The sequence below is a fragment of the Macrobrachium rosenbergii genome, chromosome 52 (assembly GCF_040412425.1).
Source record: "Macrobrachium rosenbergii isolate ZJJX-2024 chromosome 52, ASM4041242v1, whole genome shotgun sequence".
NCBI lineage: Eukaryota > Metazoa > Arthropoda > Malacostraca > Decapoda > Palaemonidae > Macrobrachium > Macrobrachium rosenbergii.
In genome coordinates this window covers 33,323,462-33,395,550 of record NC_089792.1, presented here as the reverse complement: position 1 = coordinate 33,395,550, position 72,089 = coordinate 33,323,462, and the positions used below count along the sequence as shown (strand labels likewise).

Here is a 72,089-nt window from a genome sequence, read left to right as displayed (position 1 = left end):
GGCCAATACTAAACAATGAAGGACATTCCGATCAACCGACAACAAACCAGATGCATCGCCAACATCCAGAAGCCTAAAAGTGTAGAAAAACCAGTGAAAATTCAAAACAGATTGCGGAGCTAATATATAGAATGATCAAAAATGGATCTAACCTGTAATCAAATAAATGCGTCATCTTTTACTACATTGGCTCTCTATCACTATCAGGCACTACCTGGGATTGGCAGACCTATGTAATTCCTTCCAAATATCGATGTTGGCCCAGATATAACATATTGCAGAAAAGCACTGCAACCAAGAGATCCATGTTCTGAGTGCAAGGGTGTCTGTCAAAACACTGGAAGTAGTTTGTGTGTTCAAGAAGACCTCGCTTGTGTCACCGGAGAGGAGTACTCCACCAGCGGGATTGTCTCGCTAGTTGTTCATTGAAGAATCGGGCGAGAGGGGAAGGATGTTCATTCTGTTGGCAACTCATTTGAGGCTTAGTTTTGGAGGAGGTAGGTAATTCTAATGGCCTGGCAGGTAAAGGCTAGACTATGGCAATTGACGTTTTTCTGTGTTATTTTACTTGCTTTACAAGAATTTAAAGTAATATTTTATCGACCGGCTGTGACTAAACTGTAACTGACCTTTGAAGACTACACGACTTGAATTACCTAAAGCGGGTAAGGTCTAAAGTCGGCATTCCGCTGACCCACCACCCCTCATAGCTATTAATACGGCAAAATTGTAGCTGATAAACACCCTTACCGATAAATTAGGCTGGTATTTTTGAAATTGTTTACTGGTTACAGACCTGCTCGTGTGCTATAAGAATGATAATGCTCCAGCGGAATCTGGCAAATCTACCCTGTTAGTGATGTAGTCTTCAAAGATCCAATTACACAGTTTAGTTACAGCAACTGGCTCAAATATTGCTTTAAATTCTTAGCTAAATGAAACGTCCTTCTCCTGATCTATTCACCATGGTTCAACTAACTAGAGTACCAAAACTATTCTGGCTTTTATGATACAAACACCACAACATCATGTGATGGGGAGTATCACTTGGAAACTTTTGTCGCATGAGCGGCTATGGTAGACTCGCTTTTGAGGAGTAGCACCAGCCATAAAGGGACATGGGACCAGCATCCCCCAATTTGTTCTTAGCACGTCGTTCTTGTTAAAGGCGTTAGCCTACTTATGCCCTACGTATATTAATCTTGCTTTATCAGGAATGTCTTGTGTTTTTGAGACATATGGAACAGTGTGTAGGATCTCATAGTGTCTTTTGTGTTTTTCCTGATTATGAAATCTTCAAATGACCAGTCTCGAAAAGTGTTGGGTATTACTTGGAAAAGGGAAGCGTGGAAAGTTTTTGTTTCTTTATCAGTTAACCTGCATTATATCGATCTGAAGTACAAAGAGTGTGTGAATCATGGTCGTCTTCTCAGTGGGAGAAATATGTAAATAGGGAGTGCTTTAAAGGAAGTCAGAAAGGAAACTGACTCCCAGCAGAACTTATCCCGTCTAACCTAAATTGTCATACCATACATCTTCCTCTCTTTGCCATCACCCCAGGAAGGTATCCTTCTTCCTGGGCAAATTCAGTATCAACAGAGATGATATGATGGTTATAACGACTTTTTGGGTAAATCTACGGTTCAGATACATTATTCCGACTCACTATAAGAATAAGCATAGCATTTCAAATTGTCAGTGTTGTCATATAACCTAAATGACATTCCAATTTGCTTTCGGCCGTCGTAGTGCTCGGACGTTGATCTTCGCCGCTCTCTGCCTGACAGCATTTTTTCTTCTATTTGGTGGGAAATTCCTTGTTTTTCTTTCAATTATGGAAAAATCATCTAAGCCCTCCTATCCCATTCAAGTGTCACAAGTGGGGAAAAATCTAGTCTTTTAAATTTCTTAGTCGACGTGGACCCATACCCTCTGTACATCTTTGGGGACGTGTGTGTTCATGGCAAATACTGTAGTGAGTGTTGTTTGTGGTCCTCGAGCAATGCAGACGAAGTTCGAAGGGAGGTGGTGCAGTAGTAAGCCTACCAAGGTGTCGTCCGAGAAATCGCCCCGACGCTCCGTTGGTGGCGGAGTAATATGAGCCTGCGTTTCTCCCTCGTGAGCCCTTCTCGCTCCCCTCCCTGGGTGAGGACCCCTCCCTTACATTTCTTCGTTTGTGGAGGCGTGGGGATTGGACCGTGTTTATCCTCTCGGAAGTCTCTTCCCGTTCAGAGAGTTTTTCCTCCGGGGCGGTAGAGCTTCTCTTTCTAACAACTCTTGCTTCAGGTCGGGCGCGGATAGCGAACCGCAAGCTCCCAGCACACCTGGCCTACCTGGCTCGGCACTGGAGGATTGGCTCCCCCTCAGTCACATTGCAGCGGCGCGACAGCCACTGCGATGGCGTGCGCCACCGGTTGCGATCCAGATGCGATTCCAGGTGGCCGCGCCTGGACACCCCCAGTGTCGGCGTCATCTCGCGGGCCAACCGCGCGGTTCACTGCGCCTGGCTTCCTGGCTCCATTCAACGCGTGCTGGCCCCTCCTACATGGTGGCAGCGTCATATCCATATGTGACTGTCGCTGCTGTTGCTGACCATGGCCTGCCCTGGATAGGTTCGTCTCTGACTCTCCAGCCCACGACCCTTCGTCTGCTTCCATCCCCATTCATGGAAACCTGGTGGCGGCCCGACTTGAATCTTCAAGCGAGGAGGCAGCGCCTGCATTCCAGCCGCCCACTTTGTTCCTAGTAGGTAGCGGCTCTCTCTGCCCAGGCAATTGCTGGCGAGCTCCGCTGTCGCTGCCTGGGATGGCACGGCTACCAACACAGCCCTCCTGCTGTTCCTGCGGTTCTGAGTCGTACTCGCTTGCCTGTAGGAAGTTTGGCTGCTGTCCTAAGCAGATGATGAAGAAGAGAAAGAAGAGAAGAAAAGAAAGAGGTCTGAGAAGGTGTCGTGCGTGCGTCGTCATCTTCATCTTCATCATCAAATAAATCTTCGTCTGCTGCTTCTTCCTTCCTCCTTCGAGCTTATGGCAGAAGAAGAAAGAAGTCTACTCTCACAAGAAACCTCGTACTGAGACTACAAGGTCTGCCTCCTTCCACGAAGTCAGTGGGATCTCGTTGGCTCTTCCCGATCCTGCGGATCGAGGCGCTGTCCGGCCTCGGGCCAGAGAGTGCTGAGGCCAGGCGTACGGGCAAGGTCGGCACTCCCCTATGCGCTAAGAAACCACTTCAGGCCAGCGAGTCCGCATCAGGACACTTTCGTTCGCGAGTTGCTCGGTACCGGGTCTCAAGAGACTGGGTACTGATCTAATGCGGTTTGACACTTCCATAAGCCGCATCACCAGACCAGGCGTGGGGCGGGAAAAGCTGAGGGCATGCAGGTCCTCCGTCTCTCCTGCTGGCACTCTTCGGTATAGTCAGGTTCCGGACGATGCTTCCAGCCCGGTGGTGAGCGCAAGAGAGAGGTAGGAAAAGTCCCGCCTCAAATGCGAGAGCTCCACGACCTCGAAAAGTCGGCGAAATCAGAGACAAGCGCAAGCTTCGCGCTCCAACCAGCTTTGCGGTCCGACTCTCCAGTCCCCGGCCACGTCCGCGGCCAGCCTACAGCTCGGGGAGGCGGTCTGTGGGCTTTCGGCTCGCGAGCGCTCCGCTCTCTCGGAGTCGTTTCCCTGGGCTGGGCGGTCTCCTCGGCCGAGGGCTACAAATCATCACGCGAGGTTGGTGACGCTCTCGGCCGCTTCCTCTGCTGGTTCTGCCAGTAAAGAGGCGGTGGACGCCCGATCTTCCTCGCTCCTCACTTCCCTTTGGTTTCTTCAGGGGTGTGAGTGGGAGGAGGAACTCAGGGATTGTTACTCCTCAGGTTCTGCGTGGGGTATGCCTGGCTCGGTCCTTGGCTCGACCAGTCCTGCATGCCCACCCGTAGTTCAGGAAGATCCTCGGTCTTAAGGTTCTCCTCCTGCAGGGAGAGTAGTTGAGGAGGACCGCACTCTGGAAGGACTGGGGTCCTCTGCCCCCGGGATACGGATATCCTGGGAGGACCACGACACAGATCTGTGGATCGTCTGATACATTGCGCCTCGAATCCTTCTGAGGACTAGAAGGAACCCAAGCTTCCAGTGGAGGGCTTGCCATTGGTCCCACCGCTTGCGAGGGGGTACTCGATCAGGTGAAACGGTCTTGTGTCTGGGCAAGGACGGTTAACCCACGTCCGGAGTCGCTCCGGTTCAAACTTCTTCCCCCCTCTGCCCCTGCGTCGAAGAGCGTTTCTACCAAACAAGGTTGACCGGACCTGACTCGTTTTGGATCGGGCTGTAGATTGCACAGCAATTGACTGCAGAGAACATATCCTCTCAGCAAGAAGCTGCAGCCACAAACTCCATCATGGCGGCCTTCCAAGCAGTCTCTGGCTCGATCTGGTGGATTCACAGTATGAAGTACAGCTGCTACTCAGGCACTATGCATTATCTGGGAGACTCTGCCTTTGGAAGACTGTGCCAGTCTGGGTAGAGCCATTTCCTACCTCCTTCCACCAGACTGCAAACCTGTGGGCAGAGCCCAGCATCTGCGGAGGCGTTGTTCTCTCTCGCTTTTTGCCAGTCGTGAGTCCCGAGTCAGCTATCGCCCTTGGAATGGACCGTTGCTGGGTTCCTCCTCTCTTCCTAGAGGGGTTGGTGGGCCGCCCACGGTGGACAAGCACCGTGCCGATGACAGCGTTACGGCTTGTTCACCAGGCAATGTGGCCAAAGACCTCCGGGTCTTCTCATCCCACTGCAACCAGTCTTCGGGCCAGGCTGTAGCTTCTCGGCCCCTAAGAGAGTCCAGTCTTGTGAAGAGTCCCGAGAGAGCTGTATTCTTCTTCCTCGAGAGGGGTCACTCCCCTCCCTTTCAGCCCTCGCAAACGCAGTAGGGGCTGAGGTAAGAAGAAGGAAACACTGAAGGCGGCGTTCCCCATTTGCTGCAGGAGGGTGGGGAGGTGCCTGTCGAACCATTGGGCAACGTGGCAGCGACTGCGGTGAATCTGGATAGTGGATGTCCTTCCGGAAGGATATCTACTGCGAGTCTCGGCCTCCCTCACCTACACTCAGTCCATCTCCCAAACATATCTACCAGGTTCGTCGAAGAGGACGCTTCCTTTTCACAGCAAGAGTGCAGCCATATGAACAAGAGTGCTGTAGAAGTGGTGTCGAACCAGTCTCCAGGCTTTTACAGCCGCGTCTTTCTCTACGCCAGAAGGCGCAGGGGATGGGGCCGGTCATAGACCTCTCCTTGAACCGTTCGTTCACCAGACTGGGTTCACGATGGAAACTGGCGCAATCTGTGCTGGCCTCCATCAGGGGCGACTTCATGCTACGGTGGACTTGGGGATCACGTGTTTCAGATTTTCCATCCATCGTCTCTCGCCAAGTCTCTCCAGCATCCCTCGAAGTCGGTCTTCAATTCAGGGCACTCTGCTTGGGCTCTCGACCGCTCCCCAAGTGTTCACGAGGTTTCTCGTGTCCAGCTTGGGCCCCTTTCGCCACGGGATCGTCTGCTGAGGTATCTCGACGATTGCTTAGTCTTGCGAGCTCTCGCTCAGCTGTTGCTAAGGTGGGAGTTGTCTCCTTGAGTTTTGCTGGGATCTAGGGATCATGGTAAATCTGGAGGGTTAGATCTCACCCCCAAGCAGGACAAAGTACTGGGCATGCAGTGGTGTTCAGCGAGTCTTTCCCTCGGACTCTCGTGTCAACCTTAAGTTCAGGCAGGCAGCACAGTGTTCCTGTCCGCGACAGAACAACCAGCTCTGGCGCATTTTGTAATGTAGATGCGTCATCGGTCACCTGTCATCATTGGAAAAAACTAAGTACCCTCAGGCGTCTTCACTGCGGTCTCTCAAGTGGAGACCCAAAAGTGTGGTCCCAGTCCGGGAACCCCAGTCCTTCGCATTCCTCTTTCCGGTGAAAGGACCTTCACTGGTGGTTAGGCAGCCCAGGAACCTCTGCAATAGGAGTATCCCTGCCTCCCCTCGGTTCATACTTCTGTTCACCGGGCGCATCGACCGAGGATAGGCGCACCTGGAGAGGTGCCTTTGACTTCGGGAGTGTGCGCCTTCACATCAGCATCCTGGAACTCAGGGCAGCCCTTACCAGCCCTCCAGGAGTTCCAAGGATCGGTGATGGGACACTCCGTGGTATGATGGCGTGTAATGCCCGCGGTAGTGACATCGTCAACGAAGCAGGGGCTGGTGTCCACCAGCTTCCATCAGACCTTAATGCGGAAGGTGCAGGTGGGCACGTGAAACCGCCGGTGGGAGCTGTCAGCCAGGTACATTCGAGCAGAGGAATCGTGGCAGACAAGCTCAACGCCAGGAAACCGGGTGGTAGACCGATGTCCCTCCATCGAAGTAGCAGAAGGCTGTTCGACCTGTGGGGCGTCCAGCCATCGATCTGTTCGCCACCGGCACAACAGAAAACTCAGGTCTTCTGTTCTGGGTACGGACCCATGGGCTGCTGCAGAGGGCGTTCAATACCGATGGGACAATCTTGGCTTCGCGCTTTCCCCCATTCCTGCCCTGATTCGCGAGTGATCAGCCCGAGTGGTAATCACGAATCTCAGAGCCAGCTCTGGTGCTGCCAATGGCCTCGAGGCGTTTGGTACCACGGACCTGCTAGCTCTCCTCTCCGAGGCCGCGAGAGATCCCCTGGCCCAACCTTCGTCAGCTTCACGCCAGAGCAGTTCCATCTGGCGAGTGCATTCCTGTCTTCCGGCTGGAGGTTATCCACCATCTCTTGCGGCGAGGAGCACTGCGCCGCACAGCAGCAGATGGCAGGATACTCAGGCGATCTCCACTGTGACATACCAGGGAAAGTGGTCGTCTTCTGTGGATTTGGGTGTCATGAGGGGTATCTCTCGATCCAGAACTACTGTTCAGCAGTCGCGGACTTTCGTCTTCCTTTGCGCTGAGAGAAGCTTCTCTCATTCAGCATAAAGGCTACCGCGCGCACTTGGCCTAGTCTTGCAGCTGAAAGGTAAACCTCTCCTCCTCTTTAAAGATTTCTCTACTCATGAAGAGGCGCTTGACGGTCTTGCCCACCCAGGATCTCTCAGGCCCCTGGGTGGGATGTGACTGTCGTTCTGAGAGCCTGACTCGTGCACCGTCACGAGCGCTTCAGAAGTCGTCAGACAGGGGATCTGACCCTCAAGACCGTCTTCTTGCTTGCCCTGGCATCGTACGAAGGTTGGCGAGGAAAGCTTCATGGACTTTCCTTTGATATTGCCTTCGAAGGATGGGGATCAGTTCGCTCGTTTCATCCCGGTTCGTGGCGAAGACTCCATTATACCGGTCCCTGGCCTTGCGGTTGAGTCCTTCCCACGATCCTCTAGAGGACTTTGTGGTAATGATCCCAGGCGAGATGCTACTGTATTGGGGTGCTGGCTATCTGAAGAGGACTCAGCACCTCGGCCTGGTATCGCGACTCAACCGTTAGCACTGGCTGCGACCGAAGAAGTGTCCAGAATACCATCTCTTTCTGGCTTAGCGAGACAATAAGGCGTGCTCTGCTGCAGAGAAACCCGACACGTCGCCGTCTGAGCTCACGAGTCCGCAGCAGTGCGTCCCGTCCATCGCATTTCGGAAAGTAATAGCCATTTCCACAGGTGCAGAAAAGCGAGATGTGGTCCTAATAGACTACCTTCACCCCCTTCTACCTCGAGAGATGTTGCTACAAGTCCTTGGACACTTTTTCTTAGGTCTGTGGTGGCATGCTCAACAAGTTGTGGAAACATCCAGCTTCCTAACAGGACATGTTGCATCTACTTCTATATTTATGCAGTTGTAATTGGGAGAATGAATGTTCAGTGACTAGCCTCTCTTCCTTCTCCCATCCTGGCTCTCTTCCCACGGGCAGAGGCGGGCAGTGCCGTTACAAGCAGACCCGGCCCAGTCGAGGCGAGTAAGCACATAACGAGGAGCTCCGTTCTATTTCGTTCAGGTGTAAAGCAACCTTCCTTCCTCTTGCAAGGAAGGAGACCATATTATCGGACAAACCCAATGCTTGTTTACGACCGACGCACAATACAAACCTCGGTCCTTTACGGCCAGGGATTGCTTTTTCAGGCGTGAGGCTGGAAAGCGGCGTTAAACTCTTCAGCAAAGTGGTTAGGCGGTAACTACCTCTCCAGGTAAAGCGAGGATACCCGCCTGCCGGATGGCACCATTCAATTTAACACCGACGTCAGCCCGTTGCTGGCCGTGTTTTAGATTCTCTCTGCCTGACTGTCGTTAAGCTCTTATTTTCCCGGTGGGATCTTTCTGTATTTTTGTTTATATGCCGATGTGTTTGATATTTGTTAATACAGCACGGTGTAATGTTTCTTGTGTAAGCCGTCGTTTTCCTGCCTGTGTCTTCAGTTTATGGCAGCCCAGAACCTGCTGGAGTAAGCGTAGCAAGTGTGTCGCTTCTCTCCAGTAGCCGCTGGAAGTAAATACTGACCCTGTACTTTGGAGAGATATAGTTTGGGGCGCAATATCTTCACTCCCCTACATCCATTGGGATGTAGAGTTGAATTCCTTCTTGGGCTTCTGCCCTCCGTGTGTAAAGGCATCACTAATTTCTTCCTACTTATGCTGGAGATGTTACTCGCCGCCTCGCGCTTAGAAGATTTGCGGGCAGAGTCAGGAGATTCTGACGTTGTCGGTAAGTTCCTTCCAGCGCCCTTGGTAGCCTCCTCGTCCTTTTTCTCTTCCTGTGGAGTTCTTTATCTCTCTCCTTCGCACTCTTGGCTCTCGCTCGTTGGGTGAGGAGCCTGGGGAGGCGATCGAGGCGACCTGGAGTCACAAATGCCTCCTAACATTTCTGTCGGGCTGTTTCCTTGTAGCGGGAGGCCTCCCTCTACTAATCTGCATGCTGTTTTCTTTCGGGTTGACGGTGAGCATCGCGAACACGGCGGTTGTTGGCTGGATATATCAAGAATATCTTCCATGAAGCAGTCCCGACATTTTCATTCGGTATTTGCCGGGATGCGACCACAATACCTGATTGATGACATATTTCCGCGTCGGGATGCAAACTCTATGATTCTGTTCCGCGCCGATGTAGATCGTCGCTGTCATTGCTGGTTTCATAACCCATGCTGTTGATGGCAGTGCGTATCTGGCAGGCCATCTGCTCCTGCTGTTCCCTGTGTTATGCTCTTGTCAGCACCGGCGACAGTCTCTGGGCTGCTTTCACGGTCTCCTGCGCGGCGCCCTGATCGCTCCTGTGGCTGCTGGTGACTTTCGTGTGTCTGTCCGTTGCAGTATATAGCTCCTGCCTTCGAACTGCTAATGGCTCACCGCCGGATGTCCTGATAATTGCCGCTTCTTCTCCTAGTGATCGTGCCGGGGGCGCGATTACATGTTCCTGCCAGCTGCCTGGAGTTCACGATGTCTGCCATCCTGTAGAAGATGTTGGCGTGAAGGGAAGGAAATGGCAATGAGTAGCGTTCCTGGCGTTTGCATAGCTCACACTCTCCCGAACCTGTGCCTTGGCTCCTGCATGGCTGTCCTGATGCATTCCTGCAGCTTCTGGCGGTGCATTGGGTGGCACGTGCGTTCCACTGCCAGTTGCCCCAGAGTTCAGTGTCACCCATCCTGTAGAAGATAGTGGGGCGTGAAGATGTAGAAGTCGTCCTGTTGAGTGATGTTCCTGGCGTTGCAGTAGCTCCTGCCTCCCGAATTGCTGCATGGCTCCTGCGCCAGCTGTCCTGATCATGCATCTCCTGGTGGTGGTGTCCTGGCTGCGTCTGTTGTGTTCTGCGGACTGCCACACCAGAGTTCGATGTTTTGTGTCCACCATCCTGTAGATGTCCGGGTAGAGTGAAGGAAGCAGTCCTGTGGAAGTAACGCCGTCTTCTTCATCTCTTATCTTGATTTCGTCTTCTGCTGCGTCTTCCCTTCCTCCTGGTCCAAGGGGTCCGAGTCCGGACAGACCTCCATCGGCGAAGGAAAGGAATCACTACTTCTTGCCCTTGTGCCCTTGGGCGTCGGACTGCCCTCCTTCCGAGAGCAGTGGGTCTCTCGTTGGCTCTTCCACGACCTTGGGTTAGGAAGCGATTCGCAAGCCTGGGTTTTGTGTTCCCGACCGTGGCGCGCAGGCCTCGGTTGCGATCCGTTGAGTCTTAGGGTTCCGCCTCTAAGATGAGGCTGCCGAGGCGCTCGTTCGCGAGCTGCTTGGTCTTTCGAGATTCTATGGAATATCAGTATCCCGATCTGGTCTGGAGAGATTTTCCTAGGCAGTTCGGGAGCAGTGCGAGAGAAGAACGAGGCACCAAGTGTCTTGGTTCTCTTCCTGCCAGCACATGAGCTGCTCCCCGAGTGCTTTGCCAGTGCCGGTCCGGGTTCCCAGCCTGGTCATCTCGATCCTGTGGTTGAACTGGAAGAAACAGGAAGAATTCACTTTGAAGTCCTGCGGGACTTCACGAGACGACTCTCTCCGGAGACAAGTTTCTCGTTGACCGATTCGCATTCCTGTAGGATCTTCGTTTTCAGAGCGCTCGCGACCTCTGAAACCGCGCCCTACGTTGCCAGTCTTGAAGTCGTCTGGAACTGGTTCTGTGCTGTAACTCTTTAGATCTGTGAGAAACAAGCAGCGCTCCTGATTACCGAAGTCTCGTGAGTAGCCTCAATTCCATAGATCCCAGCGCTCTCACTTCTGAAGCACAGAGCGGAAGTGCGAACACCAGGTGTCTGGTGCCGGGGACACCCAGGTGTCGGTGTGCGCGGCCGCCAGGTAATCTCCGATACTGCCCGCCAGCTGCTTCGGTTGCTTTCGAGGCGGAGCGTTCTTGTTTCTTGAACTTTGAGGTTCGGAGGCATGCAAGATAGCGAACACAGAATTCCCCTTTGGAACCTACTTCTCGAGGGCCTGAAGCGCCGAAGAGTTTAAGTTGACTGGCAATTGTTCTGAGAGCGAGTCGGCCTGCCCAGTTGTGATTGTGTTTGCGCAAAGTGGCTCGGCTCGCCCCGGTCGCCGCCAGGACTGGTTGGCTCCTTTCGGCTTGCCAGACTGGCTCTGGCTCGCCTTGTAACCATTTCATTCGGCTTCGGCTTGCCGGGCTAAACCGGCTGCGCCCAGCCTGCCTCCAGACCGCCGCGCCACCGACCAGCTGGATCGCGTTAGTGATCGGCGTTCGGCCTACTCGGTTTTCGGTTGGGTTCGACTATGTTCAGTGAACTTGCTCTTCCAGGAAAGCGCTTTGCCCGCGGCACAAAGTATACCTCTTCCCGTGTGGCAATGTCTCCTTCGGTTGATTATAAACCGCGGTCCGCCTCTCTCTTATCATACTGGCAGGACAGGTAAGATACTCTTTCTCCTCACCCATTCTCTTCTCCTCTCGATTTATTCTGAGAAGCGCGAAACAGACAGAAAGCTCCAGCAGCTCTTTAGGTGTGGCGTCTTTGAGTATGAGTCCCCGTTCTCTGTCTCTTGAGTGTGAGAGGTTCATGGCAGCCCTGTCAAGGTCTCCTCAAGGGGAGAAAGTGCAGGAGTTTCATCGAGCAGAGGGTCCTCACCTCTTCAAGTGATCGCCCCGTGTTCTCGGGGAACCCGCGCCGATTAGAGTGGCGTGAGGATCTGAGACAAGGACTTGACCTCCCCAATGAATAACCTTCATCTGCCACCCAACGCAGTTTCCGAAGGGCCGAGAGTGTCAGGGGACACTTGTGGTCCTGGCTTCCTGAAGCGTTCTGACCTGATAGATTCTTTTCTTGAAGAGTTAATCCAGGGTCGAGACACCAGCTTCCACCCTGCCTCAACAGAATATAGATTCTTCTTGCCGGAGGTCTTGCAGGCTGCACTTAGTTTTAGGCAGTCTGGGTACTGAAGAAGGACTTTGTCCCAGTCGGATCGGTTTAGCCGTCCAGGTTGCAGCTCGACCATGAGAACAGACACTGCCAGTTCTGCCTTTTTCTGCTGAGATTTGCCAGATACCCGGTAGTGAAAGGTTCCCAACAGAATACTGACTTGTCCTTTGGACAATGGCCAAGAACTTTGGGTCTTAGTCGCTAACTCGACCTTGAGTTCAGCCAGCCCCTCAACTCCTTGGCTAAGAAGTCCTGAAGCCAGAAGAAGGTGCAGCTGCTGGTGCCTGGGCGAATGATATCAGTCTCTGGAACTGGCAGCGACATTTGCACAGAGACCTGGGAATGGATTCCTTCAGGAGTATCCTGTTCCCGCCAGGTCTCGAGCAATTCTTTCCTTTGAACCATCCCACCACCTCTCCTGCTCCCGATTCCAGGAAGTGCCAACCGGCTAAGAGCTAATTGCCTCGTGCCTGTGCATCTTGCAGAAGCTTCCCCATGGTGGAAGAAAATGAAGTCTACTTCCTTTTCCCCCGTTCTTTCCTCTTCGATGTATGAGAAGAGTTAGGCTAATCTTGATTAAAGGGACAGCCGAATGTGGCATATTCCCTCCCCACATCTTGTGTCTTACAGTTCACAGATTGAGGAATGGCGCGCACTGGTAAGACCTTGTCTTGGTTATTATTGTGACAGAGGCGTTAAAGTACCTTCTGCATACCGTCCTGAAACAGGGCAGCCTTTGGCGTCCGAGAGAACTCAGGACAGGTTTTCGCGGCACTCACTGGTTTGGTTGAGCCGCGAAACCACAGTAGTGGCATTTGTCGACAAACAGGAGGCAATGGATTTGCTTCTCCTGTTTCATCTCGACGTTTGAAAATTTTCAGTGTGTTCTGTGCACACTCGACAGCTCCATTAACCAGATGCATTCCTGAGTAGGGATGTATTGTGACAAAGCAGCCTCGGGGTTTGGCAGTGATCGGGGCGGGAACATGCTCTCTTTCTTCACGAAGGTCCCATGCAGAGACTGCTGGACTGAGAAATCCCTACCGTCCTTCCTGTTGCCTCCTGCACACAGTCATGCGTGTTTTCTTGCTCCCTCATACCAGACCAAGCGGCCGCTCAAACTGAGAGCATGCTGTCTTTTGGTGAAAACTTCGAAATGAAACATTTTCTCCCTCTGTATTTGTCCGTTCCGCTAGGGGATTTCACAAACATTACTCACCCGGGTTACAGGCAAATACTTGAACTTCTTCTTCATCCGACTGATTGCGAGCATGAAAAATTAACTTGGCCCAACCTCCTGCTTAGCTACAAGAAAGCGGTTCTTGAGGCAATACATCCTGTGTGTTCAGGACTGGAGACTTTCAGCTTTCACTTACACAACGCCTGAGCTTTTTTAGCCAGCCAAACAGCGGATATAGCTGGATATCGCCAATCCTCTGCAATGCTTGTCCATGGGCTGAATCCGTGCTGTAGTGGTATGTCGTTGCCGAACTTCTTCCTGGTCAGTCGCTCATCAGTCTGGACTTCGATCTTCTCCGCCCGAGGCTGCTTCTCTCCCTTTCATTTGTGAAAACGTGAAGCCCTTGCGGCTTAGTCTTCTATCACAAGTAGCCTTACGTCTCCTCAGTCGAGAGTTAGCCTACGGACGAGAAGCTTCTTCAGTCATACTCTCCCAGGGAACTTCAGCTCCTGGTTGTATGCGACTCTCGTTGAGGTTCCTGTCGTGCTCTGCACTCGCCCTACGAGTTGTCGGATAGAGAATGTGCCCTCTTGGGGACCATCCTGTCATCTTACCTGGCCTTGGCGTGAAGATGGAAGAACAGGGATGGGGATCATCACCTCGACTCCTTCTCAGGATGTCGTAGGTGGACTCGAATCCATTGGCATCGACTGTGGGTTGATCCTTCTTGTTCCCCCTCCTCCTTGGACTTTGTGTGATGACCCCAGATCATTCGTTGCTTTGTCTATTGGGAGCTGTGGTACTTTCGAAGGTTTGACATTCTAATCTGGATGTCGTCAGCGTTTTTGGCTGCGATACTCTCTCCCAGGAAAGTCTGGGACACATCTTCCTCCTGACTTCGTGAAGGAGGTGCCAGCGGCTGACAGCGTGATACTGGTACCTTTCACCGAGAAGCTCAAAAGTCGATGGCAGTCTCCCTGCATTCTGAAGTTTCTGTAGGTCTGAGAAAAGCAAAGCAGTGTGGTCTCTTAGTCCACACTCTGTCTTCTTCCTTGATCCTTGCCCACAGGCCTTGGAACCCTTTTCCTTGGCTCTGCTGTGGTGGCTGCTCAACAAGTTGTGTTGTCTTACCCAGCTCCTTCAAGAGGACCCAGGTAACTCCTACGCCTAAGTTATTGGTTCTAGAAGTATAGGAAGGATTCAGTGACTGGCTTCTCTTCTCCTCCTTCCCAGTCCTCCAACTTCTCCTCCTTAGGGATTAGAGAGAATGGGACTCGAGCAATGGCACTGGAACTTGCACTGATGCGAGGTAAGACCATCAAGCACCGTTCTACTTTTCTTATAAGTCATAGGAGCAATTCTGCCTTCCTCACAACAAAGGAGGAAGGAGAGACTGGCAATAAAGGGAACCCTATCTAGGCTTTTCCTTACTGCCTCGACTCTGAATCCTTCAGCCTATTTAAGCGTGGGAGTTGCGTTTCTCACTCATGCAAAAAGGTCCAGTATCTGACATTTGATCTCACAGTTCCTACCTCCGATCAATGTATGTCAGAGCACGGTACTCTCCTTGCTCTTTCGACCAGGAGGTAGCAGGTGTGTGAACTCCGTCAGTTCAGGAGACTCCCATAGATTCCTCCTCCAATCATTGAGTCTTCCCTAATGTAAGAGACCGAGGTTTGTATATTATTAGTCGGAACAAATAACAATTTTAAAGTAGAATTGTATTTTCCTAACTATACAAACCAGGTCCTTCTGCTCACCCACCTCATGCCACCTTAATCTGAACCTGGACTGAAAGGCAGAACTGGGGCTGTTTACATGCGGGCAGGAGGAGGTATCCCCCTTCCTACCTGGCGGTAGTTACTGCCCTAACCACCTTGCTCAGAGTTTATGGCCGTTTCAAGCCTACGCCTGAAAGTAATTCTAATGTAAAAGGACCTTGGTTTGTATAGTTAGGAAAAATGCAATTTACTTCAAAATTGTTTATTTCATCATGTAAATATAAAGACAAACGTGCCCTCAGAACATCATCGGGGTTTCAACGTCAACCATTATTAACCAAAGAATATTCATCTGGTTATTTGTTGCAAAGAGCAAAGAAGATGAGCAGCCTGGTGATGCGTAACAATCAGTCCCCTCTCCTTCAGGACCCCTGTGAAAACCAGCGTGGTATACCGGTACTCACTTCCTTCCATCCGAGGATGCCTCTGTTCTTATGGTGCAGCCACCATGTGTTTCACAAGAGTTTCCTGCCCACATGAAAGAGCCATCTTTAATATGCCCAGGACCACCCCACCAGCCAGGGGTACAGAAAGATGTACAAGTAGCCCTGCGTATTCATTGGTCTCTGGTTGTGGACTCATGCATTTACGGATTTCTCTGTGGGCGTATCTACTGTACCAGTATTCACGGAAATTTAGCCAGATTAGTGAGTATTTTCACAGAAATATTCACTAGTTACCTTATTTTCATCTCATTTTCATGTGATTTCAATGCACTTTTTGTGATAAACTGTTAAAAATACTCGATTTAAAGCTTGATTATGATAATTCACCTTACAATAATTCAATTTTGCAATGGGATAAGCATTAATACCGATGGGCCAATGTGGCCCCATAAAATATTTTTAAATTTCGCGCGGGTGCAGGCAGCAGCATAATCAAGCAGTGAGAGAGGCCAAATTACAATAGACAACTTTTCCTCCATCTGTTTATCCCATCTTCTGGTTAAAAAGGTAAAAGAGAATGATAAAAGAATTGTTAGTAACATTCTTACTCTTGCGTAATCTGCGTACAGCCTCAGCTCAATGGTCTGGTTAAAACTAAGGTATACTTAACGCAAACAACCGACAGAGAAACAGTTGTTTTATAACCAGTCGGTAACAACACCTGTTTACCTGGTATTTCAGCCATCGTATGGTAATCAACAATAACCGTAGCTTATAGCACAAATGACATTTTCTGAGCTCGGCCCCATGTCACCCGGTGAAATTCCATACTAACATGAATTTCTAGGTATAAATATTGCTAAATATACCAGAGAAAAAGCTCAGGAATGCTGGAGTTACTACCCCAGATTGAAGCGTCTTCTATATTGAAGACGTCGGTGCCTCTTTCAGGGTAAAGTGAAAGAATCACAACCACAGAGCCACTCGATGAGCATCCCCATGTCAAAACCCCGGAAGAGCGGGGAGCCGTACCAGCTCACACTCACCGCCTGCTAGCCAGCAACTCAGCGCCATCTGAACTCTCATTTCCATTTTTGTACGTGGTCTTTACGATTTGTTTTTCTGTGTGCTGTTTTAGCTAGAATTTGCCTTTTCTCAGCAATATGATCGAAACAACTTTACTGTCACGAGATTAAGTACCATCTTATTGTGAGTTTTTATGATAGTTTGTCATTTAATATAACATATTCATATTATACGTGGTTGTTATGATGCTGCGGCGTCTGATCCAGCCATGTTGACCGTGAATTACGCCCATCCAGCTTGTTCTGTTTGGGCTTCTCCTTAGCGATTTACGTATCATTATCCATACGATTCATCCGCAATTGTGCATTTCCTGAAGTGAGTTGTTTAGGTGTTTCTCTATGTTAATTTTGTTAAAGACACGCATGTTGGGGTTCCTTCATTAAAGTTCCGTCATTTTCATACGTTTCACCCAGGATGTTTTTCCTTGGCAGTTTAGCTATAGTATATTGTGATGTGCTGAATTGCCAGCTAATCAGGTGTTTTATTGCTTTGATTATGTTCTACAGAGCGTCAGATGGTTTTGTGTTTACTCCCTGTCAGCTCCTCTCGGTTCAGACTATCGCCTTGCACAATCACAAGATTAAATTATTGTTTATGTATATTATTATCTTGTAGTGATGGTGATTTATTTTTATCTGGGATTTACATTTGGTTGTATGGGGTTCCCTAGCCTGCCTATGTCACGTTAGGCTTGTATTTGCATCCTTTTGGCCTCCGGCTCCTTTCACCTGAGTTGGGTTAGGTGTGAGAGGATCAACTTAGTGAAAGTTTCTGTTGTTCCTTCCTCTGGCGTTGTTTGGGTTGTAAGTGAGACCCCATTGTCAGGAGCTACGCCTGAGTCTTGAGGCCAGCGTGCTGCACTGGGCCTTAGATATCCCTTCCTTCCCCCTTGTGGAGTAAACTCTGACCTTTCACACTGAGTATTAATTTACTTGGCGTGGTGTGTGTGTCTGCAGTCGAGCGGGTGAAGAGATGTTCCCAGTCTCCTGTTTTCACTTGCTCCTGAGTACCTCCCCATCCCTACCCCTCAACCTTCCCCCCACTACCCTAGGTCAAGCTCTTTGTCATCTTCGTGCGGGTGGCGTCCAGCTGTTCCTCCAGGTGTCTGGGGCTTTCCTGGTGGAGAAGTTAGCTCCTCCCAGAACTTGAAGTCCCGGTATGGCTTTTTGCTTGGCTCAGTGTCTAGGTAACCAGCTCTCCTAGGATCCCGGTAGGTTTGAACATTGCGGGTTATTGATACCGACCTTTTCGCGTTCGCTTGGCGTTGGGATACTTTAGTTGGAGTTGACTGGCGCTTACCTCCCGACCCTCGTGGTCTGTGGTGTTGATAGCCTCACCCTACTATTGTTCTCTACTTGGTTGAGAGCTTGCAGGATCTCGGAGAGGGTGGTTCGGACTCAGTATATACGATTTTTGTATTGTTAACCGTTCACGTTACCATCTCTGTATTTTATATGTATATACATTTATTTTGTTCCTGTGATTCCACTCTGCCGTTAGACATAATGTTGTTTCTATTATCAAGTCGGTGATCCTACCGCCCAGAATTCTGCCGTTTATTCCCGGCATCCCTTGTGGTGAGGCCTGTTGACTCAGCTCTATCGTTCCGCGGGTATTCCGGTGGTGGAGAAGCTTCTTGCTACCACTATCTTTAAGTTACTTGTTTGGCTGCAGGCCGTCTCTGACAGGATTTCTTCTTTCCGCTGGAGTACTCCGGTAGCATGGTTTGAAAATACCTGCGCCTGCTTGCAGTTCCCAAGTTTCGCCAGTGGTAGGTTCATGTCACGTTCACATTTACAGACTGTGCGTTGAGCCAGGATGCGCCACCCTGTAACCTTACGGGCATGTAGTGCGGACCGCTGGCACAATGCGATCCTGACGATAGCCTTTCTATCGTCCACAGCATCTGGCCAGGTGTGAGTTTACTTCGCTCTGTGTGGAAGCATCCAGGGCCAGTCGATAAGCTGGCTTGACCTACTCGTTCTTCCATGTTAGTTTCAGTCTGATATGTGGTCATGACATGTCATGGCTCTTTTTGTATTTACATTACTCCCATTAGCCCTGATTCCCCTACTCTCCTTCAGGCAGCCGAGTCCACTCCAAGAAGAGGCTAGAGTCTCTGCGCCTAGGTGGCTGAGTTGGGGAGGAAGCGTGCCGTCGAGAAGCCTTATGTCCTCGGCGGGGTTGAGATCTGCTTTACCCGGCGCGCCCGGCTGCGCTGTGGCATTACCGCGGATCTGTACGCATCATCGAGCAGATCCGGGCCCACGACAGCCACCTCAGAGGACCCCTGCGCTGAGTTTGGGCGTCGCTGCCTTAAATTTGGACCTGGAGCCGATGAACGGGCGGACCAGGGGCGATAGTGAGGTAAATGATGAGGCAGCGGGCGAGAGGCGCCTTTTGATTCCCCATCTTCCTCTGTATCTTCATTTTCAGGGTTGCTTAGTCTTCTATCACCGAGAAGGACAGGAGCTCCATCTGCTGTCCCAAGCTGGTGAGAGCGTCGTGAGGCGAAAGGGCTACAAGTCTCGTCTTCCCATAAAATCTCCCTTCCCGTCGAGGCCAAGGTTGCTGAACCTGTGGCCTCCGGGGAGCAAACCGAAGTACCTCGGGCAAGGCGAGTAAGAGATTGTGAGCGGCCTCCTTGCCAGCCTGCGCTGACCCTGAAGTTTTGCAGGAGGTTGCTGGAAGAATCTACGGAGGTTGAAGGCGTAGCTTTCCAAGATGCGGAAAGCAGAAAGTCAGGAGACTCTGCTGCGTGAGATGGCAAGCTCGCTCGGTAAAGGCCGGTCGCGTACAGATCCGGACACTGCTGACCTCCCGCTCCTTTACGATGTAGGAACCGTGGCGTTTTGCTCTTGGTGCTATCCGGCGAGGACACCTTGACCATTGAAGTCTTGTTACTAGGCGTCTGGAGGAGCTGATTTGCCCTGATCTCACTGCCCCTATCAGGCCGTTAGGCTGTGGAGGCTGGATCACGCCTCAGACAAAGTCCCGAAGAGCGGTGATCTTCTAGGGACTAGCATAATCTGCTCTCTTGCGCACTCTCTCTGAGTAGCGGGCAGACAATACCAAGTTGACCCCAACAGAACAGCTATACCATGTTTCTTTGGGTGATAAGTTGCCTCCCTGCCTGAACAAAGTTGCTTTGGCAACTGCTCAGGCATACTTCAAAAAGCAAACCTTTGCCTCAGCTAAAGAGATGAACTCTACATCTCTACAGGTGTCTTCCCAGGAGGTATGAGGAGTTCTGGAAGAATGGCCGTCACATTTACAATGACAGTGGTGGGCGTGATTAGCGATATTCAGTTCCAGTGAGCAGCTTCCCTATCGGAGACTCTCCTGAGGCGGGTTGGTGGTGTCGACTGGGCAGTCCTAAACTTGCTGTGTACTTGACAGGCGACCGCCGTCTCTGTAATTAGACCTCTGTTTCAGGTTCTGGCTAAATCCCTGTTGGCAGGGTTTCAGTCGAACACATCTGCGACACTATGGTGTAAGTTGGACTGCATGAAACTCATCTTTGCAGATGCCACCATTGCGTCATGGGTCTAACAAGCTCTTGAAGAGAGTTCTATCTGGGGAACAACCTCTTCCCAGAGGCAATGCATAAGTGTCTGAGTGAAGCAATAGGGCCAACCAGAGCCTGCGCTATTGGGTATCCTCCTTCAAGCAGACCCGAATCTGGCAACCCCAGACTAAGTCTGGGAAACGTTCAGAGGCACAGAGAGACCTCAGCACCCAGGCGGTGATCAGGCAGTCCCAGTCTCGGTGGGCCAGCCTCACCTCCAAGGCTCAGCCCAACAGTGCGTGCTGCTTCCAACCAGCCCAATCCTTGCTGCACCTCGTCGTCTCTGCAGCAGCGTGCAGCCCTACCTGGGGGCCGTGGGGTCGCTCACACGGCCTTAGCGACGCAAAGGGGTGAAGAGGTCGAGCCCTATACAGAGAGTGAGCTGGATCTGCCTCTCGGAAAAACTAGCCACGGTAGAGAAACAAAGCCTGCTTCTCTCGCTGGAGACCAGTCAGGTAGGTGAATTAGCCTTTACTGGTTCAGAGACCAATGGTTCTTCGATCCCTTATGGCACACAGCATTTGTGTCCATAGGTCTGGAGTTGAGCTGAGTCAGGATCCCCCTCACCTGACAGATTTTGCAACCCCTCTCCAAAGCCCTACAGGACTTTGTGTGGAGCTTCTCAACAGAGAGCAATAAAGAAAGTAGACCTCAATTTCAAGGCAGCTCATTGCTGTCCCAAAGAAAATTCCAGTCAGCAAAGAGTGATTCTAGATCTCTAAGCGTCTAAATCTTTACATAAAATCGTGAGTTGCATGCATGGGGTAGCTCAATCACGGACTCTGCTGCCACGTGGAACGCAGTCACCACCTCTATCAATCTTCGAAGCTTTACTATCCGCGTCGGTTGCGCGGAACGCTTCCTCTCCCTTCCTGGGTTTCAGACTGAGGAAACAAGCCTACTCCTTCAGGTCATGCCAGCGCCGGTGTGTAGCCTTGGTTTTCGAAAGCTGGTAGGGAAACAGTTGTTCAGCAGCTCCGGTCGGGGATCTCATGGCAGCATACCTGGGCGATTGGGTAAGCAGACTCCAGCAGTACAAAGGGTGCGGAAAATTTGCAGCCACAGTGATCAAGTTCCTGGAATGCGTTGGTTTTCAGTTGAACGGGGAGGAAGTCCGCCTGACTCCAGTCAGGTTTCAGTGGCTGGGTCTCAGTGGGACTGTCATAAGTACAGACTATCCCTCGCCGTCCAAGCGGAAGGTAACCGCCTTACCATTTTGAAGGACAAAGTAACATCCCGCCGGTCTCAAGAGAAAATTCTCGCTCCTTCAGTTCCTTCAGTGACAGACCTGCTCTTAAAGCGAAATTAAAGGCATAAACAGAGTGTGGCGAGCGAGGCCAATGTCAGAAGCTCGAGACAGGGTCTCTTCAATTCCAGCAGGATCTTGAAGACAAGGCTTGTAGCCATGGTCAGTCAGGGCCTGCTCAGTCGGTCCCACTTCAAGTTTCCCCCTCCAGCTCTGGTTATCCACACAGGCCCCTTCATTAAAAGCGGCTGGGGGAGGCTCACCAAACAAAAGTACAGGGGATGGTCTACAATGTTTCCAACAGTTCCATATAAACACCTTGGAAGCTATAGCTGATGTTCTAACCCTAAAAGAAACTCCAGCCCATGCGACGGTTCACATCAGGCTGGTGTTGGAACGCAGCGCGTGGTGGTTCATTGCATCAACAGAGGCGGCTCAAGTCAGGTGCGCCGTCGGGTGATGATAGCTGTATCTTTACCACTGGCGAACAAATGCGGCTTTGGCATCTGTCAGCCCACCCACCTAGCGAGTGCGGAATGTAGTGATTCCCTGTCCAGGACTACTCCGTTGGAAGCCGGGTGGTCTCTGGTGAGTCATTCGGTGGTTGCGCCAGTTCGGGACTCCAAGTGGATCTGTTACTCGGAGAGCAATCACAAACTCCCTGTTATAAATACAACACAGCCCCCATGCGCCGCCCGGGTGTGATGACCATAGATTGGAACAATTGAAGGAGAGAGGATCTACTTGTTTCCCAATAAATATGTTGTTGAAAGTGCCTGCACAAACTCCATAGGTCATTCAAGGGCCAGTAGCTGAAATCTGGTAGCTCCCTACTGGCCGAGGCAACTGGACCCCTCTGTTCGGAGCTCAAGTTGCTGAATTATAATCAGATACTAGCTTCAGACTGACCCAAATGAGTACAAACCAACACTGTGTCAGCTTCCTTAAGGTTGGAATGCACCCACCAACTTTATGGACTTTGCAAGTTTTACCTTGCAAAAGGAGCAAACATTGATCCGTTAACCTCTGTTTCTAGAATCTGATAAGAGGATTCTCACGCTCAGGCAATATGATTCAGCAGTCAAAAAATTAGCATCCTTTTTGAAGGCATCTGGAAGCTCAAACTATGACTACTAACCTAAGCGATTTACTTTCTTTGAATCATTATTGTTTGAAAAAGGCCTAGCCCGGCCACTAATACTACATTCGATCGCGCGAAAGGTATTTTTCATATGGTTTTAAAAATTGACCTTACAGATTCATACTTTTCATCCGTATCTGAGCAATACGCTTTCGTTTGGAGTGATGCTACATACATTCTGTTACCTGGTTCCATGATGTTCTGAAATTAGCCTCTGATATTAATAACTCCTGATATGTGTTCCAGTTTGTTAAGAAGACCTTGTTTCTGATTAAGCAGCTGAGTGCCCAGAATTTCAAACTATCGGCTCTATAAGCTAGAAATGATCATATTGATTTCCTCCCGAGTCCGGAGAGATCCTCCTTCCCCTGATCATGGGTTCCTAGCTAAAAGTAAGACCACTCAGGACAGGTGGTCCCCTGGAGGTGGTGCCTCTTCACAGGACCAGTCCTTGTATTCAGTCTATGCACCTTAAAGTCTTACCTACAAAGAGAGCTACAGTGTAAGTCGGTCCTCTTTTTGTCAGAGAAAAAGGTGGAACTCTTCGTTGAAGCCTTCTTGAACCTTAAATTCCATATTTTGGCCAACAAATGACAGGTTCAGTCCCTGGGTTCATGATATCAGATGCGGTAGCTACTATCTACCAAGTTATTTTTCACAATAAGGATTTTTGCTGAACTTACCAAGTATGCCGGGATGGAAATCATACTCTAGTGTTTAAGCATACTATCTAAAATGTAAAGCCTAAATTTTCTACAAAACAGCTGTGGGGAGTATCATTTCCCACAACAATTATCCTTAACCCTTATCCTTTTCCCCAGCCCCTACCTCATTTATTTCTCTCACCCCTGCTCTCCTGGATCCAATCATGCCTCACTGCCTTGCTCCTCTGAGCAATGATATTACCTTATTGTATTTGTCTTGTGATTGTGTTTTGATGTGTAATATTAGATTTAGCCTAGAGGTACTTGAGCTGTTTTATTTTGCTTCATGTACCTCCACATTTTGATGTATATATCTCTTATTGTGCATTGCTCTTAGATTTAGTTTTACATTTGCCTATTGTACCATTATTCATTATTGAGTGTGTTTAATAATTTCCACCATTACTTATCTATAATTTGATCTGTTTTGCATTGTTGAATATCATAATTAAATCTATTTTTCATAAGCGTGTGTTTTTATTCACCCAGTGCATGTTTCCTTTGTGGCTTTGCAGTCTTGGCATGTGATTCTCTGTCCCTTTCTTTGCAGGTGACACGGGCGGAGCTCAGAAAGGGATTTTGGTAATGAGAAGAATGTGTTCCCTAGGGAGGCCCGTGTCCTGGTATTTCCAGAACTGAGTTTACCCCTCTACTTGCTGTACTGCCAAGGCCTGGGGTGGTGCTAGTCTGGAATGAGTTCAGATGGCTGGAGTCGCGCAGCCCGGTGGTGAGTCTGTGTGGGGCTGGTAAAACCGCTCTTCCCGGGAGGTTTTGACAGCCAGGGATGTCTATACAGTGTGGCTCTGTGGTTGTGATTCTTTCCCGCTCACACCACTTGGTTATACAGCGTCTTCAATATAGAAACCTTTCGATCTGAGTAATGCTCCCAGCATTCTGGCTTTTCTCTGTTATATTGCATAATGTACACAAATTAAATATTTAGTATACAAATTTCACACGGTGACAGTTTCCTCAGAAATAGATTTTCCTTTAATACAAAAATCCCTTAATTAAATAGAATATATTTTTACATTTTACCTTATTCGGTATCGATAAAAAGATCGTCAGGAAAATAAACTGCTAAATTTAAGCTGCAAGTTGTAGCTGAAGCTGAGAAAACAATGTTCAAGCTGCTAATGAGTATACTGTAAATTATCGTACATCAGCAACATGGATGAAACTTCGATCGTAATTAAAATTGGAGAGAGTATTTTTGTATAATCAAAACTACTGGGCATGAAAGAAACATTACTGTTATTTTTACGCTGATAAACTATAAATATGTAAAGCTCATTATTACGATGAAAATAAAGTGAAAATAGCTTAACGGAATCTTAAATTTTTCTCCACGTAAACAAACGCCCCAAACGGCCATCGTCATCTATTAACAAAAATAATAGATAAATTAATTTTACAACAGAGACATATTTTAGTAATATTTCGACTTAAAAACACTTCCTATAACGAAAATAACCTTGCCCCATATAAATAAAGTATCTAGAGATTCATTTACGCTAACCAGAAGCAAGAAAAGCGCTCTGAACTAAATTAAATACGGCGAAATAAACACTGCATAAACGATTTCCAAACCAAAACATTGATCGCTATGACTGCAATTTGTAATACAAAAGCAATAGAATATATTCAATATTATTGGATACAGTGAATCATGGCATAACATTTTAATAGATGCATATTCGTTATGTTGACGTTTGTATATTACGATATGGGAATGCATAGTACAGTATAATGTAGGCTACGCTACTATATATGTATATAATATACCATAGTGTAGTCTAGCTAATTCTTGTTCTTCATGTCTCTTTGCATGAACCTCCAGAATTAGCTGATAATAATACTGTACCATGTATCTACAAGTATACTTTCTAGTGTAAAATAGGCTACCATAAATGTATACATGGTACCGAATACCTAGTGTAGGCTAGGCTATGTTTGAGACACGTTTAATTATTTAAAATCGTTTTTTCCAGCAAAAGCGATGGTTTTTTGGAACATAACCCTAACAAGTAGGATGATACCTGTATAAGAATTTTAGTTTGTTTTGTGTATGTTTGTAGTATCAAAATAGGCAGTTCTAAGCATTTTTAGAAAGGTTCCAAGTATTTGCTGGTTTAGCTATTCGCTGGGTTGTGTAAGTAACGCATCCCCGTGAATAAGGGGGTTTACTGTAATCACTGAATATGGAAATAATTGACCGAACTACGGACCACCGCCGATTAAGCCTCTTGGAAGCATTGCATATTAGGAAGAGAAACCAGCCCTCAACATTACGCAGGAAACCTTCCTCCTCCCCATGGCTGCCAGGAGACCTGCCGAGCAACCCTCATAGCGAATGAGTAAATCAAAATTCAGGATCAGAGGATCGAGAAATTCTCCCATTCATCTCCAGTACTACAATGCCGCCGACAAGATGAGCCCGAACATCAGTATGGAGAGAAGGCTCCGCCGAATGACCTGCCCTGGCAGCCAATCATAATTCTACTGATCAAGACCCCCATAAATATCGACCCGCGTGCCTTGTTTCTCCAGATCATTTTCAACCACATCCAGAGGGCGACCAACGAGATGGTTGAAAGCATTTGGACGGGCGAAGTAGAACCTGAATCAGGCGGCCGAAGGATTTCTGATTGGATATTTCAACAAAAGACTTCCGCATTCCCACACTATCTCCACCAATATGAATATGGCCACTTGCTGACCAACATCGCTGAGCCTGAAAAGCAAATTATAAGGAAAATAGAAAAGATACTGTTTAAGATAAATTTGCATAATACAGCCATCCTTTTCAATATATATAATAATAATAATTTCCAGTGATTTACAGTATTCACATTATATTTTTATCATTTGCTCCTTTTTGTTTTTTTTTCTTAATTATGAGTATTTTAATTTTGGTTCATTGTAAAAATGGGAACTTGTCAGGACATCCTCTTATTTTGAGGAATAATGTTTTATCATTACCGAATAGAAATGAAATCCAATCTACACATTGAAAGTTGAACCTCAATCTTTGTTTTTAATTCGTCCTCGAAACTTCATTACTTTTTTTATTATTATTTTGTTTTTGCAGAGTTAAAGAAGAATGGTTCCAAGAGTTTCATGTGGTACGATATTTTTCGTGCTTGTCATTCAGTCTCAACAAGTCTGCAAAGAAACCTGCAAATATACTTGTAAAATTTGTGGAGAAAAGCAGTCTGTAAGGAAAGTAAGTGCCGTATATTGTGTGTTCTCACCTTTGGAGTTGAAGCTCCAGTCGGGGTTCCATGAAATTGATGCTGAACATTAAGAAAAATGCAGAGTAAATGCAAAGGACTAGCTATTAGATTTTATTTATTCATAGCCTATTAATAATTTATATGCCTGTTATAATATCTTCCACTGTTACCTGGTTTACTATCAGTCACTTAACTCTTTTTTGTGAACCTGAAGTGCTGTTAAGTGCTCTCTCACTCTTCCACAAGTTTTTACTTCACAGAGGATTGCTATCTAGCGCCTATTAATAATTATTGTGTCATTATTTTCAATAATATTTTTATTTCAACGTACTTTCACTTCAGCATACCTAGCAAGTAACAGAATGAATTCTTGATTTAGCACCACACCATTCAGTCATGCTTGTCGTCTCGTGGATTGCTGGCTTTATAAGGTGCAGCTATATGTGAGTAGGCTCATTAACTTTCTGATCACCATGAAAATTTCGCTGTTCTACAGTGTTTGCATTATTCCAGTTTGTGATTTTGGTATTTTGGACATAATTCGACTTTTGTCATCATTTGTTATTGTTTTGGGTGAAAGGTATTTAAAGTTAAGTGGTACTGGAAACTGGCTAACTAGTTGTTAACTATATAGCGCTTTCCTTTCCTGTTTATTCACTGTATATTGTAGTGAAGAGTTGTGTGGTATGTTTTGGTAGTTATTGAGTTATAGCTGTTTACAAAATTTACCGTTCATTTTCTGAGCTTATCCTCCCTAGCATTAACAATTGGCTCTGTCATTTCTAGGCAGGAAATTTTTTGTATTGGCTTCTATAAAGTATAGACCTTCACCTTATATAGGAGTGTCTTTGATGTGCAGGCTGGGTTGATCATTGTAATTGTTAACAAACAGAGTAATAATTAGTAAGCATGGTGAGTGGGGAGGAGTCCTAGGCATGCACTGGCTGATCCCTCACGTTTGCTTTGGCTATATGGACAAATACAGGGTGTGTAGTAGCTGGGTCCTTGGTGGTAGACAAGGATTGGACCATTCTTGGTCACCTGTATCTTGTGAGTTGGTTTCATGTTCTTGCATCCCAGTGAGCCTTCTCGAGGTTTGGTTTACTGTGTCAGCCCTTTATGCTTCAGTGGAGGGGCGTGTCTTTCTGGTGGTTGAGGAACAATTTCTCTTTTGAGTTGTTTGCTAGAAATAGATCACTGTCTCTTTCCCTGAAGCACTGGCTAAGGAGTTTGAGGCAGAGCCTCTGGTCAGCTTTTCTAAATCTTGTTGTGTGACCTCCTGGAGAGGGGTATTCCAAAGTTGTAGAGTCTGCTGGTGTTGGGAAAGAATTCTGGTCTTCTTACCCACACCTATCTATGAACCTGTGGGCCAGCATAGTTTTAAAGTAGCACAATTTCTTTTTGCCTTCTCTTCTCCTACCAGGTTGTGGCTGAGGATGTTTTCAGTAGCAGAACAAGTCAGGGCTGAGCTCTTTCTCACTTCTTTTGAAGAGCAGTGTTGAACTATCTTGCAAGAAGTTCCTTAGTCACATGGGATGTTCTGACCCCCAGATTCTCCCATTATGTGTGTGTTCAATTTCCTTGAAACATGAAAGGCTACCTCATCACTAAAACTCGGTTGAGGAATGTTTCATCCTCAGAAATTCGTTCCAGCATGTTAATTGCAAACTCCTGTTGCCTTGGTTTATCGTTTAGCTCAAGTGCCTCTGTGAGTTACACTTTGTAAGCATACAATCAAAAGTTCTTGTTAGGACTTTGTGCAATGTTGAATGTGGTAGCTGTAAGTGCGTGGCAGCAGTTTGGATGGACTTTATAGGAGAACGATCAAAAGCTTGTCTTACACCATCAATGTTTTACTCAGGTATTCTTGTTCGCCCACTCCTCCCCTCTATCCAACACTGTCCCCTGTCTCCATAAATTTCTCCCCGATGTGGGACCACCTTGATGTGGTGAGGGTGCTCTTGAACCCCAGAATTTGTTCCCTGTATTGAGTCCAAGAGTCCCATATACCATTATATATTTATTTGGATTAATTTTGGAATTTTCCACTTGAGCTAAAATTTATTATACCTGATAAATAGGAAAAATATCATGCTTGGAATGGGTTTTATATCCAAAGCTAAATAGTTAGAAATGTGGTAGGACTGTCCAACTGCCCCAATAATGTTCGGACTTGAGAGTTATCACATTGATAGCTCAAAGGTGGAACTATCTTTGGGGCTGGACCACGGAATCCAGGGTGGTCTGGTTCTGGGGATAAGACTCTCGGCATTCTTTCTGGTTTTGCCCATAACATGATTTAGGATAGTGAGTCCTAGCAAGCGGGTTTGGCTTACACACTTGGGTCACTCTAATCATGATGTGCCATCCCTGTGGGGTAGGGTAGGGATTGGGCGTTTGGGAGTCGTTCTTACTTGTGCCATTGGTGGAAAAATAAACTTCTTGAAAGGTGATGATATCTTTTAAGGTTTTCAGGCTTGTTTATTTAAAAAATTTTTTGTATATACTGTACCTCAATCTTTATGCTTAGCAGTGTTAAAGATTTAAGTACCCTGGCCCTTTGATGGTAGCAACCGCCGCATTGATTCTCCAGCCTGCCAATGAAGAATCAGAGGAATTTGTTTCTGGTGATAGAAATTCAATTCTCGCTACAATGTGGTTCGGATTCCACAATAAGCTGTAGGTCCCATTGCTAGGTAACCAATTGGTTCTTAGCACGTAAAATAAGTCTAATCCTTCAGGCCAGCCCTAGGAGAGCTGTTAATCAGCTCAGTGATCTGGTTAAACTAAGGTTTACTTAACTCGGCACAGTTGACAACCGCTGGAACCTGCTCTGACAACCTCTCTGAAAAAATCAGAAAAAAATACTAATATAATTACACTGGAACCTTACGCTCCAGTACAAAAAAGAAACCAAAAGAAGTAAATATCGTCTTGACCCAACCTTGACTCACTTGACTCCTCTTTGAAGTGGAAGTTGGTCAAGATTTCTGACCTAGAAACAGAATGGAAAATTTCAGCCCTAAAGTTAGAGAACTGCCTATTAACACACATTCAACGACAGAAATGTCATTTAGACAGATAAAAGACGTGGCTTATAGAAGCCACAACAGAGTCATTCTGAGGACTATATGTCTGTAATGACAATAGATAACATAAATGTAAAAATTAGAACGCATGACACTATGAATAGCATTCAGGGTACCATTGTGCTTCCTGAGATCAATGACGAACTAGTCGAAAAAAATATTCTCTTGGACTCTTTTAAAAAAAGATATCCCAGAGTCCAAGCTTGTGAGGTATATAATATACCAAATAAACAAAAAAATAAGAAAATGTAAAAATCACAAAAATAAAATTTGAGGGTCATGATCTACCCCAAAAATAACATTTTAGGTCAAACAGAAAAATAAGGCCATATGTCCCAAAGCCACTACAGTGTCAAAACTGTAGTAATACAGGCAGTCCTCGGTTATCGCGGGGGTTCCATTCTTGGGTGTGATGGTAACCAAAAATCAGCGATTTTCGGGGGCTTATTGGCACTGAAAAGCGCAATTTTCGTTATCTGCACCTCCGTTAGTATGTATGGGCGCCAATACCCAATTATCGGCGCCGATAAGCGGAAATTGGCGATTTTCGGCACGAAAATTGCCGATTTTCGTCGCTAGACAAGCCCCATAAAACCGGATCGCCATTAACCGAGCCCTCCGATAACGCGGACTGCCTATATTGGCATGCAAAAATATTGTGAACCACGTGCGCATTGTGGATAAGAACATGCCACAATGGAATGGCAGCAAACCTAAATGTAAAATATAAACTGTGGGCAGAATGATCATGCAGGATCCAAAGAATGCATGTATTACATATACAATACGGAATTGAAAATGTTACAAGAAAGAACAGGATGTCTATAAGAGAGGCTAAATTAGAATTGAAAGTGAGAGAGAATCAAAGATCCTGCTAAGAAACTTACATATGCCTCGATAACAAGAACTAATAATGAAACAAAAATACATACAGATAGAAGTAACAAAGAGGAAAATAAATCTCAAAAGAAAATACAGTACTGTAATGCTTTACAGAAAAACTAAAAAGGTAAAGAATGAAGAAACAGGCAAAAAAGGATATGGGTAACATTTTATCCAACTCATTTGAAATGTTAATGCAAATACCACAAGATGATGATACTACTACAGAAGAAACAGAGGAAAGTCATGATGGGGTGGAAATTAAAGATAAAAAAAGGCTTTGGAGAGAACACACCACCCAAAACGAAAAACCAAGAATAATTCGAGCAACATCTGTTAAACCAAAGACAAAGGATATGGAAATGACTATATTAGTATTAGAAACTGATACATTAAAACATCTGTACAGGCAGTCCCTGGCTATTGGCAGGGGTTCCTTTCTGAGGGTAAGATGATAACGGAAAATTGCGCTAATCAAAAATCAGTGATTTTTGGTGATTTTCAGGGCTTATCGGTTGCACGGTGTGCTGATTTTGGCACTAGACAAGCGCCGAAACCGGATCGCCGTTGACAAAGCCCGTTAACCAGGGACTGCCTGTATAACAAAATATCTGCAAAATTTAAAAGAGATGTAATTTAAGGAAAAATTATTTCATGAAGGAAATATGTATCTCTTCTATGATATTCCCATAAAAAATATGGGAAAATTTCAGAAAGTAAGTGGTACCCATGTTAAACCACCTATACATGCCATAATAAAAGATAGGAAAAGAATACTTGATACTAAAGAAATAAGTAATGTAACACAGAAGATATATACAGTCATACCTCGAAATTACGCGAGGTTAGGTTCTGAGCCCTCGTGCAAGGTGAATTTTCGTAAGTTTGGCATGGTCTTTAAAAATGGCAATAAATGTTTATTTCCAAAGTTTAAGTACTAAATATGCTTACAAAGTATTAAGCTTAACTTTTAAATGATCTAAAGTTAGTGTAATTTTATTTAAAATTTAGCTTATTACCCTAAAAAGGAATACAGTAAATGGTTGACATAAAAATTGAGTACTGCACAGTTTCATAATAGCGCATTTACAGTAGGTGCGCACGACTAATGTTACCCCTAATTCATGGGATGCCGTTTTCTTTGTCACTTAGAGTAAAGCCGTTTTTCTTTGCGTCACTAAGCAAAACGTCGTGTCAGTCAACAAAAGTACAATTCCATAAAATATCTAAAACGCATAATGTTCAGAGAAGGTAGTACAGTACAGGTAAAATTCAATCAATTTAAAATTATATACTGTACAGGTAATGAGACGAGAGAGAGAGAGAGAGAGAGATACTGTAATAAAGTAACTGTACTGCTTTTGTATCGTATTTATGCAAGAAATATATAAATACAAATTTTCCATTCTGATTTTACACCTAAAAACACAAAAAACTAAAAATTAAACGCACTTTCTACAGGGGTATCATCTTTGAAAAATGCAGTAACAAAGGGTATCACATCTTGTAAAGTACACCAACTGAACGTGCTGTAATTACATGCACATACAGATTGCATCAGCACTTTCTCAGAGGTGAACAGAGTAATTTTCAAAGAATGACACTTTATACAACTCTTAGTTACATCTCTGATATTACATTAACCAATTCATTTTATCAAATGAAGGTAGCTGAACAACCTCATCTCAAGGTCATGTAAAGTCTTGTGACAGAGACTTTGCAAATGGGCATAATACTTGTATGATATTCATGTACAGAAATATAAATATAAATTTTCCATATCGATTTTACAGTTAAAAGCATGAAAACTTATAAATTACTTCAAAAATTAAACAAACACTTTCTGCAGGGTATCACATCTTTGAAAAGTCAGTAACTTGCGAATCAGTATCACATCTTGTAAAAGTACACTAACTGAATGTGCTGCAAGTACGTGTAATATGCACCAGCACAGAACAACACCAATACAACTCTCAGTAATGTCTCTATGTTTTACATGCGTTAACATGAAATTCATTTTATCAAATTTTAAGCGCGACTGAACAACCTCATCTCAACATCATGGGAGGTCCTGGTGCAAAAACATTTGCTAATGGGCATAAAGTAATACAGTAATTGTACTGCATTTGTATCATATTTATGTACAAAAATATAAATACAAATTTCCATACCGATTTTACAATTAAAAGCATGAAAACTTAATGTACTTCAAAAATTAAACAAACACTTTCTGCAGGGTATCATTTTTTAAAAGTGCAGTGAAAAGTCGAATGGATATTAGGTCTCCATAAAAAGTTCACGTGCTGTAATTACCTTTGTATCATATTCATGCAAGTAAAAAATAAAAATTATACATTTTTCATACAGATTTTACATATAAGAGCATGAAAACTTATAAATTACTTCAAAAATTAAACATAAACACTTTGCAGGATTTCTTGAGGAGTTTCACAAATGTCACGTGTCTGTGAAAAAATCACATATGCCAATGTAAAGTTCACTAGTCTGTGGATTCACACAACTCAAATCGTGCAAGATCAAAGTATTACAGTACTGTACAGCTTGCCATGCAAGGCCCATCACAGATAGTAACATAATGACAGTAATACAACAACAAGATATACTTCATAAATAAAACTTTCATTTTATTATTATTATTATTACTGCTGTTATTGTTACTAAGTAGTTTAACCAAAATCCTAACCATGAATGAATGAAAGCATATTTTAGTCATCATCATTCAATATCAAAATACTGGAGAATAAGCTGATTAATACTGTTTAAAAAAGGCACTGCAAGGCACTGTCATGAACCATGCTCAGGCTCTACAGACCTTGAGATAAGATAACTACAAGGAAAGCTTGGGCCAGGAGGGCCTAGAGATGGCCCATGGTACAGAGGGAATCAACCACATTTGATTGTAGCATGAACAGGTAATCTTGCTGACAATTTAGACAAGTTGCTCTGATGACACCATGGTCTAAATATCTCAAAATACTTACAGTAGCCTTGAGGTTTTTAAATTTGGAGGAAAACCATTAAGGAAGGAAAGCTGCAGATGGGCACTTCCTCCAAAACTACTGTGATCATGTCCAGCCAGTTTGATTTTGTCTGCCAAAGACATAATGAAAATATGGATGGGAATCAAAAATTAATGACCAACATAAAAACCAAAAATGCAGTTATTAATTAAAGTATAATGCTTCAAACAGAATTTGTATTTCAGAGATATCTATGTACTAATGTTATATCTAGAATTACCTAACAAGAAAAGTATCTACCATTCCATTCAAATTAATGAATCCCTCAACTGATTTAAAAATTAATTTATTATGCACCAGTTATTCATATTCAGCTGGTATGTTGCAAATACAGAGCAGCAACATTATATGCAATCTAATGCAGACATAAATAAATTTAGTCTTTAACCATCAAATGAAATATGCTGACACACTGAACAGAACAGAAGAAATGACTTCATTTAAGTTTACACAAATACTAAACAAAATGGAGCACTGCTCATCTCAAATACTGTACCTGTAGGAAAATCTTGATACATATATGGGCATCCTGTAATAAATGAATGTCTGCATCTCACAACTGTATATCCATACTAAGAAATAAATGAGATTGTATAAAATAATAACAGAAGTACAACAAAGGTCAAAATTAACTACTTCATATTAATTACTGTATCTTGTACAACACCAATTACATTATGCACACACATCCTCATGTCCCTACAAAATGCAGCACATCAGATCTGCTTTAATCCACAAGCTCCACGTGAATATTCTTATTATTAGATAGTTTCACCAAACCACAGGTTAGAAATACTTGACTGTCTTTATTAATAAAATTAATTTATGAAATTTAAATTCAAAATATTAAGTTGTAAAATTTATGTACAAAAATAAATACAATACTGTATAAGCAATGTAAAATACAATCTAAGCAACAAAAGTGAGTATATTAATAACTTAATTTTTGAATTAAGAGTTTTGATTTTTCCATCTACTACTGACCAGAATTCAGCATGATCAAATACATTGGATCATCCTGCCTTACAAATTGAGTATACATGTTACTATTGCAAAACATAAACCTCCATCTCTTGCAAATAAAAAAATAAAAAAATAGTAATAATGTACAAATTATCAGTACAGCTTAACAAATCCTGTAGACTGAAAACCACATCCAAAATAAAATTATAAAATAAATAATTCAGATTCAAATATATACTGTTAAAAAATTATTTTCTATAACATAAAACCAAATTCTAAGAAGACAAATCAGATTATTTCAAAGTACAAGGATTATTTCAACACCTGCACAGACTAACCCAACAACCAATCAACAAGGTTCAGTGCAAATATAAAGTACTGGAAGAACTAAACCACCAAAATCAGCAAGATTACGGAAAAAACAGGCCTGCCTGGTACAAAGTCCCAATCACACAGTAATAACACGGAAACTACAAAGTTCATGCTCAAATGTTATGGACTACACTTTACTTTCTTGGTTATTGGAATTTAAAGACAAAAGAAAATACAGAAGAAATTGCACACTAAACAACAAAATTTTGACTAACACAGCAATAATTTTTTTCAAATGACTCCTAACAATCTTTCTGCAGTTCATAAACAATATGGGCAACTACAGAATGGTAAAACTGATAAAAATAAAGAAAAAATAATAGCTTACTCTACAATAATGGTAAAAATGACCATTCATCCTTCTTCATAATACATCCGAAGGTGAAGTATTGCAGTTGACTATTACAAAAACTTTCTGATCCCCAGAGCTAAATCTATCATTCAGCTGGCGTGCTTTCTTGAGATATTATTCTTTTGTGCTTCATCAAATTTATTAACATTCAAATCCTCTTCACGGCTGAAAGGACGCCTTTCTTTAGGTCCAAATTCCTTCTCTTGTTTCTGAAAAGTATTCAAAACATTACTGAAATACTTCCATACTAAAAATGCATAATAAATACTTAAAAAAACTCAAATAAGTGCATTTTAAATGGCCAATTCTTAATATGAGATTACTGTGCAAATACAAATTTATTCAACCTACTATTAGGACCTAAATCCTGCCATCCTAACCAAGGCAAAATTGCATCTGAATTAACAAGGTAAATTTTCAAAAGTTTATTTGTCCATTTTCAGGTTGCAGTACTGATCTCACATTTGAGGTGTTTTATTTTTACCCCTTCCAGCCAAGATTAGTCCATTTAGTAACTCTATCCTGCCTCTTCTCCAAATTTTGTTTTTCTCTGCTGAAAGGTAACCCTAGTGTCCACTTTTTATTGTTCAATTTTTGTCACTTCTAGTGAGACAAGACATTTTCTTTCACTCTCAATAGCCCCCATAATACTAGTCAGTCTTCACCTATCACATTCACTCCTTGGATAAAGTAGATACACATCACAAGATTTGATGATTTTTTCTTCCTAGCACCATGTTTTGGAAATTTCTGATTTTCTTACTCTTGCCATTCTCCTTTCCAAAAGTTGATTCTATTTCTTCTAACTTGACAAGTACTCCACACTTCCCCTTTCACTCTACCTCATTTGCCTTTCAGTCTGAGCTACCTAAGTTTATTATGTTCTCAGCCTTCAAATAAGAAAATAAACTTCAGATGATGCTAATTTTGTACCCTTCTTCAAATAATCATTACCCAAACAACAAATGATTCATGGTTATCTTAATGAAATTTTAAGGCTTTATCCAATACATATGCAATCAGAATATGATTTGCAAATCAAAAAAAAAAGACTTCAATTTGTGACATCCCACAAAATGCTCGAAGGGTTTAAAAAACCACCCCATAAGGGATGACATAGATTTTTGAACCTTCAGCCTACAAGCAATTCACCTCTTCTCAGTGGTCTCTATCGACAATGCTGTAAAACATTTCAAACAATCTTGTTATACCTTTCACTTCTCATTTATAAACAAAGACTCTGTGCCAGTACTATTACTGAAACATGGCAGCAGTATGACTGACCAACTTAATAACACCTTGCTTGCTGAAAATGCACCACACAAAATTAAACCACAATTTCAGAATGCCTTAAATATCACTAGCTTCAAACTTGCCTTTTATATTTCACTTTAATGTCTAAAAACAAAATGTGTGTTATTTTCCTATGAGTTCTTAATAACAAAACTGTGAAAAGGTCCATTCTTAAACTGAAACCAATATGTGCTTATGAAACACATCCCACAGTTACACAATCCTATAAAACTCTCTGGGAGCCTCAAGTACAACCTTGACCTTAACCTCACTATGCATGCTTTGTTCAATAACATATCAAGTGTGAAGTTTCTTTCTCATAGTTGAAAAGTTATGACCATGATTAAAATTCTAATTGACCTCTAAAATGAACTTACACTTACTCTGTACATTGCCTTTAATAGTAGAGAATGTGTGCCAAATATGAAGCCTTTGTTTCATTTAGTTAAAATATTAAGGCCAAGGTTAAATTAGCATTTGACAATTGACTTCTGAGTATGACCTTAACCCTTGGATCCACCACAAAATGTTGAATTCCCATCACCTGAGGGAAGCTTAAATCTTAATCTTACAAAATTCTAAAATTATAATGCATTAAAAATCTTAAACTTAACCAAAAGACAGACATACAGAAGCCAGACAGACAAACAGACAGGTCAATTACTATGGGTAAACCAACTCCAGCAAAAGTTGTTAGAACTCCAACCTCACAAGTATCTAAGGTCTTCAAATGATAAGTGAACAAGTTTTTCCTCTATTTTTATTTTTCTATAGTTCAGAAATAAATTGCTTACCTTGTTCAAAGGGACATAAAAACACTTCAAGGCAGATATGCCCCACCTCAAATATATAAGATTAATTAGGATGAAAGTTAGCCTGAATATTTTCTTTCACACACTGTAAGCAAATCATCTGTCTGTCAAATTTACGTATCATCACATACTGAATGTCTGATGCTGGATAAAGTAAAATGTTAACACTGAAGTTTCAACTGTATTTCAACTCTGTGATCTGCACATTTTCAAGGAAAACGTTTACAGATAATTAAGTGATGGTTAACGTAAAGGCACACTTCTAAAATAATCAATGTGAACAAAGTAGGAATGTACAGTACGATATCCTAAAAAATATAAGAAAATTTCCCTATTTAACATACCTTCATCTTTTTCTGGTGTAAATCAATCAATGGTTTTGCCCTCTTGTCTTTGTTGTACTGATCCACTTTAGCTGTAAGATCCTCATCTCGCTGTCAGTGAGGCAGATGATACAGGATCCATTGTCGATTCTTCCTCATTTTCCATCTGCAGAAGATAAGATGAAAATAAGGTCTCTAATAAAACTTCTTCAGTAATTGCAAACATGGAACTGCATGTCTATCTAGAAAATTGTATAGAACGATGCTGAAAATGAATTTATTTAAGGAGTGCTTCATTAATAATGGGACGACTAACGGAAAAACACAAGAGCCGTAAATTCAGGGGCTGGGATGGAATAATAACTGCATGCACAAGATTTGCTATTGCTTATAGCAGTACATCAGTCCTTTCTTATACAGTCCTCTAAATATTATACCTGTCTGTAAGATTACAAAATATGACTGCACTTGGAGATGAAGAGTACTAAGCCTTTTGTCACCTGTAATTTCTTTTGTAACGGCTGTAACCCACAACCTAGTCCTATGTTCAGGTTTGCACGTGCTTGTGACAGGTTTTGGCAGTTTCACCTTCTGGCTGCTGTTATAATTTTGTGCCAATGCCTTACCTTTAACTTGACATGTGGCTCAAGTAAATCTTTACTTTTAATAAATAAATAAGAGTTTTATTCATTTTCTATTGTTCTTATGCCACTATTTCTATGTCGTAAAACAAGATGGCAGACGCGCATGCGCAATAGTCACTTCTTGCAGTTTTGACGTAGGAAAAACTGGGTTCAGCTTCGCTGAAGATAAGGGAAAATGCCCTCTTATCTTTGAGTCCATTATACTCTATCATGTGTCATAGTGTTTTCATTACGACACAATACCCGGCTACAAGACCAGGCTAGAAAAATATTTCTTTGATACTAGTCTAGTCACCATGGGAGCACTGGCACACCATGGGGATAACTCCTTTGAGGACTCAACAGCGACTACCAAAATAGGTTTTCCTCGTCAAAACCTGTTTTTTGTGTACGCAAACTGTACTGGTTGAGAGATTACATCCATGCGTTTAAAGATACTACCAGATTGTATACTAAACATGATCCCATGAGGTCTCTGTGCCATATATATTTTACTACAGAGCTGGCTAGTATGGTTAGGCTAGTAGTAATAAAAAAACTGTTGAAGTGGTTATATCTGTGGTATGATAGTGGAGCTATATTTTCAGCATTCAGCAATGGAAAGAGCCATGAATAAAATTGTTGAACTTGAAGAGCTTAGATACTGGTACACTTAATCAGTATCTCTATGGTATTATAAATGTCCTCAGCATTTATGCAGTTTTTGATTAACATGTCATCGCCAGAAAGTGTATTGTTAAAAGCTGAAGCAATTTCATCATATGGAAGTTAACAGTTGTCTTTTGGTCCTACGATATCTTTGTTATGTATTGTGTAAGTGGTTAGGTAGGGTTCATTACCCACACTGCAGTAAAACACTTGATAAACACACACTGGTTACTTATCTTGCACAAACCACAAACAGGTTAAAAACAAGCCAACCACCTGTTGGTAATATTAATGTCCTGACCACTGCTCCTTAAGATTATCCAGCGTTTGTCAAAGATACACTCTCTACATACTACATACGATAGGTGACTTGTTCTAAACCAATTTGTGATTATTAAGTGTTAACGTTACGTTTCCAATGTGTGTTTATGACATGTTTTAATGCAGTCTATTATTTGATGCATTTCAATTAATTTTAAATAGAGTTAATTTCCTTATTGGATTGTCAAGAATTTTTTATTTTTCAATTAATTTTAAATTGAGTTAATTTCCTTACTGGATTGTTAAGAATTTTTTGTTGTTAGCATGATACTTTTGTCTCAGTGCTCTAAATGAGCTTTGTAAGTTTGTGATAGTCTTGAAAATGTGCTGTAAAAACTCATACATAAACCTGAAAGATTGTGTTTTCGCTAATTTAGGAAGCTGTGTAATATAGAGCATATCAGAGTACTGATAATGAAACCTTGCATAAAATATTGGTTTGCATACTTACAGGAAATAGTTTGTGTGACCTTTATTACTATCATTTGCAGTTGACAACAAGGTGAACCAGAGGAAGAAATGTGACTGGAAATGGAACGAGGTAAAACAGGTTACAAAGTATCAAAATGAAAATGGACTGTAACATCAGCTCATTACAAATGGCAGCAGTACTGGTCCAATTCCAAGTCTTTGTTGGTGACTGATCCTTCAGCGTATCATTGTAAGTAACATCTTTAAGCTTCATCAAGAGCGAAAGGAAAAAGGAGTTGTCAGATTAAGTACATTACTTAAGTAAACACAGTTGGAGCAGGTGAAATCAGAAATGTGACATGCATTTAGTAGTCTACAAAGGTATGATACATAGAAGTTAGTAAGAGAATAGAAGTCATGGAAAGTGTTTGACATTTTCTGTTAACATTGTAGAAGATGAGAACTGATTTAGGTATCACTCTTTGAATATACAGTATTAGAAAGTACAGTTCTCATACGTGACTTAATTTTTACAGATGTCAAGAATATTATTGAATCTCACTTCACTGGAAATATAAATGATACTGAATGACTGAGCAATAGTTGTAAAACCTTGAATGAAGAGAAGAAATACAAACTGGAGAATGTTGGCATGACGGTGGGACCAGTACACAAGGCAAATGTAGGTGTCACTGTCTGTTAAGATAAAAGGTAAGAGTCTGTCCCACTCATTCACATCACAATACTTAATTGTAGAATTGTAGCTTCTGGTTCGGAGTTGAAATGTTTTACACAATGTATCAACTTTGATTGCAAATTTGTCCTGTATGGGTTGCCACTTTTCTATGGCCCCAGCTGCTGTGGTCTCTTCCTGCCTAGCCCCTGTAGGTGGGTAATGCCATCAGTTTACCTCCCATGGTACAATGTAGGGCATTACTTAAGGTTCTTTGCAGCGTCCCTTCGGCCCCTAGCTGCAACCTCTCATTCATTTTACTAATACATGTGTTCATATATTTCTTCCATCTTTCTTTCAACCCTTTCCTAACAATTGTTTCATATTGCATCTGCGAGGTTTTCCTCCTGTTACACCTTTAAAATCTTCTTTACTCTCAATTTATGTTTCAGCGCTGAATGACCTCATAGGTCCCAGTGCATGACCTTTGGCCATTAATTTTATATCCCTGTTCTTCCTGCCTAGCTGTCTAACTTCTCCAGCTTGCTTGTTTCAATATTCACCTTGCTTAAGATCAATCTTTTGAATCGAGTCCTGTTCAAAGCTAGAAATCTGACTTTGAAATTTGTGCGGTGACTTTAGTTCATTACCTTTAATACTTACAAAGCTTCACCCTGACTACCTGTGGTGCTGAAAGGGGAGTTATGGAGTTGTTGTTTATATGCGAAAGGATTAGCTGTAATAGTAAAGATATTGAAATACATCTGTAATTATTGCATATGGAAAGATTAGAAAAGGTAGTTTTGTGTCGTTATTTAGTAAGCTTAGACATTGTTTACTGTTAGGAAACATCAGCTCTTGATTGAGAATTTTGAATAATGTTTGAGGCTTCAAGTGTCCAGAAGGGAGGTACGGTATTTCTAAGGTTTTGAATTTTTTCCAAAGGTAATTACATATGTAGAAGGGATAAAGATGACATTAGCTTTTTTCTTTTTTGAGACAGTTCTGTTTGAAAGTTTTTCAGAATTAGTTGCAATGTTATTATTAAGGTTTTTGCATTTAGTACTAAATTATGGCACTTTGCGTATGAATTGCCTCAGCAGATATCAGATTGAAAGCTTTTGTTTTGATCTTTTCCCATAAGATGAACCATCTAATGCAAGTTATTTATTGTTTGTAGGGACGCATGTTAGTTATTGGGAAAATTCCATTCTCAAGACCTCACAAGGGGTCTGTTCTTGCAGCAGGATTGTCCACTGTCTTCCACGCTTTCACTGTCTTGCTAGTCATAGGAGTGCCGTAGGAGCTTTTTAAAAACTACAGTCAAAAGTTTTGGTTAGCACTTCCTGAGAATTTTTCACACCAGTTGAAGACCTGTTACATCCTGTCCACCTGCCATGACCCAATTACTCTCTGTAGAGAGTCCAATACAATTTTAGTACTACTGTGTACAGTACAGTATCGTGTGGGTGCCCAGATTGCAACTGGAAGGAATTAAAAGTTTTGGACATCAAAGAAATTGTCAGAATCAGCAACATTGTTCCCAGTAAACAGACTCATTTTATGAGAATACCTGTAAAAGCTATTTGGGTCTAGTCCCAAGCCAAGAATTCTAACACTCTCAGCATGGCAAGAATTGCAATCTTATGGAAACCATTTATCCATGTGTTGGTGTAGCTCTTTGCATTCCCAGTAGCTATGGCAACTTTGTGTGTGGGTGTGTCTGTATGTGGATCACTTGTCTTTAAATAGACCATAAATTACACTGAATTTATCAATGATCCAGTTGTGCTCACTTCTTGAACATAAGAGTAACCTAATTCGTGACTTGCTTGTGCTTTCACCAACTATATGCCTTCCATCCTTCACAAAGCAGTTGAGACATCTTTGCAGTTGCCCCATTGCTCTTCATTCCCCCTCTCATGTCCTCTTTCTTTTGGCCTCATTGACTTCTGCTCTGCATTGCCTTCTGCAGATTAAGGACACAACTCTCTCTCATATTGGCCTCTATATTTATTGAAAGATATGATACTCATATGTTATAGTAGTTTCAGGCTGTTTAGCTACAAAGAGCAGTCAAAGTTGATATCCTTGGTCTTATTTGTTGTAATTCCAGTAACCCATCTAAGGTGTTTGGGTATTCTTGTTGTCATGATAATCCTTAATATTTTTACATCACAAGCTCCTTTTGTCCGTGTAGACATTAGATGAGTTCTCTCCACTGTCGAATACCTCGCACACTCCCACAGAATATTGATTTGCTGTCTTTTGATTTGATTCACCAAAATGCTCTTCTATCAGGTTAGTAACTTAGGTAAGAGAGGCCACATTCTACATTTCGTTCATCGTTAAGTGGGTGAACAATAATAGAAAGTTTTTGTTGATGATTTTAATTAGCTTAGACACACATCTGATGTGTCAGCATTGCATTCTTGTATCTCTGTTGGTTTTTTATTCTTCTCGTGTCGTACTTTCAGGCCACAAAAAATAAGATAGTACAGTATGCAGATGGTGCCACTTTCCTTGTAGTTATCATCACCACCTCAGTGCAAAATTGTGTAGCAGCTAACCTTAGTAATTAGTGGAGTTTTAGAATGAATATGTAAGTGGTGTAGACTACAGGGGATGAACCTAAAATCTGGAAACCCCGTAGGGGGATAGAGCCGTTAGTGCACCCCACACAGTGGTGTGTTACTGTATGCATCACTTGAACGTTCATGTTTGCACACTTCTAGAAGCGTGTTGTTGGCAAACTCCCTGCCGTTGTCACACAAGAATTTCATGGGGTCCCAAACCATGTCTATCTCCTTGGGTTCTGTACTTCTTGTTACACAAGATTTTGAGAACCTTGTTACCATATCCACCATATGCAGAAAATATATATCCCTTTTTTTATATTCCTTTAGGTCTAATGCCACCACTTCATTGAACTCCTTTGCTATATGCACACTAATAACTGGCCTTGGTGTTGTTTTCATATATTTCATGCATATCTCGCAGCTATTTGACACTTCTTCAGCATAGATGTAACAAATTTTGTCCTTAACACCAGCATTCTTCCACAGCTGAATCAGTCTCTTAGATGTGGGATGACTGAATTGTTGATGCAATTTTTAAACATCTAACTTCCCTGGTAGTTATATATATAGCTTAAGTCCCTGACATCACGGCAGAATTTCAAAAACTCGCGGCAATCGCCGATCGGTAGTCAACTGAACCACCTGTGCGCCCTCTACCCAGGTACCTGGAACCATTCCAACTATTCCTCAGATCTTCCCTGCCGCTGTGTCGGTAACATCGATGGAATTTCGCTCGTAGCCTGTGTTTTTCGCAACTTATTTTGGTGAAGTACACTTTGGCTTGGCTTTAAACTTGTTCGCTTTTGGATTTTCTTATAACATATCTAACTTCATCGAGTGTGAAAATGTGTGTGGGGATGCAAGCAGCTTGCTAAAGTCTCCTTGGATCCCCACTCAGTATGTCTGAAGAACGGGAATGGAAGACCGGCTCAGAAGAGCCAAGAGTGCTGTATCTCACTCTTCTTGATGTAACTGGGGAATAGTTAATTCTTTTCCCCTTGCTAACTATCCTATTGATCCTTCTCGCGTAGTGGTAGTCTCTGAACCCCCTACTGAAACAGGTAAGGACCCAACACTTAATGATTTGTTGGCGGCCATTGAGACCCTGCCCCAACAGGTAAAATCCCTCTCAGAAGACAGGGATAATAGGTGATCGACAATAAGAGATCTAAAAAATACGTGTTAATATGTTGTTAGTGCAAGTGCAGTGGAGGGTGCGACCGCTCGGTCCTGTTGTGCTCCTAGTCCTAGACCTCTTCCAAGCTCACCAACCCCTGTGAGAAGGAAAGTCGACAGGCGAAGGGAGGCAAGAGGCTTTAGCTACCGAGCAGTGGTCGTCCCCCTCGAGCGTACCTGTTGACATTTCCCGGACGCTCACCCCGCGCCATAGGAAAGGCGAGGTTAGTGTTTTTCGTCCACCAGTTGCTGCACGTCAACCGGAGGAAGCTTTTGACCGATGTCGCACAGGCGCCAGTTCTCAAGTAACCTCTAGGTTTGGCGGGACAACGAATGTTAGAAGTCTGGACGCCAGGACTCCAGGAGGAAGTCAGGCTTCTAGAAACTGGACGCCAGGACATCAAGCGTCGAGAGGCTGGACGCCAGGGCGTCGGGAAGCTGGACGCCAGGACTTCGGGCGTTCGAGGAGCTGGACGCCAGGACATCGGGCGAGAAGCTGGACGCCAGGACGTCAAGTGTCGAGAAGTTAGACACCAGGATGTCAGGGCGTCATTAAGCTGGACGCCAAGACATTAAGCTTTAAGAAAATGGACACCAACACGCCAGGCGTCAAGAGACTGGACGCCAGGCGCCAAGATGATATTTTGAAAGACGTCTCTACTTCCGTCTTCGGAAAATCAGAAAAAGAGAATGATAATATCTCGCATTCTCCTGTGAATCCTATTGTAGAGATTTCCGACGAAGACAATATAAAAGGCCATCAGCTTTCATCAGACTTGAAAAGACTTATGAAGCTATTTTCGGAAATTTTTTCCAGAGAAATTTATCCTGACTGCTCCTCATTCCCCGCCTTCAGAATTTACTCTTGCGAAGGCGTCTAAGAGGGCAGCATTTACGAAGAATGGATACTTTCGAAGGAGAAACAATGAAAGACAGCCTTTGTTTTTCCTCCAACCAAACTAGCTCAAGGTCTAGCTTTTAGTATCAAACTAGAGAATCGTTCGGCCTCGAAATACCTGCCCCTTCCCAGGAAGGAAGATGGAATTATTCAACACGACTGACACCGAAGAACTCATATATCTGATGTCGTGTATGGATAAAGGACTCGGAGATAGTTCCAACGAATCTACTGCATCTTTCTCAGCGGGAATCCTGAAGAAAAGAGCCCATCCTTGCTCTTTCCTGGCTAATGGAGTCACGTCCAATCAAAATCAGAACTGATTTATACCCCTTTTTCCTCTCACCTCTTCTCTCAAGATTTGGTAAAGAGGACTTTTCATCCTTGGCCCAGAAACCACGTAAGATTTAATATCTAAAACAGCAAGAAAAGTCCTACCAACGACTTTCATCGCTAAAAAGAGTAAGGCTGAGGCTCCTTTGTTTCAGGTATCTCAGCTCTTTCGTGGTCGGCCCTCCGATAGAGGTTCCTCTAGGGCGGGTAGATGAATGGCAACGAGAAGAGGCTCTACACAGGGAAGAAAAGAGGACCTACCTTTCTTCTCCTGCAGACTGAGGTAGGAGCCAGACTGTCCAGCCTGAGGAGGCCCCCTATACTAACAAGACAATTAGACTTTTCTGCCAAATGCAACAACAGAACAAAGGCAAAGGTTCTACAGCAACAAGTGTCTATGATGTTGCAAAAGGAGACCAGACAGAGAGTTCAGGATCCGAATTCCCCAGGATTCTACATTCGGTTATTCCTGATCCCCAAATGCTTGGGGGGTTAGAGACCGGTGCTAGACGTGATTGCACTCAACTTTTCTGTGCAATAAACAAAGGTCGCTATGGAAACGACAAAATCGGTTCTAGCAGCGGTCGGACAGCATGACTGGATGGCCTCACTGGACCTCCAGGATGCGTATTTTTACATCCCCATGCACCCGAACTCCAAGAATTTTCTGAAGTTCGTCCACGGGAAAGGTTTTCCAGTTTCGGTCTCTTTGTTTCAGCCTAAGCAGACGGGCTGGAGTCGAGACCTCTCAAGAGCAAGTTACCCAATATTGAGGGACGTCATGATAAAACTTCATAGACTCCAGGTTGTAGCCACTGGAGCAGCCCGGAGCTCTTCCCTTCCAGCCCCAGGGGTAGCTTTCCTACTAAGAACAAACGTAGACAGTCCTGTTTAGTCAGGATACCAGGCTGCAAGAGCGTGGCGGACTCTGTGCTGCCTTTCGTACATCCTCCTCTTCCTCCTTAGGATTGGTACTCGTATGCTGAACCCTCCACGATCCATTATTGACAATGAGGAGGAAATAATTGCCGTAGCTGAGGCTTCCCAACCTGTCCCCAACAGCAGGAAGCCCGCATATAGCTTTAATACAAAATATGCAGCAGACTCTGTCTTCCCTGGTACAAGCGTGACAACCAGGCAAAGAGAAGAAGGATAATAGACGTCCAACTAAAGCTTCTAGACGTCCAGAAGTTTAAGACGCTGAACATAGTGAATGAAACTCTAGACGCTGGATGCAGTGGCGTCAAGCATCTAGAAGTGAAACATCATGACGACAAGCGTCAATGTACCCAAGACGTCAAGCGTCAAGGCATTGGACGTCAGGACGTCAGGCTTCAAGATATTGGAAGCCAAGACGTGGAGGTAGCTCAGGACGCAAGATGCACTGGCATCAAGCGTCTAACAAAGATTTTCACAAGGATGATTGCCAATGTAGCAGGTTTTTCTTCTTCACTGAAACATCAGAATCTCCAGACTTAGAAGACTGGCTCCTCAGAGCTCCTTCCCACGCACTCTGCCTGGAGGATCTTCAGACCACGATTTAGGTATAGAAGGAATTAGGGTCTACTGATAAACAGATAGAAATCTCAGCTGATCCCATTCCAAAAGTTTCTATACCTTAGGATGAAGATTCAGAGTCAGGATTTTCGGGCTTTTCCGTCTATTGCAGGGACGGGACAAGCCTTAAGAAAATTTCAGGACTTTATAGACAGACATGCTCGATGAAGGAATAGATGAGTCTGCTGGGGACCCTTTCCTCGCTGGAACGGTTGTCTCCTTAGGGAGGTTAATTCTATGCCCGTTACAGTTTCATCTAAATCAGAACTGGGACAAGGAAATAGAACTGGAGACCAAGTGCATCCCCATTTCGGAACCAATAAGGCCGTATTTACAGTGGTGGAACGACCCCGTCAAGCTCCAGGAGGTCCCTTTCTATATTAGAGGAACCCAGACCTAGTGTTGTTATCCGACATGCCGGACTCAGTATGGGGAGCAACACTGGGAAATAACAAGTCTCGGGCTCCTGGACCAGAGAGCAGGAGAAGTTAAACATCAATTAGAAGGAACTAACTGCAATCCTTCTATCTCTCAGGGAGTTCGAACACAGTGGAGAACAGAGAGGTGCAGGTCAACATCGACAACACAGCAGAGTTGGCCTACATCAGCAAATAAAGGGGCACTCACTCCAGGTCTCTATACGAGACAACAAGAGAACCTCTTCTCTGGGCAAAAGAAAAGAATGTCAAACTAGTAACCCGCTTTATCCAAGGGGAAAAAATGTGAGGGCGAACATTCTGAGCAGGAAATCAAGTCCTCTCAACAGAATGGACGCTACATCAGGACGTGTGCAGTAGCATGTGGTGGGGGACGTGCTTGCATAGATCTCTTCGCCACAGCGCAAACGAAGAGGGTTGGAAACTTACTGCTCTCCCAACCAGATCCCGGGGCGACATACATAGACGCGTTCCTGGTGGACTGGTCCAACTTAGACGTGTATGCATTTCCCTTTTTCAAGATAATACACAGGGTACTGCAAAAAATTTGTTTCCCATGAGGGGACCAGATTGGTCATTGTGGCCCTTTACTGACCGACAAGAGATTGGCTCACAGAGGTACTGGAATGGATGGTGGACATCCCGAGGAGCCTACCTCAGAGAGTAGGTCTACTCAAAAACCCCTAAAGCGCTACAAGTAACTGCCTTCAGACTATCAAAAACTTACAAGAGCTACAGGTTTTTCAAAAGAGGCGGTTGGTGCTATAGAAAGAGTAAGGAGGTCATCCACCATGAGGGTATACAAATCCAAGTGGGAGATATTTAGAGGATGGTACAAGAGCAACCATGTGTCCTCTTCCAGTACCTCTGTAACTCAAATTGTGGACTTCCTTCTACACCGTAAGAGGAAGCTTAATTTTTTCCTACCTCTACCATTAAGGGTTATAGGAGCATGATGGCAGCAGTTTTTAGACATAAAAACTTGAACCTATAAAACAATAAGAATCTCCAGGACCTACTCAGATTCTTTGAAACTGCTAAGGAGAGAGTACAGAACTCACCAGCATGGAACCTAGACGTGGTCCTGAGGTTCCTCATGGGGAGTAAGCTCGATCCCTTACAGAGAACATTTTTAAGAGGACCTCACCATGAAAACTCTTTTCTTGTTCAGTTTGGCCACAGCGAAAAGAGTTAGTGAGATACATGCTCTCAGCGAGAATATGGACTTTAGACAAGACAAGGCAATCTGCTCACTACAACTAGGATTCCTTGCAAAAAATTAATACTCATCACAACCCTGACACAGAACGTTCGAGATTCCGAATCTAACGGACATTACAGGGGATTAGAGAGAGAAAGTCCTATTCCAGGTAAGGGCTCTAAGGCACTACCTGGACAGGACAAAGGACTTAAGAAGGAATTCAGAAGGGCTTTGGCGCTCAGTCAAAAAGCTCTCTGTACAGGTGTCGAAGAATGCTCTGTCTTATTTTATCAGGCAGTTGATAAAAGAAGCTCATATGAAAGGTAGCGATTTGGACATAAGATTCTGAAAGTAAAGACGCACGAGTTCAGGGCAGTTGCAACCTCTGTAGCACTTAAACAGAACAGGTCCCGGCAGAGTATCTTGGACACGACCTTCTGGAGAAACAAGTCAGTATTTACCTCTCACTGTCTAAAACGAGTCCAAACATTATACGAAGACTGCTATACGCTGGGTCCGTTTATAGCATCTACTAGTGGGAGAGGGTAATACCCCTACAATCCCATAAACCAATACCCTTTTTTCTTACTTTGGGATGGAGAAATTTTTTTTTTTTTTTTATGGTTGTTTGTGAAGACTGGACGCAGTCTTCCGCATTCATTGGTTTGAAAGTTCCTTGGAAGCGCCTGGAACTAGGGTATTGAGAGGAGGTCTAGTCACATAGAGGTTATACACCGGTTGACAGCCCCTAGAGATTTTTCAGCCCCTGGGTGATCGCTGGATCTCTTAAGGAATGCAGACATAATCAGGGGGAGTTCATTGAAGTCAGCTTCCTTAATCCAATTCCATAAAACAATACCTTTTGTTCTTGCCTTGGAATGGTTGAAATTTTATGGTTGTTTGTGAAGATTGGGCACAGTCTTCCACAATCATTGGGATGAAAGTTCCTTGGTAGCGCCCGGAACAAGGGTATTGAGAGGAGGTCTAGTCACATAGAGGTTATACACCGGTTGACAGCCCCTAGAGATTTTTCAGCCCCCTGGGTGGATTGCTGGATCTCTTAAGGAATGCAGACATAATGAGAAATATTGAAGTCAGCTTCCTTAACAGGTAGGAACCTAGAGTTGTTTTGCAACTTTAATTATAATTCCAACGATGTTAGCTGTCTCTGACCCTCCACCAAAGGTGTCAATCAGCTATATATATAATTACCAGGGAAGTTAGATGTTTAAAAATGTTATTTTCATAATAAAATAAATTTTTGAACATACTTACCTGGTAGTTATATATAATTATATTCCCACCCTCCTCCCCTCTAGAGACTAGGGGCATGGAAGATCTGAGGAATAGTTGGAATGGTTCCAGGTACCTGGGTAGAGGGCGCACAGGTGGTTCACCTGACTACCGATCGGCGATTGCCGCGAGTTTTTGAAATTCTGCCGTGACGTCAGGGACTTAAGCTATATATATAACTACCAGGTAAGTATGTTCAAAAATTTATTTTATTATGAAAATAACATTTTTCTATCTTCTTCTTTTCCTTTTCATTATCCCCAAGGTCATCATTATTTCTTCTGTTTTATTCCAGGGTTCTTTCTCATCCCTTAGTGGGAAGGCAATAGTGTCCTGAAGAAGTGTGCCTCAAGTTTCAACTTTTTCCATGAGTTTCTGCAGTTTCATTTTCTAAGTCCAATTTCATTTGTGCTCTTTTCATTGATTTTGCGCTGAATAAAAGGGGGATAGAGCACCACATCTGCTATCAGACTTTCTCTGTTACCTATAATGTTCACTGGAAATTTTACTTTCATCGTTGATTTATACACATTACCATCACCAAACATGAACATTGTTTCACTTTCTTCCTCTTCTATTCCCAGTTTTTCCTTGTCTGATAAAGACTGTGTGTATGCTTGTAACCAATTGCTACCACTTACTGAAGATCTGCAGGCTGTGTCCAGGATAGCATAATTAATAGATTCTGTCGTCAACACTGACATCATTTTAGGATTTTCAGTAATATAGTATAACTCTTCCTTCTTTATACTACTTACTTACACACTTTTTGGACATGCTGGAGACAGATGGTACTCTGATCCACACACATAGCATTTCTTAACCTTACCACATGCTGGAGACAGATGGTACTCTGATCCACACACATAGCATTTCCTAACCTTACCACATATATCAACCGAGTTTCTCTTCCTTTTTGTTTCACCTCTGTTTGCTATGCTTCCTCTTCCTCTACCTCTAAACTTTCCAAGTCCTCATCCACATGTAATGACATTTACCACCTCTGTGCTAAATACTGGTTCAAATTTTATCACCACAGCAGGGGTCTCACTCTCACTCCTGTTTGACACTGCACCTAATGATAACACTTCTTGATGTACAAAGAATTTTATCTGTTTCACTAAAGGGCACTGCTATCAACACCATATGTTTGTCTAACCTCTAGCCCTGCACTGTCTAGTGGCTTAAATGATAAAATACAGTTTGGTATACATACTTTGTACCTCTCCAGAACTGCAATTCTCTTCACAAATTCCAAAATGTACTTCTCCATTGTATGTTCCTTTTCATTTTTTGTAGCTGTCAAACCTTGACCACACCTTGTACGCTGCTGACATCTCATCCTTCTTGCACCACGTGCCCAAGTGTTACAGTAAAACTTCATTCCGTCTTCGACTGTCAACTCTTCAGTATTCATTTCCTCGAAAATCTTGCTCCTCACCTTGCTTCCTTCTGGGAACGACAGGGCAACAACCACAGCTTGTTTTTTTTCTCAGCACTTGTGACAAGCTGCCATGCTTTCAGCTTTCGTTTCCAGTGGTCATAACCTTTATCAATGCCGAATACTGGTAACACCAGCTGCCCGCCACATTCGCCGACGCTACCCATGTTTACGTCGTCTTTTCTTCTAATTACTCGTTAATCTCCTCCATCCTGCCACAACCACGCTCTGCTACCATTTGTTGATTGTGCAGACCAGTGTAGCAGGGGAAATTAAAGGCAGACTTAAAAAACTGACTTTGTATCGGAGATCCAACCTTAAACATAAGGAAACACAAACAAATGATGAGCGAGAAGTGCAATGTCATGCATAAGTATTCTCAACAGAGTTCACACAGTGCACTGTAAGCATTACTTAAGGTTCTTTGTAGCGTTCCTTTGGCCCCTAGCTGCAACCCCTTTCATTACTTTTACTGTACCTCCCTTCATACTCTCTCTCTCCCATCTTGCTGTCCACCCACTCCTTGCAGTTGTTTCATTGTGCAACTGCGAGGTTTTCCTTCCTTTACATCTTTCAAACCTTTCTACTCTCAATTTTCCTTTCAGCACTGAAAGACCTCATAGGTCCCAGCGCTTGGCCTTTGTGCTAAATTCTATATTCTATTCCATTCTAAACTCAGGAAAAACCAAAACTTATTTAATAGCCAGTGTCTGCTCTAGCATTCCATGGTTCACAACAGGGATTGTCATGAATCTGGAAGTTGTACCTTTTTTCAGCACAACAATTCCAGTCACTAGGCCTTTGCTAGTCCTGTCTGTCCAAGATCCTAAACTTTGCGTCTGCAAAGTTAATGTTTTTGCTGATGCACTTAGTTTAGTTTCGTTTTATGGGAGAACTTACATTTAATATTGGTATGTCAGTAGAAAGACAAATCACAAAAAAGGTCAAAAGGATGAGTTAAAAATTGCTTAAAATGATTCCACAGTTACAAAGCACCTGCTGAAAAAGTTGCAATATATCTGGTTATTACTCACAAAACCTTTGTACATTAGGTTAGCACCATGTGATGCAGGTTCTGTTGCTAATTAGTTCTTCCATAATGTGTTTCAGTGGCTACATATGATGTAAAGTTTGTACTGGCAGTAAATCAGCATCACCAAGGCTAGAACAAATAGATTTCGTAACAGATGATGGCCCTGTGTTCTTGTGCCTGCTGCTTTTCTCATCGAGGGAAAAATGCAATTGAAACTTGTTGGTGTCATTTGTCAAAAACAGATGTGTTGTTTTCAGACAGGACCTAGAGAGTATAATTTTGATTTGCTTTTGTGCTGTAGTGAATCTGAACCATCCTGAATTAGATTAGGATGTTTTGGGTTTCTTTTAAGTTACATTTACAATGGTAATATATATTGTCAGCTGCAAATTTTGTCTAAAACCCTCATAGCTTGGCGCAGTTTTCGTCATGAATATTTTTGTCATTTTTTCAAATGGGGTTAGATTTGAATAACTTCCTACTTTGCCTTCAGCAATAAGCTTGAATTACTAGCTATTCCAGATCCTTATCTAAACCTCTCTTCATGATTTTCTAGACTAGACCTTTTACTACTGCTTTCACCTAGACTTTTGAGAATCTTTGTATGTGTAACTAATGCACAGCCTTTCCCATCACTTGTCAAAACAATCTAGTGTCTGTTTTCCAGCTTAAACCAGTCTTACAGAGTTCGTGGTTCCAGAGACTGGATACAATCCAGTTTGGAAATTTAAAATTTGTTCATGCGACTTACCTGTCAGATATATATATAGCTGTATTCTCCGAAGTCCGACAGAATTCCAAAACTCGCGGACACGCGAGTGGGCCAGGTGGTTAGTACCCATTCCCGCCGCTGGGAGGCGGGTATCAGGAACCATTCCCATTTTCTATTCAGATTTTTTCTGTCGCCAGTAATGTCAACAACTGTTTTCAGTACCTCCGTCTTTGGATTTCGTAAACTCGTTATTTTCCACTTAAGTATTCTATTTGACTTTTGGTTTTGTCTTTGGATTGTGGATTGGCATACGCTTTTGTGGAATTTGCTTTTGATTGCTCTTTGGATGATGTCTGGATCTAGTTATGCTAGCTTCAGAGTATGTTGTGTGAATGAGTTTAAGGTGAGGCTACCAAAAGTTTCGGTAGATCCTCACTTTATATGCATGAGGTGTAGGGGGCAGGTTTGCTTGATAAATGATCGCTTACTTTGCCTCCCACCCTGCTAATTTATTAGTTCAGGATTTCATTCTTGCACTAATAGTGCTCCTTTTTGCATCTGGAAGATGGCTAACAAAATATTATCTATTGCGGAGGTGCATAGATTGAGCGAGTCAGCGATAATAAAGAAGAAACAATAGTAACGCTGGGTCAATCAAAGTGCATCGTGACGCTCTGCTGCAGCGTGGCGCTCTGCAAGCAGCTATCGTGGACGCTTCTGCAGCTGCTCAACCAGACGCTCCTCTCGCTGCCGTGCAGGACGCTCGGCTGGACCGCCATCGTGGCGCTCGCAAGCAGCTATCCTGGACGCTTCTGTAGCTGCTCGTCAGGGCGCTCACCGCTGCCGTGCAGGATGCTCGGATGGACCACCAGCGTGACGCCTCCGCAAGCAGCTATCCTGGACTCTTCTGTAGCTGCTCGTCAGGACGCTTCTCGCTGCCGTGCAGGCTCGGCTGGACCGCCATCGTGACGCTCCGCAAGCAGCTATCCTGGATGCTTCTGTAGCTGCTCGTCAGGACACTCCTCTGCGCTGCCGTGCAGGACGCCGGATGGACTCGGGAGGACGCCTCTTTGGTTGCTCGAAGTGACGCTAAACCCGCCTCAGAGCAATCAAAGACTGCGGGAAGCGTAGATCCCATCTGCGTGTTGGACGCAAGGCCAAGCCGTTTTCTCCCATTGAAGAGGGAGAAGTCTCTTGTGAGTCGGAGCCTGCAGTCCTTGAGCAGCCTCCCCCTTCCTCTCTCACCGGACTACCAGGTGTTAGCCGGCTTTTCTTAAGGACTTGTTTGGCGACAAGTTTCTCAACCCTCGGCCCTCTCTCTCCTCCTTCGCAGTTTGCTTCATCCTAGAAGCAGGAGAGCGCGGGGGTTTGTCAAGATGACTTCCGTCTCTGGCGATGAAGAAGGCCTTCAAGAAGGTTAACACCTGGATGGAGGAAAGGAAGACCCAAGGCAAGACTTCTTTTGCCCTGCCTCCGTCCAAGCTGAGCGGCAAGGCAGGTATGTGGTAAGAGACCGGGGAGGACGTCGGCTCAAGAGTTCCTTCGTCGTCCCAGGGAGACTTCGCTAGCTTGGTCGACGCGCCTAGAAGGTCCCTCCTGTCGGCTGCCAAAGTGTCCTGGACTATGTCGGAGACGGATCACCATTTGAAAGGACTGTTTCGAACCATGGAGGTCTTCAATTTCTGGACTGGTGTTTGGGGCTCTAGACGTCAGGATTAGGAGTCCCGACTCGATCTGCCTGGGGAGCTGTCCAGCGTGTTGAACTGCATGGACAAGGCAGTCAGGGGATGGCTCGGAGGAACTGGCTTCCTCTTTTGTCACGGGCCTCTTGAAGAAGAGGGCCTTGTACTGTAACTTTACAGCCTATGGCCCTACCATCAGCGGCCATACCACGTTGAAAGCACCCTTCTCGTAAGTGATCAGCGAAGTTAAGCAACGTTGGGTCTGGTTAGTACTTGGATGGGTGACCGCCTGGGAACACCAGATGCCTTTGGCGTCATACTTTTGCAAAGTCAGTTTCTCCGTTGCAGAGGGCTTTGCTGTTCTCCCCGTTTTCGAGCCATCTCTTCCCCCCAGTCCTTGTTCAAGGATCTCTCCTCCAGCTTGAAGGAGAAGGCCACTCAAGACCTCTTGGCCCACTCGTCAAGACGCCCGGCAGTCCTTTGAGCGTCGTTGTCGGGTCAGACCTCCAGGAAGCAGAAGCCCTTTCGTTGAGGAGCTTCTTCCCGAGATCTTCTCCCCGAGGTAGAGGTCTTTTCAGAGGCGGAGCCCCGCCTAAACCTTGGGGCAGGAAGTGACTTGCAGCGCCTCCAGACACCTGTAGGAGCCAGGCTTCTTTCGTTTTGAGCCTGGAGAGCAAGCGGGGGCAGACACCTGGTCCCTTGAAGTTATCGAGAGAGGATCCAAGATCCCCTTTCTCGACTCACCACTTCTGTGCATCGCCGCCCAGGGATCTGTCGTCCTCATTCCATCAAGAGAAGCAACAGATCCTTTTCGAGCTATTAGAGCAAATGCTCGAGAAAGAGCTGTGGAGCAAGTCCTGGAGCTGGACTCCCCAGGATTCTACAACCGACTGTTCCTAGTTCCCGAAGCAGTCGGGAGGATTGAGACCAGTCCTAGATGTCAGTAGACTGATCTGCTTCATGGTGAAGGAGAAGTTCACGATGGAGACGTCCCAGTCTGTTTTAGGAGCATTAAGACCAGGAGATTCGATGGTCGCTCTGGACTCACAGGACGCTTTCTTTCACGTTCCCATACATCCCCAGTCGAGGAAGTATTTGAGGTTTGTACTAGGGGGATAAAAAGTGTTTCAATGCAGAGCTCTTTGCTTCAGGGCTAAGCACAGCTCCCATGATCTTCACGATTATCATGAGAAATGTCATGAGATGGCTTCACTTGGCGGGTATTCGTATCTCGCTTTACCTGGCCGATTGGCTCATCTGAGCCTCTTCACAGTCAAGGTGTCTGGAGGACCTGAATGCGAATTTCGAGTTGACAAAGTCCCTAGGACTTCTAGTGATCGAAGAAAAGTCCCATCTGATCCCGACGCAGTCCATCGTCTATCTGGGGATTCAGATGGATTCAGTGGCTTTTTTCAAGCTTTTCCATCCCATCAGAGATGGATAACGTCAGTAGCAATGCTTAGAAAAGTCTCATCCTTCCTAGGGAAGGAAATATGCTCGGTGAGGGAATGGATGAGTTTGCTGGGGACCATTTTCCTCTCTGGAGAAGTTTGTTTCCCTGGGAAGACTTCATCTCAGGCCGCTCCAGTTTTTCCTGGTGGAAAACTGAATAGACAAGGAGAATCTAGAGGAGACCCTGAAGATCTCTCCCGTTTTCAAGATTCACCTGAGGTAGTGGCTCGACCCCTCAAGGTTGGCAGAAGGGGTTTCTCTTTTTCAGAGCCCCGACCTGGTGTTGTTTTCCTAAACGCTCCCAGGGAGGGATGGGGAGCAACACTAGGAGGGGGAGAAAGTGTCAGGCACCTGGAGAGGGGAACAGGTGTCCTGGCACATCAATCTCAGGAATTATGGGGCGTTCCTGCTGGCCCTTCAATCCTTCGGAGAGCCAAGTGTCAGGCCGAGTGTTTAAACGTAAATTCAGACAACTCCACAGCCCTGGCATACCTCCAAGAAACAGGAGGAACTCGTTCCCGGTCCCTGTTCGCCATTAATTAAGGAAATCCTGCTTTGGGCCCATGCGGGGATCATGATCCTTGCGAGGTTCGTTGCAGGAGTGGAGAATATCACGCCTGGACCTTCTCATATTCGACAGTTCAGCTTCTACCGTCTGAGTGGACCCTTCATGAGGAAGTATGTCAGGAGCTGTGGAGGTTATGGGGACTTCCTTGGTAGATCTGCTCAGGCAGCCCCATTTGAAAGGTACCTCAAAACTTCCCCGCTCTGAGTCTAACTGCATTCAGAGTATCAGCTGACAACAAGGATCTTCACGATCTCTTGAGATCCTTTGAGACTGTCAAGGTACCTCATTCCAGGACGCCTCCCTGGAACCTGGATGTCGCCCTAAATTTTTATGTCAAATACCTTCGAGCCTCTTTCTTAGCGTCTCAAGAATGTGACAAGGAAGGTTATTTTCCTAACTGCTCTGGCTTTTGCCTTGCTAAGAGGGTTAGTGAACTTCAGGCTATCAATAATCATGTAGGTTTTAGAGGCCATAATGCAGTATGTTCTGTAAGCCCTATGTTCTTGCTAAAACGAGAACCCGTCTACCCCTTGGCCCAGGACCTTCGAGATTAAGGGTATGACGGAAATTCTCGGACAAGAACCAGAAAGAGTCATGTGTCCTGTCAGGGCTCTCAAATTTTATTTGCAGAAGACTCAGGAAAGTCGAGGTCCTTGGACAGTCTGTGGTGCTCTGTCAAGAGGCCGGATTTGCCTCTTTCTAAGAATGCACTGGCGTTCTTTTTAGAAGCACCATTTTAGACGCACTTTCCGGGCGTTCAAGACAGTGACTTGAGTCTTTTGAAGTTAAGGCTCACGTAAGTTAGAGCCATTGCAACCTCGGTGGCTTTCCAGAAGAACATGTCCCTTAGCGATCTTCTGGGTACCACCTTCTGGCTGAAAGCTCTTTCGGTGTTCGCTTCACATTACTTATGGACGTGAAGAGACGACATACGAAGACTGCTATTCGCTAGGACCATACGTTTCACTCCAGATCGGCCCCATGACACTTCTAGGCCTGGACCTCTGTCGGACTCCCAGGACCAGGGAGAGGGCAAGTCGAAAGCCACAGGAGGGTTATGGGGCTTCCCACCGATCTGGCGTCCCTTCGGCAGGACCTGTTGTCGCTTCTGCAGACACAGTGTTGCGGGCAGGAGTTTGATACTCGTCCTATCCTTTAGAGGTTAGGAAGTATATTTTAATCTTGATTTTGTTTTTTACGTCAGATTGGTCCCATAACGATTTCTAGGCCTGGACCTCTGTCGGACTCCCAGGACCAGGAGAGGGCATGTCTCTTTCGCAAGAGGGCACTGGGGCTTCCCCGATCTGATGTCCCTTCGGCAGGACCTGTTGATGCTCTAGGTCAGGTGGTTGGTCGTTGCTCCTTTTGCCCTCACAGTATGGCCTTATGATCTAGTCCCATTGTGGTCACGCCCCGTGGGACAGATCATCTAGAACTCACCAGCTATATAGGTCACTACCTTGCTGGAGACTCTAGTAAAGCAGAAGCAGGCTTGGGTGACAGTAATCACGAAGTCAGCTATGCTAACATCAGGCCTGGATCTCTGTCGGACTCCCAGGACCAGGAGAGGGCATGTTTAAAGCTGTAAGTTGTTTTTATGGGGCTTCCCACCGATCTGGCGTCCCCCAGCAGGTCCTGTTGATGCTCTCGGTCAGGTGGTTGGTCGTTGCTCCTTTTGCTCTCACAGTATGGTCTTATGATCTAGTCCCATTGTGGTCACGGCCCCGTGGACAGATCATCTAGAACTCACCGGCTATATAGGTCACTACCTTGCTGGAGACTGTAGTAAAGCAGAAGCAGGCTTGGGTGACAGTAATCACGAAGTCAGCTATGCTAACAAGTAAGGAACCAAGGCGTCAATCGCCTACATATATTTGTTTCCTAAATCCTATTCTGTCTCTTCCCACCTCCAATGGTGGGATTCAGCTATATATATATCTGACAGGTAAGTCGCATGAACAAAATGATATTTTAATGATAAAATAAAGTTTGTTCATACTTACCTGGCAGATATATATAATCATAGTGCCCACCCTCCTCCCCTCAGGAGACAGTGGCACTAGAAAATCTGAATAGAAAATGGGAATGGTTCCTGATACCCGCCTCCCAGCGGCGGGAATGGGTACTAACCACCTGGCCCCACTGCGTGTGCCGCGAGTTTTTGGAATTCTGTCGGACTTCGGAGAATACAGCTATATATATATCTGCCAGGTAAGTATGAACAAACTTTATTTTATCATTAAAATATCATTTTGAATTCGATGTAAAATATGAAACTTGTTTTGTAAGTTAAATGATGTACCTTAGTCTTGGATCTTAACCCTTTGAGGTTCAGATGAAATCAGTTGTCATTATATTCCCAACCTCAGATATTTCAGTCGTGTCAAGTAATGTCAATCATAGAAAATATTCACCTAAGTTTAATTCATTATTCTGCTTCATTTTTGTAATTTTTTTTTTTAAGTATACTACAGTAAAGTACAAATCCCCATATCACTGACCTCTACAATTGAATGAGTTAACGGTTGACAGTCTGTCTGCATTCGTTGTTTGTGCTAGTTCGTGCTGTAATTGGGTCCTGTGCAGCCTCCCTGTTGTAAAATTACCCTTGCACATGACTGGTTTGCAAGCATGTGCCTGTTTTAGGATTGTATTAAATAAGCAAATAAAAAAAACTCAGTTTGAAAGGCTGTAACAGGAAGACTGTTATCATGAAGAAATCCAGAGTGGTGTAGATGTAAATTCATAATTTAGAAATGTAAATACAAAAAGAGCTTTTGAGAACCTGCTTGATTCTCCTTCTCAATCTTAATTGAGAAGGAGAATTGAGCAGGTTCTTGAGAGCTGTCTTTTGCATTCATATTTCTAAAATACATATTTGCCTCTACACCTCTGGATTTCTTCACCATTTTAGTGACTCATGCTATTATGAGATTTTCATGAGTTTTATCATTAGTATTACTCGGATATTTTACTTCATTGCATTAAATTATACAAGTTACTGCAATAACATGAACAGTGTCATTTATGATATTTTGTATACTGTTTGCAGATGACTACCAGCAAGTTGATGGCGCATTCTACTGTGCCAAGGTGATGTGAGCAGTGTCTGAGATGTTTTCCCAAGGACTCAAAAGATGCAATGATGGACAGTTGAAAACACGTCTACTTCTACGAAAAGTGAAAGGTACTGCATATAACACAATAAGATCTCTTGGTAACAGATGTCGGGGGCATTTAGAGGAGTCTCTTTAGGAGAAAGTCAAAAAGTTTTCTTGTCTATTGCAATTTGTGCTTCTGCTGAAATTAGACTCCACCAGTAAACTTAAAGCACGAGGTAAATGGTGGGGAAGTGGAAATCGTAAATATTGTTGAGCTTTAAAGATTGCTTTTAACAGTAATTTGCTTTTAACAGTAAAAACGTGCATGAGGTTTTGTGTATTACTGGAGAGAGGCTGACAAGGAACTATCCTAATTGATTATCATGGCAAGCCTTACTATTGTCTAGAAGCATGAATGGTTCATTCAACTAATTCATAGTAGTAATCCCTTGGCTGAATGAACATCTCTGAGGCCTGTCCCTCTGATAGGTAAAAAAAAAAGGCCTACAGCTAGCAGTAATTCTATATAAATTTTAGCCTGTAGTAAACTGTACTTTACACGTACACAATTTGAGAAATCTTTACCACCAAAATGCATCACGTCTGAAAAGGTAGCTTAGCAAAAGCCATCATAATGATGTATAAGTATTACAGTAAATGTATTGATTTTTGCAACACAGCTGCAGTGGCTGTACGAGATAAGGGTCACTGATTAATGGCATGTCTTTACCACAGGTAACCTGTATGCTTACGGATGAAGTTGCCAATGATGGTTGCTGAGAAGTGGCAAAAGAACGTTTTCTTCAACGTCATGCTGATTTTCTGTAATGTCATGCTGTAGGGCAGTGATTAATATGAAATAAGAGGAGGGAGGCTTTCCCAAATAATTTTGTAAATCAAGTATTTTATTTTTCTCCGTGGTCTGGTTAAATTATTTATATTGAAAATTACAGTTCTCATAGAGTTTTTGGTGGTATTTTGCAATTCCCTTTTGAGGTCTGTTCATTCCTGAAGTTACTTTATTCTGGAAAGGTTTGTTCTCATTTACATCTAGGCTCCCACCCAATTTGCAGATGATGTGCGTTATAGCATTGTATGTGGCTGTTCATCCACAAATACTGTTTCTTGAGGATGTTAATCATGATATGGTGCTTAATATGTCTGTCATTTTGCTATTAAGGTAGATGTTTTTAATCTTGGCACAGACGTTTTGTCCGATTTAAAGTTAAATGTGTTTTAGCTCGGTTTCGATTTTTTTTTGCTGAGATGCTGTATATATGTAAGCTAGTATAAAACTTATATTTTCCCCTTGACATATGATCACCAAGACTTGCTACTTGAACAAAAAGTTGCATGAAAAACACAGTACTTGCCAGGCGGCCAGTTTTGCTGGGAGAAATTTGGTTCTCTTGACACTTTGTTTCCCTCTGCTGACAAGCTTTAGATTTCTCATTCTATTACAGTATGTAGTTTTCCCTTGTTCAACATGGTATGCCCTTCAGAAAATAGGTAGTGTTTAGTGGATACTGTTTCTTGCTTTTTGCTTGACATTCAGTCCATTTGGTACCCTCCTAATTAGCTGTCTTTTGTTTCTTTAATTGTACTTCGCTCGAATATTTAGCTCATTGTAAGTGAAACTTATTTTTACTCCATTGAAGAACAAAACTTTGGAACTTTAATTCGTTGAGGGACAAAACTTTTGGGTCCTTGTGAATTTCCAGAAGTGCAACCTTCTCAGTGACAGACAGCAGGTGTTTTTTTTATAGGTTCTACTCCACCATTTTCTTTTCTGTGTAGCTTTGCTAGATCAGGCCATGGATGTCCCGTCTCTATGCCCTTTTGAAACCCACAAATGTATCTACAATGAAGTTTTGGCAGAAAGTTGCATAAATCATTGCACAAGTAATTCAGAACCTCCAGAACTGTTTGTTACTCATGATTAATATAACCTCAAGAAAATCAGGTATATAACTGGTAAACTGTACATTCTACTTTTGAGAAGAATCAGTGAGAAGCCAAATCATTCAAAAATACCTTTATGTTCTGTAAGTGCTGAGGGGGAATTGCTCAGAACCTTAGGAAACACTATATTTGTGTGAAGAATGTCACTTTTAACAAGATTTTTGGAAAACTAATAATGTACATGGGAGTCACATCTTGAAGAAAAATAATCATGTTAGCTAAGATGCCCTTTTTGACAAGAGAGTCTCTCTCTCTCTCTCTCTCTCTCCAATTTTGAAGTTTTCTCAGTGTGTCAGTTTGAATACTCTCCATTAAATTCCCCCTCCCCATTAGCACTAATATTAACAGCCTTGAACCTAATGTATTTAGAGAAATTGCCCAAAATTACTATACTTTAATCTCCTCTTAAAGCCTGTGTCTTCAGAGTTTCATTTAGCAAATGATGTCATTATGTCAAAGCCATTTTAATACCTTAAAATTACAGTGCTTGGATTGCCGTAACGTCTCTCAGTGCACTGATATAGGTTACTGGATCCATTCCATATTGCAGTTAATGTGAAAAATCATTTATCTTGGCATTATTTTGCTTCCATTTATCTGCAAATGTTATGTACTCTGTATAATAATTTGTGCCAGTGTAGAGCATAATTTTTTTAAATTTCTTGTTTCATACTTAAATGTTTCTACTCTGAAAACCTTTTTAAGAGTCAAAACACATTGTGGTTCTCAAATTGTTCTATTTTAATTTAAGAGGCAAATTGAATCAAATCAAATGCTGTGGTCAAGCAGGAGTTTTAAAAGAAGTTTTTGAAAAATTACCAATGCTGGTTTGGTATTGTCCAATAGGTAATTTCTATTGGAGATTATGAATTGATGGTAAAAATATTGCATTCCAGATTTCTACATGTCCTATCAAAATTAATCATGTTTTAGAAGAGTCATATAAGCTTATTTGCCCATTTTTTTCCACAGTGAAAGTGTTGCTCACATCTATTGAGAGATCATAATATTGCGATTAGAAGCTTCCCCACCACCAAGTTCATTTGTTGATGTAGTCCAGCTGTTCAAGTTTAAAATTTCAGAATCAGAGCTGGGTCAAGATGAAAGATAGTTTTCTCAATGTATCTTTTAGTTTATTGTTGCATTTAAGTTATGTAAAATTGTTGCAAGCGAATTTGCTATGTAAGTATTCAAGTGTAATGTAAAATTTTCAATTCCAAGCGATTTTGTAATTTTTTCTGTAGATAAAAGCAATTTACAGTTTCAGTAAAGCCTAAACCAATGAGGAACAAGAATAGAGACCACAAAGGTTCATGTTTTGACCAAAACTTAGACTAGAATGTTCTTAGTAGACAGGAGTAATTTTGCTAGAGTTTTTTCTAGACAAATAAGTTTGCTAGAATGTTTTTATTTAATCTAGCAATTTTTGTTGAGTTTTCAAAATTATTTGGTTAAGTTTAATTTTGAGATTTTCAAAATTAGTTGGTTGCTTTCTAGAAGAGTCATTTTGACAAAAAGTTTTCTGAATGTATTTTTGCGGTTTTTGTTGCATTGAAGTTATGTAAAATTAAGTAAATTTGCAATTTCTTATGAAATGGTGTAATATAAAATTTTCAATTGTAAGTAATTTTGTAAAAAAAAATTTTTCTGTAGATAAAAGCACTTGCCCTTAATATATGAGTTAACCTAGATATTTGATGTAAGCTAATGCCCAGGTTTTCTAAGAAAGACACTGGTGGTCTTCTGTACTTTTGGTGTTATCACAAGATTGTACTTTGCAACTGTAAAACTAAATTTGGGGATCAGTATAATTCAGTGTCAAGACATTAAGTTTCTTTCTGTGTGGATAAGTATTATTCACTTGGAAAAATGGTGTCTTGGATCTTAGGGTTATACAGTACTATAATACTCAAATATTTATGATTAAATATTTTGTGTAAGGAAAGTATTTCACTGCTTTTCAAACATATATATCTTTAATTTGCCCTGAATATGAACTGCTTTTACGTGTTTGCTCAATCAAACATAAGACTTAGGTAATACTGTATTAATTTGTGTGATTTACGCAGTAGTAAACCTGTAATCTGTTAATATCATTGCATCAGTAGAACATTTTAAAGCTATTTGAAGCAAACAAAATGAGTACAATACTAGGCCTATATATAGATAAGGCTACTTTTGTGAATATTGTCACTTAATAACTTGCTTTAAATAAAATGACTATCTTACATTACTCAGCTTTTCTATATGTCTTAGGTTACCCAGTTACAACAGACATGAAAATCAAAAACACTTAAATTGACATGAAGGAAATATGTTTTAGACATTTTCAGTTTACTTAGACCAAGACCCCATTGGAGGCAGTAGTCCTTATTTCAAGTACATTTCACTATACCAGGATAACCAAAACTCTAGAAAGCAATAAGACCAAACACAAGTCCAAGAGTCTAAACTGAAGTGATGCTTTTTAAACGAGCAAGAAACTTCGGAAAATGGGATGACATCAAAGCAGGGTAATACCCTAACACCCTAAAGCTTCACCCCAGCCAATAAGGTACTGAATTGCAAATGCAAAGAGTAATAGGCAAGAAGTATGCCATATATTCAATAAAATATATTCCTATTCAGTATAAACTTCACATTGAAATATTCTCAGTACCTATCCTTGCAACACAATTGGGGGATATCTAGCCCTTCACAATATGACAACAGGAAAGTGGGATATTTGTACAATGCAGAGCCTGTACCAACTGCATGCAAGAACATATGGAAACTGGAAATTGAAATGAAAAATTCCTTGCCCTAAGTTGCCGATGAACGCACCAAGATTTATGTCAAGAGAAGCAATGATAATACAACACGGCCTAAAACATCCCTCGAATGAAACTGCTTCAAATAACATCTAGCCTACATGAAGTATGAAAGAGCACCAATTTAACACTAGATGAAAAAATGAAAAATATAAAAGAAAACAGTAGACCAAACGCTCTTCACGGCTACACTTCATTATCATTGTGTACCACGAACCTGTCTTGCCCAAGCAAGATCCCAAGCGACAAGCATGCAAGCAACCTCGCTAGAAGACAAGGGCATGAAGAGAACAGTAGTAATGCTCTTCAGGGGTACACTTCATTATCATTGTGTACCACAAACCTGTCTTGCCCAAGCAAGATCCCAAGCGACAAGCATGCAAGCAACCTCGTTAGAAGACTAGAGTGTGAAGAGAACAGTAGTAACTCATTGAAAAAAGACGAGCTCACCAACCCCAGGCCTGTATGGACCAATTTGGAGAAAGAACACCTCAAGCAATTCAGACAGGAAATCTACTATACAACAGTGGGGAAAAATTTGACTGCAAATTATTGCGGCTGCCTTTTTAAAACTACTATAATGACCTCCATGACATGAAACAGCTGCTCCCAATGCTAATCAACTTAAAAGATGAATCAGAACATTGCTTACAGGAGTCTCATTTCCAGATTTATTTTTCTTTTGCAAGAAACTTGATGCTTTGGACAGTTCCTCTAACCCAGAACACACGTAACATCCATCACCAGAGGAATATAGAAATCAGGGAGGTACAAATGTCTTGGAAACCTAGTGAAAAGAAGGGCTGTTACGAATTGCATATTCAGGGCCCGGACAATGAACACTAAAACTGAATTTCCAGGTAGGCCTATGTACAGATCCAAAGGAGGAAGGGATCTGACCTCAGTTGTGAAGCAGCTAGCATTCAAGTCAATCCTTACGATTGCACGTGGACTCTGCTCTGTTGCTTTATAACTTACAAGGATGCTTGGAGCACCAAATGGCAATGGCCACTACTGTATTAAGGTTTACCAACCATTATATAGGCCTAAAATCTTCATCTACACCCCACTGCTCAGAACATTCTCTGTGAGCTTAAAGACTTACTGAATTGAATTGAATATAGAATTTAAGCCAAAGGCCAAGTACTGGAACCTATGAGGTCATTCAGCACGGAAAGGGAAATTGGGAGTAAAGGAGGTTTGAAAGGTGTAACAGGAGGAAAACCTAAAAGCAGTCACTATGAATCAATTTTTAGGAGAGGGTGGAAAGTAAGATGGAAAAAAGACAATACGAAAGGAGGTACAGCAAAAGGAACGAAAGGGGTTGCAGCTAAGGACCGAAGGCACGCTGCAAAGAGCCTTACATAATGCCTACAGTGCACCACATGAGGTGCACTGACGGCCCTAAACCCCCTACGGGATTAAAGACTTATGAATGGGCTCCACAATACTTGGAAAAACTTCTCTCCCTAAAATTATTTCTCTGCTTACTAACTCTTCAGTACTACATATGTCTTTTGCTCACTAAATATTCAAAAATAGACTGGTCTGTCCTGAGCCTCCTTGTCTGATAATTTAAATGAATCTTTATCCAGTTACTTTGGGTGGGACTCATTGCTAAAAATACTTTCTCTGTGGCTAGAGGGACACGAAAAAGTGCAACAGAGTTGGTAACCTTATTAGACAACCCTTTCACCAATTCATCAGCAATCTGAACACCCAAGAGAAAAACAGTCAGAAGGATAGACTGCTCAAATAACAGTGATATTACTCACTCTGGTAACATGTCAGCTACGAATACTCTACCAACCAATTAATAGTCTCGTAAACCAACTATACAATTAAAATCAAAGACCAGTCATAAACCAAGCAAATACAACAATTAAAGCCTACCAGAAACAACTTTCGCTACCAATTTAAATAACACGGGGTTTAAATTTGAATGTGATGTAGACAAACACAAGGAAAATTGACTGCGTTGCTGTCCATTGATTTAACGAAATATGCAAAACCTCGTGATATGCATAGCAAACAACATAAAGTCTTGCTGGATGTGATGAAAACTATGGAACACATAAGAAAATACGGAGGAACTTTTTCGAAATGGCCAAAAATTCTCTTTTCTGTAACAGAATTTTCTACTCAAACTACCTAATGAAACATTAACTACCTTCACCTGATTTGTATGAGTGTACCATTAAATTAGAAAATGGATTAGAGCCTTACAGAAAATGACAATAAACAAAAGGCTTAAAGTTCCCTACACATGAGATACTTTTAATACATTCTCAATATTTTGACATAGAACTGCTGTCAAGAAATGTATTAACATGTGAAATGTGAAATAAATAAACCATCTTTAACTGAAATGGAGTTTAAATTGAGGCTAGGCTACACAAGACTGAAATCTGAATTACACTTAAAAAACCAAACGTAGTTTAAATTTTCAATACACGTAGGGATGGTACTGGTCTATCAATAAATGACTGTTCGGGTGTTTTTGAACAACCAGAAAGTAAAAAAATACAAATAAACTTATGAATACTTAAAGAACTAGGGTTTTACAATTCCTTAATATCATACATCATAAGACACTCTTAACAGTTTCATTTTGCAACACAGTATTTAAAAAATGCACCATTTGAACAGGATTCCATTCCCATTTTAACCACAGCACCTACCCTTCTTATTGTTATTACCTCACCAGATGAGGGTACAATCCAACTGGCAGAGTGTAAATACTTTACAGTTTACCAATTCCAGTTGTGTGATCTTCCGATCTCCAAATGCTTAAGCGAGGAGCAAAATCGTTCCTTGACCTCTGCTGACGTCTCCTGAATTCGTATCGGTTTATTTTCCATTCCCTCATTCTCTGCAGGCTGAGAGAGAGAGAGAGAGAGAGAGAGAGAGAGAGAGAGAGAGAGAGAGAGAGAGAGAGAGGTAACAGCTATCGAGCGTAGGTGATTGGGCATTGATGCCAACGGCTGAAATATAAGGGGCCGTATGGGTTTTGGGTGAAAACCTTTATATTTTGGGGATATCATTATCGTATCTATACAAGGAATAAAATGGCATTACAGTATATGCATTACCAGCTCAAGAAGATACACTTTGTAAACCTTGAATTTTTTGCCCCTTTCAATGATTAAAAAAAATTCTGGTGGTTCAAATCATTTGTAAAAGAACTCAAGAGGACATGTTCGTTTAACAAATATTATTAATTTACAATTAAAGCATAAAGCATTCTATTTTTAAAATTTAGATCTCCATTCTTTCTCTCAGTGAAAAAAATCTGTCAGATTTGTATATTTCAAGTTAACATAATCTTCTAGCTAACATACTTGTAAATTTTTATGTCTCTTTAGAATAAATTTAAGTAGATTACTAATTATTGTGCCTTAATTCGAGACAAGTTCCATCGTTTACACTCGGCAAGAAAAGTGAGGATACAGTTTTCATTAGATTTCGTTCATCGAATTTTAATTTTTTTTCTTATAGAAAACACATAATCTCGGTAAATTTACTCTAGAATATGAAAATACAATGCAAATTATATCATATATGTTAAATCTGCAAAACAAAAACGTTCAGATACTTAAAAACACCATGCATGTCCGAAGTAATCAGAATTTCTCAGATGACTTCGTTCATAGAGATCTAAAAGATAGTGTGTGGATATCTCGGTGTAGTACTGTTTATCAGAACGGCAATATTTACTCGTTTTCCGTTATGAACAGGCTTATTATTACATCATCATACGAGGTAATGATAATTTCTTTAATTTTTATAGATTCATATTTGTATTTCACGGTGTTAAAGGTCAGCTGGAATTAATGGCAGTAAATGTTGTGACAGCTAGGGCAGGTTGACCCAATCTATTTAAATCCACAAGAGCGTTCTCTATGATGTGCGGAGTACCGCGTTAACTTCGGCGTTGAAAACACAAGTAACTGGATGTTTCTTAACGTTGCCATAGTCTCTCTCTCTCTCTCTCTCTCTCTCTCTCTCTCTCTCTCTCTCTCTCTCTCTCTCTCTCTCTCTCTCTCTCTCTCTCTCTCTCTCTCTCTCCATTGCTAAAACATACTGTACAAATATAGTATCGCTCAATCTCTAAAAGAAAAAGAATAATGAAATGAGTAGCTCTACATGTAGGCCTAGGCTTACACAACAGCAACTCTCTCTCTCTCCATTGCTAAAACATACTATACAAATATAGTATTGCTCAATCTCTAAAAGAAAAAAAAATAATAAATGAGTAGCTCTACATATAGGCCTAGGCTTACACAACAGCAACTCTCTCTCTCTCTCTCTCTCTCTCTCTCTCTCTCTCTCTCTCTCTCTCTCTCTCTCTCTCTCTCTCTCCATAACATTACATTCATTCCCCAAGTTTTTCGTTGGACATTGCTCAAATTTAACTCTTGATTTCATTATGGAAGATTGCGTTTCCGGTTATGCAAGCATTCCGTTCATTGTGGTGTCATAAATTCATATGTGCAAGGTTACTTCGTAGATTATGTGGAAAAATGTTTATTTTGCTCAGAACTGTCGCTGCAAATTACAACTTGAACGCATACTATAAAGCTTACTACTGCATTTAAGTATCAATGATTTCAGAACCGTAGAATATGATTGAAAGTTATAGGAGGTCAAGCAAAAAACAAACACAATAAGACTGAAGCTCCTCCCCTTTCTAAAGTTGCCAGATGCCTCATTATTTAGCAATATATGTCCGAAGATTAAAAAAACTGTATCTTCACTTTTCTTGCCGAGTGTACATCGAGTGTAATATTGTTTTCGCAATTACTGGAACTGGCAACTCTTCTGTGTGTAAATGTAGGTGTTTCTGAAACATTTACCTTTCTTTAATTTTTCATTTAATATTGACCTTAAAGATATAAACACCTCATAAGATATCTAATGACAATTGTTTAAAGGTATTTTGACAGTTTTATGAATCATTTCGTAAGATCGCAGTATTTTGGTACTGTTGGTCACTTAATTCTTCTTCTTCTAGAGAATAAACGTCTATTCCGTGTTTCCATTTCAGACTTTTTCGACTTAAATGCTAATATTTTTTTTACGTGTGATTTGGCATTTAATTCTATGATCTAGGAGCTATATTCGCATGTGGAAGACTCGGAAATTGAAACATATTATGTATTAAAATGATTTTGCAGAGAATATTCAAAGATAGCATCCATACGGGCTTAAATGAAGAGGTCGAAATTTAGCAGGGTGACTCCAAATATTGCATATAGGCTACTCAATTGGTGAAATATAGCACCTGCATTTTGAGTTAGAATTTATAGTTTACTTATTGATTATAATACTGAAATCAAAGTTCACAAATATCAGCCGTTCCAAACCTTCCATCTAGAGGATAAATGACGCCATTAAATCTGGTGGTTTTTGGGAGCTCACTGTAGCGCGGTATTGAATTCAAGGTTGGCAACACTGCGTTCATCATTGTTTACGTTGTATTTGTAAGATTTACCGATTGAGTATTTTAGTGATTCGTGTAAACATTTAGTGTTTCGTTAGTACGGTTGACTGATATAAAAAAGTGATTTAGGATTAGCTTGCTTGAAGAATAAGGAATAAATCCGTCGAAGAAAACCGGGGCTGCATCAGTTAAGGTGAGAGAAAGTAGACAATTATTGTAGGCTACTGTAGTTCCAGGATTAGATTTTCGTGGGCAAGACTCCAACCAGCCGTTTCGAAAGACTCTAGCTAGCCATTTTTGCATGAAAAACCATTTTGGGTTTTTCGTGCAAAAATGGCTAAGAAATGATAGGGCACTAAAAGAAACGGTAATTCTAAGCCGGCTGTCCGGGGTGAGCTAGGCTGTGGCAGTTGACGTTTTCCTATGTTATTTTACTTGCTTTACGAGAATTTAAAGTAATATTTTGTCGGCCGACTCTAACTAAACTTTAATTGACCTTTGAAGGCTACACGACGTTACCAATGGGGGTAAATCCAAGTAGTAGCTCTGCGGCGGTGATTTCCTTCTAAGTGACTTTTTCTACAGTTTTTTGGTTGCTAATTATGGATTTACCTTCAGTTTTTGTCGCACGAATGTAATTAACCTGTAATTAACCCCTGAAGTCCAACCAACAAGGGGTTTCCATACACGATCTTCACAAGACAGAGCATGGCTACGTCTGTTTGGAACGGTTCATATCCCATCCGGCAAGTGCAATAACTTGTTAACGTATGGGTACCGCTCCCCCCCGGGCCAGTACTAAACATGGCGAAGGGACTTTCCATTTGGCTGACAACAAACAAATGCACCGCCAATATCAGAAGCCCTAAAAGTGTAGAAAAAACAAGTTTCCAAGGTAAAAACGGGCTCGGAGCTAATGCTTAGAATTACCCAAATGGGTCCCCTGCACCGACCTATACAGTTCAAAGGTAAATTACAGTTTAGCTACATCCGACGGGCAAAGTATTACCTTAAACTCTTGTAAAGCAAGTAAAATAACATGGAAAAACGTCAACTGCCATAGTCTAGCTCGACTGGACACTATGCAAATCTTTCGGTCGGGGTCAAGAAACGTAAACGGTAAACAAAGTTTACACCCTAGCTACAGCTGACCAGCAAAACATTACCATTTCTGCTTTCAGTTTGGGGGTTGCAGAACGGCACTTCGCACCTTATCCGCATTTTGAAATATTCTTGGCAAGCTCATATGTTCTGGCAGGCGGTAATGTTGCGCTGCGCGTGCTAGCAACAGGGGTCACAGAAAATGTAAAAAGAATATTGCTTTAAATTCTTGGAAAGCAAGTAATATAACAGGAAAACGTCAATTGCCACAGTCTAACTCTCCGCGGAACACCGGCTTAGAATACTACTCTCTCAGTTGAAGAACTTGGAGGCATCGAGCTCCCCTGTAATACTGCGCATGCGTGATAGGGCCTGGAATCAGCAGTCGTAGTAATGCATGAAAAGTGCCTTTGGAACGGCTCCCACTGTCCATTTATTCACCCTTTTTTTTACGCATGTTTTTTGTGTTCCAAATGACATGTAACAGGAAACACAACAAGTTATTTACCCCACTCAAAACCCTGAATCCCCAACGAGTCCCCCTTACCGTTAGCTATTCTTGAAAGTGTTTTCCCCCACCCAAAACCCCAATTCTCAACAGGTCCCCCTTACTGTCAGCTACATATCTAAGGTAAATTACAGCTCAGTTACAATTGGCTGCCAAAATATTACCTTGAATTCTTGTTCAGCAGGTAAAGTTTTATAGAAAAACATCAACTGCCATAGCCTAGCTCACCGCGGACAGCTGGCTTATATCTACCAGAGGTGGCTGGAGTCTTCTGAAAAATAGCCCTATATTTTAATTCATAGCTAAATAAATGAACCATATGTATGTTTCAGACTGATGATATTGGTTGGTGATTTCCAGAAATAAATTTTTATGACTGTAACCTAGTGTTACTATATGTATTGTAAGTTAAAGCTAAATAAATGAACCATATACAGTATGTGTTTCAAACTGATGATATGGGTTGTTGATTTCCACAAATAAATTTTTGCAGTTAATACTACAATATTTAATTCATAGCTAAATAAATTAACCATATATAAGGCTATGTTTTAGTCTGTTTATATTTGTTGGTGTAGGCTAGCCTAAGCCATCCAATTTTGTGCTTTTCCCCTCCCTCAGTATCCAGAATTACGTGGTATCTCGAAGAGGAACTTCTTTTTTCCCTTTAGATAGGAAAGATAGAAAATGAGCGCAAGTGCACCAGCCGTAAAGGTAGGAAATGCATAAATGACAAAATTTTCAGTTAAAAATATATGTAGTTCACACATAGAGCCAGTAGGTGATAACAGTCACCAATAATTTGATAAAGCATGAAAATTTTGCAAGGATA

General features: G+C 42.9%; 1 long non-coding RNA gene and 1 pseudogene across 1 annotated transcript; both read left to right on the top strand.

The window, feature by feature from the left end:
• Positions 1–39,905: 39,905 nt before the first annotated feature.
• LOC136833794 (uncharacterized) lies at positions 39,906–63,611 on the top strand. The gene is made up of 3 exons (XR_010851588.1): positions 39,906–39,979; positions 59,385–59,519; positions 60,169–63,611. It is a non-coding gene; the product is annotated as an uncharacterized lncRNA (long non-coding RNA).
• Positions 54,507–54,626, top strand: LOC136834002 (5S ribosomal RNA; annotated as a pseudogene).
• Positions 63,612–72,089: the final 8,478 nt, after the last annotated feature.